Genomic DNA, 72,089 nt, shown 5'->3' on the forward strand with positions numbered 1-72,089 from the left:
CGTGTTTCAGCAATAATTATTGCAGCAAAAGTTAATCCTCTAAGAAGAGAGCAAGATGTCTGCAGAGATGGCAAGATGAAAGTGAAAAGCCTAAATAATGAAATTACAGAATTTCAAACATTACTACATAAGAAAAATGTGGATATGAAAGCAATATCATAAACCTGGTATGGAGAGACAAACAGTCATTACAAATACATTTGATAAGCCACTTGTATACTATCTCTTCCATTATTTTTCCAGGGCTTGGTGTGATGCTCAATAGCATTTAGCTGTTAAATTATAGTATTACTATCCCCATGTACAGGAAGGGCTTTACTGCTTTGTACCCCAACTGCTTCCTCTTTTTCCAGGAATAATTTGAATAATTCTGTCAGATTTTCCCCTACCTGCTGCTATGATTCTTTCATGACCATTTGAAGGCAAGCAATGTAATCTGTTTGTTATTACCCTCCATAATTTAATTAGTTATTTCTTTACTCCTGCCCTGGACAATCCCTCATTTGTTTATTTGTTCCGTAACTGCAGTATCCCTATAAAATATATAATATAAATCCTGTAGTATTGCTGTCCTACTTTCTTGTATATCAGACGTTATTTTTCACCTTTTGATTTGATGAATATTTTGTTGCTTTTGTTAACCCTGTGGACAGTTTTTTGTTTGATTATTTTATTTATAAAGTAGCCATGACAAGCAAATGCTTATTTGAAATCTTTTTTAACTTCTTGGTTATTAATTTTTCTTTCTGTTTCGAAACCTTTTAAGGGCATGATGGAAGCAGTAGTTTTTATTTCTTTATTTTATTTTTTTTTTATTATGTAAAACACATTTTCTGGTTCCCATGTGATCTGGCAGTGATAGACAGCCAAGATAGTCAGCAGCAGGTTGCAAATAAAATATTGAGTCATAAGTTAGGAAAAATATGAAATCATTTTTTACATATGGGAATAATAATTCTGTAGTAGAAGAACAAGATGTTTGCAGGGAGGACAAGATGAAACTGATAATATGTAATGTCAGATGCCTGAATAATAACATTACAGAATTTCAAATATTTCTATAAGAAAAGTGTGGATATGGGTACAATATAGTTAATAAGCAACCATTAAAGATATATGGGCTTATAGGCTACCATAAATTTAGGAAAAACAAAAAAGGGTGAGGTGTCTCCATTTGAAAGAAAATATAAACTCTGATATGTACTACAACAGCAAAATCAGATATTATTCTTGTATTTGTACAGGGACAAGATCAGAGCTAACTATAATAAATTTTTATAAACCCTTCCCATGGACAGAAATAAGAAAGTAAAAATATTTGTCAAAGAGTTGAAGCAATACATATATATATATATATATATATATATATATATATATATATATTTTTTTTTTTTTTCTGTAGCTTTTGTACCTTCCCTACCCCTCTGTTCATTGTGCCTGCACAGCAATTTCCATGGGTTTCTTTCCTGAGTGACCCCCCCCCACCTGAGATTCACTGCATAAAGCAATTTCTACCTTCTCCACTGAAGCTGGCTATCTTAACTAAGTAAAACCTCTGGGAAACAAGAACCTGACTCCCTCCAGCTTTTCAATTGTAATAGTTTGCATGGGTTTCTTTCCTGAATGCCCCCCCCCCACCTGGGATTCACTGCATACAGCAATTTTTACCTTCTCCACTGAAGCTGGCTATCTTAACTAAGTAAAACCTCTGGGAAGCAAGAACCTGACTCTCTCCAGCTTTTCAATTGTAATAGGTGAACTACATTTTAGTTTTTGTAAACTGTTGAGGCTTAATGGTGTATGCACAACAACAGTGAAGGGATCTAGCCAATTGCCACTAAATTGGGCTATACTAATTTGAATCAGCCTTACACTCACACAGTGTTCCAGACCCAAGCATTTACTTTTTAATTTGGTAAAGTAATTTTGCTCCCTCCTTATTGACTACATTTGCTAGTTTACCCCTAGGATCAAATTAAAATTAGCCTGAAAATTGGTGTAAAATTAAAAAATAATAAAACAAATTAACGTACAGCCAAAAACATTGCTTACATACAATCATACAAACCAAACCAAAATCCCAAGGTAACTCTCAGAGTTAGTCCTCACCTTACACTGATAGTTTTTCAGCCCTTCTCCCTGTGGGGGAGGGATCCATAAATTCCTGGTTAATCCTGTCCTGACTGCTCTCTTCTCCAATCTCCCTATCTGTCACTCCCACCCCTCCCCCTGTTTATCTTCATTAGTCAGCCCCCTCCTAGGGTGCCATCTTTAATCAAACTCTCTACTACCTGACTCACATTCATTTCATCCTTATAGGTTCATAGGTTCATAGATTTATACTAGGCTATCTGCCCCAAGGCATTTATAAGCCTAGCCCGAATTTTTGTGGCTTACGCCACCCCTTATATGAAAAAATACTGTACCCATTAGTTTGTTGTGCCTCTGTCCAGCAGTGACACAGAGATGATTCCCAGGGTAAACCTACGATCTCCCATCCACAGGTCAAGATTTCTCTTGAACAGAGCCAGCGAGGTGCTCTGCCTCACATGGACCGGGACTCTATTCCACAGCATAGGGAGTCTCTGAGTGATAAATCTATCCCCCAGCACGTCCTATTTATATCCGTGCTAAGGTTTAAGTCGCTTGCTCTAGTGGTTTTGGTGGATTTGGATTTTTTGAGGTGGAGCATGTCCATTAATTCCGGGTTGGACATGGCCTTGTATGTCAGGCACATGTCACCTCTGAGCAGACGGTATGCGACTGAATAGAGCTGGAGTTTCTTCAATCTGGCAGCATATGACAGATTTTGGAGTCCCTTCATCCTTTTGGTGAGAAACTTTTGGGGTCTCTCCAATTGCTGCAGATGTCGGGCGAGATACATCCCGAATGGGGCATTGTACTCGATCATTGGTCTGATAAGTGAAGAGTACAGGGGAACAATGACCTCACTAGATCTGGATGTGAATCCTTCATGATCAGGTGGGCAATGTAGAAGGTCTTTCTAACCACTTTAGCAATGTGAGTGTCAAAAGAAAGGCCACTGTCAACCTGGGTCTCCAGGTCCCTGATAACCTCTTCTGTGCTTAGTGGATTGCCACCTATATGGTAGCTTGGGGTTACCTTGTTTTTCCGAAGGGTATGACTATACATTTTTGGCGTTTAACTTCAGGCCATGGCTCTGGCACCAGCTATCTGTTTCCGTGAGTCCCTTCTGAAGGATATCCGTGTCCGATGCACTTTCCACTATGGCGCCAGTTTGCAGTCATCTGCAAACTTTGTCAGCCAAAACCTCCCATGTTGGCCTGTACTTCTGAGAAGTAGATGCCGAACAATAGGGGCCAAGGACCGACCTGTGGGACACCACTTGTGACCGGCTTGGAGTCTGACATAGCGCCAGCAACTCTAACCCTGTGGGTTCTGTCCTTAAGCCAGTTTGCAACCCATCTTGTGACATATGGGTTTACATTTAAGCTGGTAAGTTTCTACAATACCCGAGTGGGGTATTGTGTTGAAAGCCTTTGCAAGGTCAAGGTAGGCTGTATGGACTGCCTTTCCCTCATCAATGGCCTTGGTGACTGTTTCAAGAAGGAAGTTCAAAAGGCATTATCTTCCCTTGACGAAGCCAAACTGGGTCGGGTCCAATGTCTGCAAGTCCCCTATATCTTTGTTTATGAGCTCCATTATGATCCTCTCCATAGCTTTGTAGACTAGACTTGTTAAGCTTATGGGGCGGTAATTACCAGGGTCCGTGAGGCACCACCTTTGTGGAGTGGGACCACAGTTGCCGTCGCCACTCCTTGGGCACGTATCCTGTGGTAAGGCTGAGATTAAACAGCTGCCTTATGTGTGGGTTTAATTCCTCATTTAGCTCGTGTAGCACACAGCCGGGGACACCATCCGGTCCCAGTGATGCTGTGTTTTTAGCTTTAGAGAGAGCAGCTTTCACCTGCGCATTTGAGATGTCTGGGAGGCTACACTCCGCTGGGATAGTTATCTCTCCTTTAGGGAGGGAGAGGGGGGTGAAGTTTGCACTGAACCTGTCTGCCAGTATGTTGGCAATGTCTGTGGGTTCAGTAGATGTTGTACCTGCCCTACTCCTCTGTTCATTGTGCCTGCACAGCAAGTAAGTTACTTTGCATTACTGTCATCTTATTACTGTTAGCTGCTGATTTATTTGATTATTACTGTTAACTACCGAGGTATTTGATGGTGCTAAGCTGTAACTGCTGCTCAGAACTCCTATATGTTTTGAGAGATGGCTAATGATCTAACTTACAAACTGCTTGTTTTTTTATCTTGTTTTATGAAGGTAGAGCTTTAATTGTTGAATATCTGACAGGCATCCTGCTAACGGTTTTGCAGAGGTCATTCATGTTCTGATTACATTTGTAAGCATTCATATGGCATGCTACTGTATTTAGAAAACTTACAGGCTGTACTTTATAATTGCTTTTATAGAAGGCTAAGTGAATGCAGTTCATGTTACTGTTATTTCATACTGAATAACATAGCTCTAGAATTATTGTCCTAAAACAGCCATACTTTGCTTTGTGCATTATATCCTGTGTGTATTCACTGAAGTATACAGCTGTTATCACTGGACTTAGAGGCTGTATGTTACTGCTGTTAGTCTGTGGTTTTACACAGCTGATACTGTATGTACTATAATCAATTTTAATTATAATGCATGGAATATAATTAATTTTACTCTCCATCTCTGTTCCTTGCATGCTCTCCACATCACATTCTTGTAACCTTTGCACTAATTCTGCCTTATTTACCTTTATTTTTCAGTTTGCGCGTGTTTCTTTCCTGAGTGACTCCCCCTCCCCCACTTGGGATTCACTGCATAAAGCAATTTCTATCTTCTCCACTGAAGTTGGCTATCTTAACTAAGTAAAACCTCTGGGAAGCAAGAACCTGACTCCATCCAGCTTTTCAATTGTAATAGGTGAACTTTAATTTAGTTTTTGTAAACTGTTGAGGCTTAATGGTGTATGCACAACAACAGTGAAGGGATCTAGCCAATTGCCACTAGATTGGGCTATACTACTTTGAATCAGCCTTACACTCATACAGTGTTCCAGTTCCAAACATTTACTTTTTAATTTAGTAAAGTAATTTTGCTCCCTCCTTATTGACTACATTTCCCAGTTTACCCGTAGTATCCAATTAAAATTAGCCTGAAAACTGGTGTAAAATTAAAAAAAGAATAAAACAAATTAAAGTACAGCTAAAAACATTGCTTACATACAATCATACAAACCAAACCAAAATCCCAAGATAACTCTCAGAGTCAGTGTTAGGCCCGCTCCACTCACCCTCACTGTGCTTGGCTCGCTCTGCTCACCTCCCTGCCCCCAAATGTCACTTGCCCCCACTAGTGGTAAATTTAAACCAGACTTTGCCACTCCCTTGCCACTCCCCTCCTGCTAAGTACAAATCAGCACCTCACACATCATTGAGCAACCCTGCCCCCTTAACCCATTTCCTTCTCTCTCATTCTTCCACACCCTGTTAGCACAATCAGCCATCAAATTTGGCCCGCCCCTTATCAAAATGCAAACAAGCAAAAAAACACTAATTACCCAAATGCCTATACTGTTTCTATTTCACCATCTCACTGCTTATGAACAAACACTTGAGCATAGTATTCACTACCCAAATGGTCAAACAGACACCCACAACGTCACACATAACACCAAACACTTTACCTTCCCCAGCACACCGAATATACCACCCTCTATAAAATACCACCATTGTACAGCCAAAAAACATAATCCTAAAGACAAAAGACTATATAAAGCTTATAAACAAACTCATAAATCTGAGAATATAATGTCACTATAACCTTATAACACACGGAGACATTCATCATATCCCTGGCCCACCCACACCCAATAACCTCCTCTCCCCTACCACAACCCCCACAGTCAAGCTACCCATGAATACTTCCACTAGTTCCCTCCTAGCATTTCACCTAAATATTAGAAGTATTAACAATAAGATTCCCAACCTACACACCCTTCTTGCAACCCACTCCCCAGACATTATGTGTCTTATGGAAACCTGGCTAAAACCCAGTACTACTGACAATGAGATACTACCTCCAGGATACAATATTCACAGGTTAGATTGTGCTACAAGGAAGGAGGTGGGATAGCAGTCCTTTACAAAAATACTCTAACCGTTAATAGAGACACCATTCAACCTCCCCAATTCAATAACGTAGAACTCCTCATAACCAAGCTATGGATTAACCAAAACAAACACTTGAACATCGTCTGTGCATACATTCCACCAGGCAACAACCTAAATACCCTAGAAGATCCCATTTACTGGTTATCCACTACCTATCCCCAAGAAACCATAGTTCTTGGTGATTTTAACACCGACTGGTACCCCTGCTCATCCGACCCCCCCCCCTCACTCATATAAATTTATCTGGGTTTAAACAGACCATAACCTCTCCCACTAGGATAAACAAACCAACCAACAAGGAAAGTATCCTAGACTGGATCCTAGTTAATAACCAACCCCAACTATATACAGCTGGTACTCTCCCTGATGACCTCAGCAACCATTGTCTAACCTATATCTTAAAACGGTTCTGGGTCATAACATCGACAACCAGAACATCGACACCGACGACGAAAACACCGAGAGAAAACAGAAATCAACACTACAAATCATGGACATTTCACAGGTAAGGGTTTAAATTTTCAGGTAAGGGGTTTAAATTTAACACATGCATAACACTGCCACCTTACCTGAACATGGTAGGCTTGCTTAATTTAAACCCTTACCTGTGAAATGTCCGTGGTTTGTAATGTCGATGATTTCTGTGTCGGTGTTTTCGCATCGGTGAAGTGTCGTGCTTCCCCTCTCGATGTTCTAGAACCCTTAAAACATAAGGCAGGAAACCCTCACCAGCCCAAATATAAAACATTTAGAAACAGGAAAAACTTTGATGCTGCTATATTCCAAAATGAATTAAAAGCAGTTGACTGGTCAAAACTAAAAAATCTAACATTAGAGGAGGCCATAGATCACTTTAACACTAAATTCCTAAGTATCCTTGATTCCCATGCTCCAGCACGTACAATAAAAACTAAATCAAATACAGCACCATGGCTCACAAAAGATACCAATGCTAAAATCAAAACTAGAAACAGAGCCTGGGCCAGCTGGAGAACAACCAAAGCCCCACTTGACCATCTAAAATATCGTCAACTCAGGAATGATACAAAAAAATCTATTTTACTGGATAGAAAAAGCTTCTACCAAAATCTCCTACAAAAACACCACAACAATCCTCAAAAGTTCTGGGCAGGCTGAAATCACCTACTTTGTCCAGGTCACTCCACCACCCCAACCCTGGCTAACTACACCCATAGTTCCCCAGAGACCATAGCTAGCGCCTTTAATAACTTTTTCACTGAAACAATTCAATCCCTAGCAAATCAACTAACCCCCTGTAACTTAAACCACATGCCTAATCTACCTAATAATCACCCAGAATTTAGCTTCCAACCAATATCCACTAGTTTTATCAAAACATTTCTAAAAAAACTAAAATCTACCACCTTCTCTGCTGACCTCCTCCCTGCAGAGTACCTACAAATAGCTGCAGATGCCATTGCATATCCCATATCTATCCTCATCAACAGAACCTTATCCGAAAATGCTGTCCCCTCCCTCTGGAAAATATCTCATGTTATCCCACTCCATAAAGGTGGTAGCTCCTCAGACATATCCAACTATAGAGAAAAAATACTCCCAATGTACACAGGACTTAGCTTTAATAAAATAAAAAAGAAAAAGTAAGCGCTTTTACATACACTGTCGCTTCATCAGACTAAAACTTTAGAATGCATCAAATGTTTAAATAAGAATAATTAAAACCAATTCCAATTAATTAATCAATCAAGTAATGCAATTAATAAATGCATTTCAGGTAAAACACATATAGTTAATTTAAAATATACACAACTTACAAAAGTACATATACATATAAATAAAAAATACTACTGTCTAGTAATTAATGTTTAAGCCTTCTGAGTTTCAGAAAAGGTTTCACAGAAAAAGCATCATTTAACCCTGGAAATTTTTCAGCATCCAATAACAGTATCCATTTCTGTTCCATTGCTTCAACTCTAGTTTCTATATCGCCCCCTCATGCGCCAGCATTCACTAGTTGAATAACAAAGAATTTAAATATATGCGTTTTGTCAGTAGCCATAACATGATTTGCAAGGGCATTATTTAATTTCTGATTACGAATATCTTTATTGTGTTCTAATATTCTATCCTTTAATAATCAATTTGTTTTGCCTACATAAAAAACATGACATACCTGACAAAAAGCAAAATAGACTATATTAGACGTACGACAATCTGCATAGTGTTTAACATTGATAGTAAATTTTCTAGAAGGGTGTGCATATACACAGCTAGAATGGATATAGTAACAGGCTGAGCAATTTCTGGAAGGGAAGGTTCCCATTCGTGTAGACTCATATATTCTCCTTGCATGATAACCATCTTTATTACACAGATGCTGTTTGAGGGACATATTATTTCTAAAAGAAAAAGAAGGCATATTGTCAATTTTATTTCTCAAATCAGGGTTAGTATGTAGAATATGCCAGTTTCTTTTAATGACATCACAATATTCATTGATGTCACTAGAAAGCTGAAAAATAACCCTGGGATGATTGTTTATATGTGTAGCTGTCCTTTGAACAGTGCATTCATTTATAGCTGTATCTTTAAAATATGGTCTACATCTATCATTCCTAGATCTCCATGCTTCAGATATGGTAGTGTCTATTTCTTTTTCAGAATAACCCCTCTGCAAAAAATCTTGTTTAAGCTTGGCAAATGCATCATGTGCCTCTGAATTATAATTATGCAGTCTAAGTACCCTATAGCATTGTCCTTTGAGTACATTACGAGCTATATGCCTAGGATGCATACTATTTCTATGCAATAATGCATTCTTTCTTGTTGGTTTTTTATATATACTACTGTGGATTTGATTCAAATCAGATTTAGTAAGGAGCGCATCTAAAAAATCTGTTTCATTTATAGAGCATTTATAGCTGAATTTAAGAAAATTAGTACTCCTGTTCATAAAGGTAATCAATTCTTCAAGTTCCATAGTATTACCTTTCCAAAGCATAAAGACATCATCTACAAAATGGACATACCATGCAATATGGTCACTTAGATGGTTACTTGGAACTAGGATGGTTGTTTGTTCCCATTGGGTCAGAGTTAAGTTGGCGTAGCTATTGGCACATGCTGTGCCCATAGCCACACCAATCTTTTGTAAAAAAAAAGTCTCCTTCAAAAATAAAAACATTGTTTTCAAGAATGACCTCCAACAGGCCACATATAAGTGTTACATCATCATTTGTAAGGCATCTCTGCCCGTTGAGAAAATCCCTGACCATCTCCCATTGAGAAAATCCCTGACCATCTCAATCCCCCTGTCATTGGGAATAGATGTAAAAAGTGACTCCATCTCCAAAGTCACAAACATATAGTCACTATCCATTGTTTGAATTCTATTGTAAAGTCATTCCAGGAAACTTTTAGTATCTCTGAGAAAAGTACGACATTCTTCTAAAAAAGGATGTAACCTCTTTTCCACATATATAGATAGAGCTTCAGTGCACCAACCACCACCAGAGACAATAGGTCTCATAGGTGGGGGAACCCTATTCTTGTGTATTTTAGGTAGTCCGTATATTTTGGGAATGACCGGATGTGATGTATTAAAATATTTGAATAAGTTCTCATCTATTAAACCTGTCATTAAAAAAATCAAACACAAGAAAGGAAACTTTCTTCATGATCTCATTAACAATACATTTAGATATACAACTATAGGTACCAGTATCTTGCAACAATAACTTCATTTGATTAATGTAGACTTCTCTATCCAAGATAACAATACCATTTCCTTTATCCACAGGTTTTATATCAATAGAATATAGTTATTTTAACGCATTTAGGGCATTAAAGTCACTCTGAGACATGTTACAAAAAGAAGGTCTAGTGCCCTTATCAAACAAAGACCTAAATTCGTTTTCACATACATCAATGAATGTTTGTACAGTTGGATTAATGATGGGCATAAAAGTACTAGGTCTTTTAAAAGAAGAAGCATTGTCATATTTTCATTGTTGTTAAAAGTGCATTTTAGAGATAGATTTCTTCCCAATAAACATAAATCTTTTAGTAATTCAGCATGTTCAGCCCTTCTAGCGGGAATAAAGGACAAGCCTTTATTCAACAGCTGAATTTGTTCATTAAAGTGAAAGAAGACAGGTTAAAAACCAAACCTTCATTTAGAAACGGCGTCTCTTCGTTGTAGGTGTATGTCTTTCCAGACTGTTCATCCTCTCGAATCCGCCCTTTCTTGTAGTGCTCCTCAACCTGTTTTTGATCGGTAATGGATTCATGAGCACAAAGTCTACCCTTTCTATTCTCTCTAAAAAAGAGTCATTTGAAGTATTATTGTTGTTCTGAGCAACTGTTGTTGTTGCAGCGATACAAGACGTACTAGGATTTAATTCCACAGATGTAGATTGTTCCGCACTATTCAGTGCTGGTAACTCAGTAGACTGGACAAAATTGGCAGTTGTTGGCAAATACGTTGTATAAGCAATATCACTTTGCACAGGTGTATTTTGCTCAACATTTTTCGGAGTCGGTGGTTCAGTAACTATCTGGTTAGCAACTGTTGAAGAATACGTAGTCTTCACTACATCTCCTAATTTAAACCCACTGTTTGAAAAATGACTTGTATCATCAGCTGTTTCTGTAGCATTACTTCCTGGTTGTTGACTGCAGAAATCTTATAGATCTCTCTGCAGTTTTTTTACTTTGGTGGTTTGAAGCCTCTTATCATAGGAAAGGATATTTTCTTGCAAGTGTTCTAACTTATCACCTGTTAAATCAGGTGAAAAACTTTTAGAGATATCCTTTTCAAGACGTATAATCTCATTCTTTAAATCACGTTCTATAGGAGTAAAGAAGTTAATTAGCAGCTTCATGTAGCCAGCACTGAACTGTAGGTTAAGTTCCTGCCATCTGCATAACAGTTCTGAGTATTGGTCCCCATAACTTGGCATATTTAGGATACGCAGTCCCCTTGGAATAACCTTATGTTGTAAAGAGGCTTGGAGATGTAAGCGCTGCCACTGCAGCCTTTTATATTTATACATTTTATTCTCCAGGTCTCTATAACATTTCATAAATTCAGGTTAGTTTCTGTCCGATTCTCTGTTAATCTGAGCCCCGAAATACACTGTAAATCCTACAAGGGATTTTCACATAGATCAAGTACTTGAAGTAAACGTTCATTACCAATTTCTTCAGAAGGCAGATCCACAGCAAAGTCCATTTTCTGTCATGTGTCCCTCTTGTTAAATAAAAATACAGAAAGGCAACAAGTAAAAATAACTCGAGGGTAAGATTGGGAGCAACAAAGAGAAAACTATAAAAAAAATACTCCCAATGTACACAGGACTTAGCTTTAATAAAATTAACTTACATACACTGTCGCTTCATCAGACTAAAACTTTAGAATGCATCAAATGTTTAAATAAGAATAAGTAAAACCAATTTGTTCCAATTAATTAATCAAGTAATGCAATTAATAAATGCATTTCAGGTAAAACACATATAGTTAATTTAAAATATACACAACTTACAAAAGTACATATACATATAAATAAAAAATACTACTGTCTAGTAATTAATGTTTGTTTCAGAAAAGGTTTCACAGAAAAAGCATCATTTAACCCTGGAAAGTTTTCAGCATCCAATAACAGTATCCATTTCTGTTTCATTGCTTCAACTCTAGTTTCGCATTCAATAGTTGAATAACAAAGAATTTAAATATATGCGTTTTGTCATGCTAGGGCATTATTTAATTTCTGATTACGAATATCTCTATTGTGTTCTAATATTCTATCCTTTAGTAATCGATTTGTTTTGCCTACATAAAAAACATGACATACCTGACAAAAAGCAAAATAGACTATATTAGTTGTACGGCAATCTGCATAGTGTTTAACATTGATAGTAAATTTTCTAGAAGGGTGTGTGTATATACACAGCTAGAATGGATATAGTAACAGGCTGAGCAATTTCTGGAAAGGAAGGTTCCCATTCGAGTAGATTCATATATTCTCCTTGCATGATAACCATCTTTATTACACAGATGCTGTTTGAGGGACATATTATTTCTAAAAGAAAAAGAAGGCATATTGTCAATTTTATTTCTCAAATCAGGGTTAGTATGTAGAATATGCCAGTTTCTTTTAATGACATCACGATATTCATTGATGTCATTATAAAACTGAAAAATAACCCTGGGATGATTGTTTATATGTGTATCTGTCCTTTGAACAGTGCATTCATTTATAGCTGTATCTTTAAAATAAGGTCTACATCTATCATTCCTAGATCTCCATGCTTCAGATATGGTAGTGCCTATTTCTTTTTCAGAATAACCCCTCTGCAAAAAATCTTGTTTAAGCTTGGCCAATGCATCATGTGCCTCTGAATTATTAATTATGCAGTCTAAGTACCCTATAGACTTGTCCAGCTATATGCCTAGGATGCATACTATTTCAATGCAATAATGCATTCTTTCTTGTTGTTTTTTATATATATTACTGTGGATTTGATTCAAATCAGATTTAGTAAGGAACACATCTAAAAAATCTATTTAATTTATAGAGCATTTATAGCTGAATTTAAGAAAATTAGTACTCCTATTCATAAAGGTAATCAGTTCCTCAAGTTCCATAGTATTACCTTTCCAAAGCATAAAGACATCGTCTACAAAACGGACATACCATGCAATATGGTCACTTAGATGGTGCCATCATAGCTAGTCATTTCCCTGACATCATGTGTCTAACCGAAACATGGCTAAAACCCTCTACTAAGAATGAAGAGATCCTCCCACCCGGGTACAATATTCTCAGGGCTGATCGACAAAGAAAAAGGTGGAGGAATAGCTATTATGTTTAAAAATAAACTAAACATCCTTAAGAACCAAGTACAACCTCCTATGATCTCAAACCTAGAAATTATAGCCCTACAGATCTGCCTAAACACTCAAAACGCAACAACCTTCTTGTAACCTATAACCAGCCAGGGAAGAACACAGAAAACCTGGAGCAATCCCTGAGCTGGCTAGCCATCAACTACCCACAAGAAACCATAGTTCTTGGAGACGCCAACATTGACTGGTCTCTATTCTACCCATATAACTCCATAACCTATTAACCTATATGGTTTCTCCCAAAATATCCTATCCCCAACCAGAATAGGCAACTCACTTCAAAAGAAAGTATAATTGACTGGATCCTTACTAATAGAGACTCTAATAACTACACCACTGGCACCCTTCCCTGTGACCTCAGCGATCACCTAATAACTTATATCATTAAACATAAATGCCCAACTTCTAACACCCCTATATAGATTAATCAGAAACAAAAAAAATTTGTCCCTCAATTATTTCTTGCTGACCTGAAATTCTGCAACTGGACCATATTAAAGACTCTTCCACTAGAAGAGAGTGTGTCCCACTTCAATGACACGTTCCTTAAGATACTTGACTCACATGCTCCACATAGACAAATTAGAACCAAAACTCGATAGCACCTTGGCTCACTACTGATACTAAATCCAAAATCAAACTTCACACCAAGCCTGGGAAAATGGAGAGCCACAAAACCCCCAAGACCGTTGTAAATTTCAACAACTAAGAAATGCCACAAAACTGCCATAACCCAAGACAAAAAACAATACTTCTGCAGCCTCCAGCAAAACACCAGAACAACCTAAAGAAATTCTGGGCAGGTTTTAACAACCTTCTGCACCCAGGCAAAACTTCCACCCCAACCCCTGAGAAACTCTTAGAGAAAGGCCAAGAAGAAGTAGCCAACGCCTTTAACTCCTTCTTCACTGAGACTATCCAAACCTTAGCCAGTCACCTTACCTCCACTTCCCCACCTGCTGCTAAACTGCACATGACAACCCTACCCCTTTAATTTAAAGCCAGTCTCTTCCTCCTATGTACGCTCCCTCCTAAAAAACTCAAACCAACTACCCTAGCGGCTGACCACCTTCCTGAATTCTTACAAATTGCATCTGATGAAATAGCCTACCCCATATCAATCCTAATAAACAGATCTATAACTGAGATGAACATTCCCTCAATCTGAAGACTTCCTATATCATTCCACTTCACAAAGGAGGTACCTCCTGAAATGTCAAATTATAGACCAATAGCCATCCTGTCCCCATAGCGAAAATCATGGAAAGATGCATCCACAAACAACTTCTTCACTATCTGACCTCTAATAATCTCTTGTCCAATGCCCAGCATGGTTTTCGTCCGCACCATAGTACAACTACTGCCCTCCTTTCCTTTATTGACTCAATCAACAACAATCGCAATAACAAACTCATATCATCTGCCCTCTTTCTGGACCTATCAAAAGCATTCGATATGGTCAATCATCAATTCCTTCTCAACATCCTTGAAACCCTACGACTGGACACTCCAGCACTAAACTGGTTCAATTCCTACCTCACTGGTAGGCAACAAGCTGTCCTATGGCAAAACAGAATATCGGGACTGCTCCCGAATACCATAGGCGTTCCTCAGGGCTCAATACTGGGCCCACTTCTGTTTTCCATCTTCATAAATGACCTTCAATCAATCATCCCTAAATCCACCTGTATACAATACACGACTCCACCTTAATCTGCTCCGGCCTCCTCTCGAATCTCCAAATGACCACACAACATTGTTTTGCACTAGTTGAAAATGGCTCACTGACTTAAAACTTCTACTTAACCCATCTAAAACCAAACTATTACTTTTCTTCCCAACGCCTTCTCACCTCTAGGTAAAGAACTCCCAAACACTAACAACACAACCTTTCATATTAAATCCACTAATGGGACCCTCATAACCCCTGTCACCAGTACCAAACTGCTAGGTGTCACTATTGATCATAAGCTCAAATTTGACATACACATTACCCAAACAGTAAAGTCTGTTAACAAAAACTAGGATCTATGTACAGAATTAAAACTTCCTAACTCCCACTACCAAATTAACTATTGCTACCCATCTCCTCTCTTCCCTCCTCTATGCTTCCCGATCCTCTCTTTTCTCAATAAACGGAACTTAACATGCTCTCTCTTGCCTATAACCACATTGCCAGATTTATTACAGGTTCCCTTATCGAACCCATTATTGCCTTAATCTGCGAAGACTTGGCTGGTTGGAACTGCCAAATCTCCTCAAACTTAGCCAACTTCGCCGAAGCTTATAAAATTATCAACCATCCTGATAGAACTCCCTCACTGTGCAAAATTCTAACTCCATATACTAACCTCAATAGTCTCCGATCATCAAACAGCATCCAGATCCTAACCATTAAAGCAAAAACTCAGGTGGGGATGCCCTTTATGTAAATTCCATTGGCAAGCAGTGGAACTCCTGCCAAACAACCTTAGACTTACTTCTTCACTCTATCATTTCAAAGCTAACCTTAAAGAATATCTCTCCACACAATGGACATGCCCATGTCGAGAACCTGACTAACTACATATCTCTTTACTTCTAGGTCCACTTCCTAGCCCATTTCCTAATTGCAGATCTCTAAAATTTCTCTTTCCTTTTAGTAATAAGGAAATTCTCTGATTTCAGTCTATTTTTCAGTATCTTTAACGAAATCAATGTTCTGTGTATAATTTCCTGTCTGTCCTTTAGTCTTATATAACATCTATGTAAATTTTCATTCCTGCATATGTAAGCTGTATTCTCTTGTTGTAACAATACTTTGAATCTTGCAATTTAAATATGTACTTCTATTGTGTATTGGAGCTTTTCTCCTCGGGCCTCTACTGAAAACGGATATGTATCCAGTTAGACCAGCCCGGTTAACAAATGTAAAATAAAATAAATAAATAAATAAAATATATCACATCCGGTCATTCCCAAAATATACGGACTACCTGAAATGCACAAGAATAGGGTTCCCCCACCTATGAGACCTATTGTCTCTGGTGGTGGTTGGTGCACTGAAGCTCTATCTATATATGTTGAAAAGAGGTTGCATCCTTTTTTAGAATAATGTCATACTATTCTCAGAGATACTAAAAGTTTCCTGGAATGACTTTACAATAGAATTCAGACAATGGATAGTGACTATATGTTTGTGACTTTGGATATAGAGTCACTTTTTACATCTATTCCCAATGACTGGGGGATTAAGATGGTCAGGGATTTTCTCAACGGGCAGAGATGCCTTAGAAATGATGATGTAACACTTATATGTGGTCTGCTGGAGGTCATTCTTGAAAACAATGTTTTTCTTTTTGAAGGAGACTATTTTTTTACAAAAGGTTGGCGTGGCTATGGGCACAGCCTGTGCCAATAGCTACGCCAACTTAACTCTGACCCAATGGGAACAAACAACCATCCTAGTTCCAAGTAACCATCTAAGTGACCATATTGCATGGTATGTCCATTTTGTAGATGATGTTTTTATGCTTTGGAAAGGTAATACTATGGAACTTGAGGAATTGATTACCTTTATGAATAGGAGTACTAATTTTCTTAAATTCATGTATAAATGAAATAGATTTTTTAGATGTGCTCCTTACTAAATCTGATTTGAATCAAATCCACAGTAGTATATATAAAAAACCAACAAGAAAGAATGCATTATTGCATAGAAATAGTATGCATCCTAGGCATATAGCTCGTAATGTGCTCAAAGGACAAGTCTATAGGGTACTTAGACTGCATAATTAATAATTCAGAGGCACATGATGCATTGGCCAAGCTTAAACAAGATTTTTTGCAGAGGGGTTATTCTGAAAAAGAAATAGACACTACCATATCTGAAGTATGGAGATCTAGGAATGATAGATGTAGACCATATTTTAAAGATACAGCTATAAATGAATGCACTGTTCAAAGGACAGATACACATATAAACAATCATCCCAGGGTTATTTTTCAGTTTTCTAGTGACATCAATGAATATTGTAATGTCATTAAAAGAAACTGGCATATTCTACATACTAACCCTGATTTGAGAAATAAAATTGACAATATGCCTTCTTTTTCTTTTAGAAATAATATGTCCCTCAAACAGCATCTGTGTAGTAGAGATGGTTATCATGCAAGGAGGATATATGAGTCTACTCGAATGGGAACCTTCCCTTGCAGAAATTGCTCAGCCTGTTACTATATCCATTCTAGCTGTGTATATACACACCTTTCTGGAAAATTTACTATCAATGTTAAACACTATGCAGATTGTCGTATGTCTAATATAGTCTATTTTGATTTTTGTCAGGTATGTCATGTTTTTTATGTAGGCAAAACAAATCGATTACTAAAGGATAGAATATTCACACACAATAGAGATATTCATAATCAGAAATTAAATAATGCCCTAGCAAATCGTGTTATGGCTACTGACAAAACACATATATTTAAATTCTTTGTTATTCAACTATTGAATGCTGATACACGAGGGGGCGATATAGAAACTAGAGTTGAAGCAATGGAACGGAAATAGATACTGTTATTGGATGCTGAAAAATTTCCAGGGTTAAATGATGCTTTTTCTGTGAAACCTTTTCTATACCTCAAAAGGCTTAAACATTAAATACTAGATAGTAGTATTTTTTATTTATATGTATATGTACTTTTGTAAGTTGTGTATATTTTAAATTAACTATATGTGTTTTACCTGAAAAGCATTTATTAATTGCATTACTTGATTGATTAATTAATTGGAACAAATTGGATTTACTTATTCTTATTTAAACATTTGATGCATTCTAAAGTTTTAGTCTGATGAAGCGACAGTGTATGCCTGCGAAAGCGCTTACTTTTTCTTTTTTATTTTATTAAAGCTAAGTCCTGTGTACATTGGGAGTATTTTTTCTTTATAGTTTTCTCTTTGTTGCTCCCAATCTTACCCTTGAGTTATTTTTACTTGTTGCATATCCAACTATAGACCCGTTGCCATTCTTTCCCCACTAGCCAAGATAATGCTGAAATGTGTACACAAACAACTAATGCAATACCTTTCACAGAATAACTTACTATCCGACTCCCAGCATGGTTTCAGGCCATACCACAGCACCACCTCAGCCCTCCTTTCCTTTACTACTGCCAAAAGCCAAAACAGGAATGGCAATAGGCTAACCTCTGCCCTCTTTCTTGACCTATCACAAGCCTTTGACATGGTCAACCATGAACTTCTCATTCTTTCACCAAAATCTATTTCCCTCAACAAGCCTGCTATCCAGTTGTTCCAGTCCTACCTGACTGGTAGACAGCAGGCGGTACTATGGCAAGGCAAACTCTCCAGCTAGTTACCTCTTACACTTGGTGTCCCTCAAGGGTCCATACTAGGTCCACTTCTCTTATCTATTTTTATCAACAACCTCCACACTGCTATCCCTAAAGCCACCTGCATTCAGTACGCAGATGATTCCACTCTCATCTGCTCAGCCACTTCCCCATCCGACTTGCAAATCATAACCCAAAAAACGTTTAACACTATCAAGAACTGGCTGACCAACCAATGCCTACTTGTGAACCCCAATAAAACTAAATTTCTACTCTTCTCTCCCACAAGTAGATCCACCACACTTTCATTCTCTGTCACATCTAACAATGGTACCACTATTTCCCCAGATAATCACACCAAACTGCTATGGATTATCATAGACAATAATCTCAAATTTGATCTACAGGTCAATAAAACCATACAGACCATCAATAAGAAGCTTGGATCACTGTATAGAAACAAGACATTTTTAACCCCACTGGGTAGGACTTCAATTGCCCGATCATATCTACTCTTTACTCTTTTATATGCCTCGTCTGTACTCTCAAACCTCAACAAATCTGAACTAGATAAGCTGTCCCATAGCTACAATCATATTGCCAGATTCTCCACTGGCTCCACCTAGAGAACTCACCACTGCCAGAACCTTAAACAACTAGAGTGGCTAGAAATGCCCAGCTTAATTCAATTCAATTCAATCAACTCTTAATAGTGCACAAAATTTTGTACCACCCTGAGGATACCCCCCTCACTTAAAAATATTATTAAGCCATATAGCAACCTAAGATCCCTACGGTCAGCCGATAAACTACTGGTCCAAACCCACAAAGCTAATAACTCTGCTGGTGAATCCCTGTTTGCCAACTTCATTGGCAATACCTGGAATTTGTTGCCAAACTATATAACCCTACATTCCTCCAAAAGTCTCTTCAAAAAAAAACTCAAACAGTATCTCAAAGTGAATTGGCTATGCCCATGTACCAACCCTGATTAAGTTCTAAACTAAAAGCATATTCTGAAATTATCATAACTTGTAACTACATCACCAAGCTCTGCTTCCAATCTGATGTCTCTTACTTTTAATTGTTTGTCCATGAGAATTGTGAGTCCCTACTAGGGAACACTACTAATCCATTGTATATAATCACTATGTTTTTATAATTGTTTGTTAACTTCTGTGTAATCTATGTAAATTTGTCTATGTGGAGCTTTTTCCCCCGGGCCTCTTCTGAAAATGGACATGTATCCAGTCGGACTATCCTGTTAAACAAATGTAAAATAAAATAAATAATAAATAAATAAATATAAAACATGACCTGATAATATACAGGCAGGAAACTTAATTTTTCAAAATAATCGGACAACTATGATTGGAAAGAAAAGAGCAGAATATGTCATACTGTCCCATGTATTTGGAGACCAGTTGGCATAATCGTTAAGGTCTTTGCCTCCCATGCACAAGGTACAAGGTGCGATGCTAAACTCTGAAGTTGAAATGTCCCCTTAATGTCTCTGTGGAGCTCCTCCTACCTTTCATAAACATGCTGAATATTTCTACCTTAAACTCACCCAACAATAGAGTTGTGGGCAGCAGCGCAGACCCTAGATGGTGCCCTATAGGGAAAAAAATTGTATAGACCCACTGGTTTGGGCACCATTTATTGTTGAGCAGTATCCTCTAGAATGGAGGGCATGGCTCACAGACTGTACACCAGCTCAGTGCTCACCACTCAACAGTATAAAAATTGGCTCTAGGTGATTTGGTTATGTTGACTAATGTCACCAAAAATGGGCATGGGTATTTGCTGGTAATAAGAGGGTTAAGGATTTGGCATACTCCAACATACACCAGGGACCCATGTTAAAGGTGGAAGGGGAGGGGTGTATACACCCCTATTTGCCAGTGTGTGTGCACCCGGGTCAATAAGCTACTGGCCAGCCGATGTCCAGTTGCCCAGCTGGGATAGCTCTACTGAGAAAAAGCTGAATATAAAACCAACCAACCTCCCAAACATGAATTAAGGGTTGCTACACTCCAATGTAGGTTCACTAACATGAAGCAGCTTGGAAGTGGAAGTGGATGGCATGATGGTAAGGAGGAGACTGGACATCTTTTGTATCCGCAAGAAAAGTTGGAAGGGCAGTGCAGCAAAGCCACTTGGCTTGGGATCCAGTGTCTACTACTTAAGAGAAGGGCAGATTAGAAATGGTTTGGGACGTGTGGTGAGGGAGAGGTTTCAGAAGACAGTGAAAGATGCCAAACTCAGGGCTGTTAGACTCCAGTGTAAGAACAGAATATCATTCATTATCTAAGCCTATGCCCCACAGCAAGGTTGTGATAGTGAGGAAAACAGTGCATTAAGACAGGAGTAGCAGGACCTAATAAATAAAGCAGGACAACATGAACTGGTGTTCATAATGGGTGACCTGAATGAACATATCTGGAATGATAGAAAAGATACGAGGATTGTCTAGGTCCAAATGGGGCAAATGGCTTAATGGTGGCCAACACATGAGTCAGCAAGTGAGACAATCACAAGATCACATACAACAGTGGCCAACATGCAACTCTTGTAGACTTATTCTAGGTCATGAAAGGGCGTATGGGTAGAATCAATGATTGCAAAATCATCCCCAGTGAAACAGTCATCTCACAGCAGAAACCACTGTTTGCCACAATCAGACGATAGCAGTGGTCACACAAGGCCCTAATGAAAACAGGGACTAGGTGGAAGATGTGGAAGCTGACTGAAGAGAAAGCACAAGAGTTCATGAAAAACTCAGGGCTTTAGCACCTCAGGAAGAAGAGCAAATAGGTAGATTGAAGAAGAATGACAGCACCTCAAAACAGCATGTGTAAGGACTGTAGAACAGATATACAATTAAACCAGCTATGGAAATAAAGTTCTTAAAGAAAGCTGGTGGTGAAATGCAGAAACCCAGGAAGTGGTAAAAAGAAAGGAGTGGGGGAAAATGTGAGAGATAGTAAATATGGACCATACTAAGAAGGAATACTGGTTGGCTAACAAAGAGAAAATTTGCAATAGCAAAAAACAAGGTGTCAGCAGCACTCTACCAGCTTCTAGAAAGTGAACTGGAGAATGGCACAACGGGCCTCTGTTAGGTTGTAAGGCAAAGATCAAAAGATAAAGAAGATAGTTAGATACCATACTTATCAGTCCATAGGACATCAAAGGAATATAGAAGGAGTACTTCTAGCCACTTCTGAATGAGGAAAACTGCACAGAAGATGTACTGCTCCAGATACAGCCTATGATGAAAGCTGAAGAAGAAGAGCCCACCCTAGAGGGAAATAATAACATCACTAACAAAAATGAAGTCAGGGAATGCGGCAGGTTCAGATGAGGTCACAATAGATATGACCAAGATATTGGGTGAAATAGGGGAAAAATAGCTCCGAAGGGTATTCATAGTAGTATGAAAATAAAGGCATATGCCAGGTGACTGAAGAGTAAGCATACTAGTGCCAGTGTTCAAGAACAAAGGGGGTATTCACAAATGTGGGCAATACAGAGGCATCAAACTCCTGTCACACTGCATGAAAGTTCTGGAGAGGGTGACTGATAAATGAATATGCAGAGTATTAGAAAATAAGATGGGAGATAAGCAGTTTGGATTCAGAGCAGGCTATAGCACAACTGACCCAATGTTCATTGTGAGACAGATAGTTGAGAAGAAGCTAGAGATGAAGAAAATGTCCAACTAGCCATTCTTAGAGAGAAAGCAAATGACAAGGTCCCAAGAAAGCTTCTTTGGGCAGTCCTGTGGTAGTTCAAAGTCACAGAAACATTGGTAGAATTAGTGCAGGCTATGTACAAGGACCCAGTGACTGAAGTATGAATAGTGTTTGGACTCAGAGAAGGGTTCCCAGTGAGAGTGGGCATGCTTTACAGTTCAGCTTTGTGCCCACTACTGTTCATACTGGTGATGGACTACATTAGAAAACAGGTGGGAGGGAACAGATCAACAAAGTTGATGTGGTATTACATGGAGACACTGAGAAAGAACTTCAGAAAAGGATACGGGAATGGAAAGCAAAACTGAAGTCACATAGGATGAAACTGAGTGCAGATAAGACAGTTGTAATGGCAGCAAACTGGGAAATCAGAAGATGCTGGGAATTGGGATAGAAGGGAAGATTGTTGAGGTTAACAGCTTCAAGGATCTATGGTTGGTTGAGGAGAAGGGAAGTCTGAATGAGGAGGTCAAATCCCAGTCCCTCAGAGCCACACGCTCCAGGGATCTAAACCTTGTCATCACAATAAACAAAACATGCTGGAGGGATAGGTTCCTGACCCAGAGACTCCCCAGACTCTGGAATAGATTGCCCATACATGTCAAGCAGAGTGCCTCTTTGGCCCTCTTCAAAAGGAACCTTGACGGTTGGATGGGAGAAAGGAAATTCACCCTGGGGATCACGTCAGTCGCCCTGCTAGACAGGGGTCCAGGGAAGTAAATAGTGTGGGAAGAAATAGCCAGGGAATTGTTATGGCTAGGCTTGTATAGGCCCTAGGGCTGATAGCCTAGTACCAACCTATGAACCTAAATCTAGAATCAGAGGAAATGCAGCCAACTGGCACAGAATGTCAGGGATAATGTATCACAGAAGAATGCCAAAGAAGCTGAAAAGTAAGATGTACAAAACAGTGGTGTGACCATTACTACCGTATGGTACAGAAACCTTGGCAATAAAGGCACAGCAATTGAAGAAGCTAGAGATGATGGAGATAAAGTGTATGGGATGGGTGGTAGGATGCACGCTATCAGAGAAATTAAGAAATATGGACATCAGAGCACAAGCCAACATATCTCCAATTACAGAGAAAGTCAAAGAGAACAGATTGTGGTGGTTTGAGTACATGTACAGAAAAACAGAAGATGATTTCATGATGAAGGTTTGAGATAGACAGGAAGAAGACAAGAGAAAACAAGGGCATTCAGCAAAGAGATGGATGGATTGTGTCAGAAAAGACCGGTGACAGTAAAACATGACAGTTAAAGATGATAGGAGCATGGCATTGACTTGAAAGAGATGGAGAAAGTTGACATGACACCTCAACTCCGTCCAGAAAATGGGAAAAAAAGGATTGATGGATGATGATGACAATATTTCACATATTACTTATAGCATTAACCCAGCAAGTCATAACAACAAGTTCTGATAAAATATTGGACACAGTTTTGACTTCAGAAAGACTAATGATATTTACACCTTTATGGAGCTTGAATCATTCTATCACTGGCTGTCTGGTTGGTATTGAGCTTGATCTGGGAAGTGACATTTGTGCTCTACAGTGGAGTATCTACAAAGCTGAATTTTTAGCTATTAATGAGTAGTGTTTGAAGAGTGCACAAGAAAGTGAGATGTGGAATCATTTTTGTATGAAAATGGAGAATGCATTAGATGAATACACTCCCAGTACTAAAAGAAAATAAAAGAGATTACACCCTTTCTTGGCTGATAACTGAGATTTAAGAAGTATTAAAAAATAAATTAAAAATGATGAAAAAGAATCTATTAGTAGTTAACTTAGCTTAATATATAAACCATAATAAGGCAACGAGTTATTACCAGTAAAGAAAACAAGGAAAATACCCAAGATAACAAGAAAATATTTAGATATGTAGTGTATTTACTAGATGTCACAAACACCCAAGGCCATAACAGATTGTTTTGCACATACATTCTCACAGGTATTTCAGATTGACTTAGGAGACAAATAATTATATGAAAATAAAAATCTACTCAAACAGCAGTGACCTTCAAGGCAGAAATGCACTCGACCACCACAACACAACACTAATCATGAGAAACATAACTCTCCTAAACAGTGTGTCGGTCAACCAATGCCCCTAAGGCAAAAGAGCATGCCCAGCACACTTCTCATAGGTGACTCGATAGTGAGGCACACTGGTGTCCCACTCACTAGGTTGAATAAGGAGAAAGTAACAGTCAGCTTCCTGTCAGGTGCCAGGATCCGCCACATAACGCACATACTCAGGTCCCTCAGCAACAGGTACAAATATGACTCTGTCATTGTACATGTGGGTGTGAATGACCTGAGGTGCACCTCCCTGGACTCCATGAAAAGAGACATGGAGGAGCTCTCAAATTATGTAGCCCAGGCAGGTATGACCCTAGCCCTGAGCAGCATCTTACCATCACCCAGAATGATACCACAGTATAAGCAGAAAATGATTGATTTCAACAATTGGCTACATTTCTGGTGCCATTCTGAGGGGATCCAGTATCTGTCTGGGATGACATGATTGACAGACCTCAATGCTTTGGCAGAGATGGCCTGCATCTGTCATGCCTGGGCTTCTGGATACTGGCCAAGGCTCTTGCCACCCCTTTAGTGCCTTTTTTAGGCAGTGTTCCAAAGACCAAATTACCACTGTAACAGCTACCAACAAATGCAATCTGAGAGTCATGCTGCTCAATGCTAGAAGTCTAAATCTCAAAATGCACTCACTCGAAGCACTCTTTAAAATGGAGAACATCGACATTTGTGCTGTAACAGAGACCTGGTTCAAGGTAGCAGAAAGCACCCCTGCAATACCAAGCTCTAACTCATTCCACAGCTTTCGGCCCTAGAACTTGGACCAAAGCTCCAAAGGCAGTGGTGTTTCCAGATTCATAAAGGATGCGCACACCTCCAGACTGGTACCCCAACATAATGCATCAGAGATACTTCAGGTGCAGCTAACATTGGGTAAGACAGCGATTCAGGTCGTAGCCTGTTATAGGTCCCCAACCATGTCCCAAGACTCACACTCCAAATTCCTAAGCACCTTGGAGAATATTAGGGTCCAACTTAACACTCTCATACTGGGCGACTTCAACTACCCCTCCATTAAGTGGGAAAACTACTCATGTACCAATACACTTGTCCAACATTTCCTAGAATTCATTAATTCCAATGCCCTGGATCAGCTCATTCTTACCCCCACCAGAGGTAGCAACATCCTTGACATGGTCATTACTAACATGGGTGAGCATTGCTCTACACCAATAGTCAACTCCTCCCTAGTTAGATCTGACCACAAACTAATCACCTTGTAAATCCACATAACTCCCACTACCCCCCACCACTGCCCCGCAAAGGTAACCACCATGAAAAACTTCTCCAAAGCTAACTCTGGGTTCCTAAAAACAGAGGTGGCTAACTTCACTGCACCCATGCAAATGGAGTATAGTTGCATAACTGCTGAATCATACACCAATGCACAGTACGAACATGTACACAAATGCATAGATCTTGCCATACCCAATAGAACCAAGATGCTCTCCTCCAAAAAAAGGAAGCCAATCTGGTGGTCCCTTGCCATAAACAAACTCTACAACAGAAGGAGTAAACTGATGCAGAATAAGGTGAAGTCCCAAGATTGGAAAAACTCTCTTATTACCTCAGCAAAAAGTTCTGATCCCTCATCAAATCCTCTAAAGCTACCTGTGAAAACAGAATTGCAGCAAATAATAAAGAAAGCCATAAGGCCTACTATAGTTTATGTAAACAATCTCCACAGCAATAGCCAGATTTGCTCTGAGCTACTGCACAATGGTACCTCCTATACCGAGCCAACAGATATTGCCAATATACTTGCAGACAGATTCAGTGCCAACTTTACCCCTTTCTCCCACCCACTGGACCAATCACAATACCAGTAGATTGCCAGGCACCCAGTATTACTGCTGCACAGGTTAAAACAGCACTGCCTAAGGCCAAGAATACAGCTTCTATGGGAACTTACAATATCCCTGGCTGTGTTCTACATGAACTACAAAGTGAACTGGCACCTCACCTGTGTGCCCTGTTCAATCACAGTATATCACCTCAGGCTTTGTCCCTACCGAATGGCGCACTGCTGCAGTCATCCCTCTCCACAAAGGAGGAGCGACTACAGACCCTGGGAACTATTGCCCCATTAGCCTGACAAATCTGATATGCAAAGCTATGGAACGCATCCTATGAACCTATGAACCTATGGACAAGGATATAGGGAATCTCCAAACTCTGGATCCCACACAGTTTGGTTTTCTGAAGGGTAGATCATGCCTGCTCAACTTGGTCAACTTCTTTGAGTCAGTCACCAGAGCTGTGGATGAATGCAAGGTGGTTCATACAGCCTACCTTGATCTGGCCAAGGCCTTTGATACCATTCCCTATTCAGGAATCATAGAAAAACTCACTAAGCTAGGCATCAATCCCTATATCACTAGGTGGGTTGTAAACTAGCTCACAGGTATAACCCACAGTGTGAAAGTAGTAGAATGCCGACCAGTCACGAGTGGAGTCTCACAGGGATTGATCCTGGGTCCTCTCCTGTTTGATATATACTTCTCAGAAGTCCATGCCAACATGAAGGGACTCTGGCTGACAAAGTTCGCAGATGGTTGCAAGTTGGGAGCCATTATTAACTCCCCAGGTGATGTTGACATCCTACAAAAAGGCCTCACTGAGACCAATGACTGGTGTCAGAACCATGGCCTTAAGCTCAATGCCAAAAATGTGTCATCATCCCCTTTGGGAAAATCCCAGTTCCCATGAATTACCACATTGATGGTAGTCCACTGAACACAAAAGGTGTTATAAGAGATCTGGAAACACAGGTTGACAGCAACCCCCCTTTTCACCGCCACATTTCCACTGTGGTCAGAAAGTCCTTTTATGTGGCACATCTCATTACTAAGGGTTTTGCATCCAGGAAGAAAGAAGTCATTGTCTCCCTTTACTCTTCCCTCATTAGGTCAGTCATCAAGCACAATGCCCCATTTGGTATGTACCTCACTAGACACCTGCAACAACTGGAGAGGCTGCAAAAGTACCTCACAAAGAGGATCCTAGGCCTTAAACACTTGTCCTATATGGACAGACTCAAAACACTCCAACTATTCTATGTCTCATATCTGCTATTTAGAGGCGATCTCTGCTTGACTTACAAAGCCATTCCTGACCCAGCTCTGTTAGAAATGCTACATCTAAAGAAATCCCTATCCCTCTGCATCACACGCTCCAGGGACCTCAACCTCATAACCATAATCAATAGAACATGCTGGACAGACAGGTTCATAACCCAGAGACTGCTCATGCTATGGGATAGACTTCCCATACATGTCAAACAGAGCATCTCACTGAGCCTTTTCAAGAGAAATCTTGATGAGTGGATGGGAAATAGAAAATTCACCCTGGGGATCACTCCAGTGGCTCTACTCGACAGAGGCACTGGGCACTAAGGTAGGGTGGCACAATGCCAGGGTGAGCCTATGGGCTAGGCTTATAAAGGCTCCAGAGTCATTAGCCTAGTACACACGTATGAACCTATGAACCTATAATACAAGGAGAGGTCAATGTCTAAAAATTACAATTGACTATGTATTAAATGCATTGAAGAAGGTTAGGAAAGATACATCTGAGTACAGATAAAATAAATAGGTTTATTTTTGGTAAAATCTGGGTAGTTTATGAAAGATATTAATGTGCCTTTTTCAACATTGCTTGGAGAGTGGATTCATATCTCCAAAATGGAAAAGGCAAATATAAGTCCTATTTTGAGGTGGGGACTCCTTAAAGTCAGAAAAATTCTACTACAATTCACCAGTATATAGGTTTCTTTTGAGAAAGTATTGTTAGGAATTACAGAATCAACTGAAAACATAAACTGTATTGAGATATTTCAACATGGCTTTGTATGAGGGAGAGCAGCAATAACAAATCTCACTTATTTCTGTTGAGAAATTGTGAGAGCTGTAGACAGAAACTTCCCAATTAATGTTGTATACCTGCAACTTGCAGAAGCATTTGACTCTGTTGCTCAATACAGCATAATAAATACCTTAAAAAGAATGTTTCAACCTTTATATTATGTATTGGATTTGCAATAAGTAAAAGGATAGAAAGCAAAAGTTTATAAAGAATAGAGCAAAAGAAATTAATAAAGAAAAAGGGGTGCTTCAGGAATCAGTGATTGGACCTTTTCCCATTCTACTTATTTATGTCATAATTTCCAAACAACAGGGTGTTAGTCTGCAAAATTTGCTGTGACACCAACGTGGCAGACCTGGCTTCTGATCTTAGAGACAAACAACTGTAGGCCTTCCTTGATGAAATATATACATGGGTCACTAATGATAAAGTGGAGTAGATTTTAATGATAAAAAGTACAATTTGATGCACTTGGGTACAGACATCCTGGAATAACCGTATAGCCTTAAAGAGGAAACCATTCAGGTATGTAAGGAGATGAAGTATTTAGGAATGCAACAGTGTCAGTAGTGCAACAGGTAACACTCTCACCTTTGGTGCAGAAGGCTGTGGGTTCTATTCACACACCAGGTAGATCATTTACTGACAATGCAGTGCAGCATGGGGGTTTTTCACTCCTAAGAGTTGTCCTTCAAATAAAACATTAAACCAAGGTCCCATTTGCTTGAGCTGGTAGTAACTCAATTGGATACAAAAATACAAATTCCATAGTATCTATTGCAAATAATAGGGGTACTTCATTTATGTACAAAAAAGAACTCTTATTACAACATATTTACATTATTTACATATTTACAAATATTTTCAAATGTGCATATATATATATATATATATATATATATATATATATATATATATATATGTGTGTGTGTGTGTGTGTGTGTGTGTGTGTGTGTGTTTTGCCCTCCATTTTTCTTACAACACTGCTATCTCCATCTCTCTCCGTTTGCTGGCTGTGTGCCTGGAAAGGAAACAGGAAGTGCTCATGAGAAATAAGTCCAAATCACAACTAGGAAGAGTAGGGGAAAGTTCCTCCATGCCCTGGCCAAATTTTCCCTAACAGTATAAATACCAACTTGGGTCTTCCTTGAAAAGAACTTAATGGCCTAGAAGAACTAACCCAGTCAACAAAGGATAAATAAAATAAGTATTAACTGAATCAGTCTTAAATGTAAAGAAGTATGAAACTTAGTAAAGCGATATTTTGCAACAATTAAAATTATTGTGAGGACTGTTTCATTGCCATTTATAAAACATTATTAGACTGACAATGAAATACGTTTTTGATTTATATATATATATATATATATATATATATATATATATATATATATATATATGGGTCTACTACTAAACACCGACACGACGATTCCCCGACACAAAACTCACCAACGCCAAATAACCGACAACACACAAACCCGACACAAACCCGACAACGCAAAACACCGAACACCATTACACCGACACACGGAACGTAAACAACACGTGACACTACATAGCATACACACTAGCCCTGACCCAAACCCTAACCCTAAGGTCCGACACTATTGCACACTTCACCTACCTGCACCCTAACCCTAACTCACTTAACCCACCCCTAGCCCAAGCTCCGACACTAACGCACACATCACCTACCTGCACCCTAACCCTAACTCACTTAACCCACCCCTAGCCCAAGCTCCGACACTATCGCACACTTCACCTACCTGCACCCTAACCCTAACTCACTTAACCCACCCCTAGCCCAAGCTCCGACACTAACGCACACATCACCTACCTGCACCCTAACCCTAACTCACTTAACCCACCCCTAGCCCAAGCTCCGACACTGACGCACACATCACCTACCTGCACCCTAACCCTAACTCACTTAACCCACCCCTAGCCCAAGCTCCGACACTAACGCACACATCACCTACCTGAACCCTAACCCTAACTCACTTAACCCGTCCCTAAACTACAGTCCCTCACTAGCACACACTTACCTTACCCAAACCATACCTCCGACACGAACACACACTCACCTTTCCCACAGCCTAACCCGACATCCCACAATCTCGAGCACTTACCTGACCGCTCCTAACTCCGTCACTATCGCACACTTACCAGGTCGCGATCGCACATTCCCTTGTCGGTCTTTCCGCTGTCGGCAAATCACCCTGTCGGTACACTTACCTGTCGGTCATCTGGCGTCGGTGAGTTTTCTGTTGGGGAATCGTCGTTTCGGTCGTTAGTAGTAGACCCATATATATAGGTCTACTTCATATGATTGACAGCTCATATGATTGACAACCATAACACTGACACCAAAACACTGAAAGCTCAAAACACCTAAAGTTCATATGATCGGCACTCATAACATCGAAACATCAAGACATGAAATGCAAAGCAGTATGCTCTTTCCCCTCTGTAGCGCAACCCTGGAGTAGGAATAAATAGGGGGGGTGTAGCCCCCCCACATTATTTACATGAGTATAGTCAATTCCATTAAAAGTATCCATACGTATGTTTAAAATTTATGACATATGTGGGGGGCTTTGCCTCCACACACCCCAATGTGGGGGGCTGTGCCCTTCACACCCCCCTAACTATTTATTCCTACTCCAGGGTCACGCTACGGTGGGGAAAGGGCATAATGCTTTGTATTTCATGTGTCAATGTTATGAGTGTCGATCATATGAGCTTTAGGTGTTTTGAGCTTTCAGTGTTTTGGTGTCAGTCAAATGGTTGTTGATCATATGTGCTTTCAGTCATATGAAGTAGACCCATATATATATATATATATATATATATATATATATATATATATATATATATTTGAAAAGACAGGAGAATGTACAAAGGCATTACTCCAAACACATAAATGCATTTGAAAATATAGGATATGAAGACAGATTAAAGTAATTAAAATTGTTTTCTGTGAACTATAGTTTAGAGTATAACTTGATGAACAAATTCATTAAAACTTCCAATAATAATAAGACATAATAATGCTTTCATAGAACTGAAAAAAATACCAAAACTAAGCAATCATTTTTATATGTTAGAGTGATTGGATGATGAAATAGATTACCAATGGAAAACTTAAAACCAAACCAGACTCCTGATATGGAGAGAAGATCTGTAGGACTAACTCATCTTGAAAGTTAGTTGCTAATAATCTCTTTTGAGGTCTAAAGCTGCTATTAACATTGTATTATAATGTTGCATTGTAATCTTATACCATTATGATTTTGCCATTATTTCTTCCCTTTATGTATTGTTAACAATAGTCCCTAGTATTTCTTTTGTCTCACTGAACCCTACTTCCCATTAGACTTCTTAGATGCCATCCTGTTTGTACTCAGCTGCTTTTGTAAGCAGCTTATTCATTCATGTTGATATCTTCCATTTTTTTAACTCAATACATTCTTGTAGGCCTGATTATAAAGCTGCAATGGTTTTATCCATCATCGTTCCCATTGTTCTTCAGCATTAAATTTCTGTTTTTGAATCATTTTCTTTTCATCAACATTATTTATTTAGTATTTTATGTTAAACAAAGTGTAATGCATGAGAAATGCAGTCCACATTTCATTTTTTTTCTTTATTCTATTTAGTAATTTTATTGTAAAGAATTAGTAGGTTTGTATTAGGTTGGCTAGGATATTTTGATGGATATCAGTGTCTCTGCTTTGGGTGTGCAATGGTGTAAACTTTTAGTTTTAATGTTTTTATCATATGATATGACCATTCAGAACTACTTAACTTCCTTGTTTTGATGTATTGGATTATTCTGAAGAAGTCCTCAGTTGATTAAGGACAAAATGCTTAACAAAATACTCTGTGGTTGTCCTGTGCTTCGGTGTATTTTTCAGTTAACTTATTGTTACTAGCTCTAATGTTTGCCAAGCAGCGTAAATATGATGGATTTAGCAAAATATTGTTAGATCTGATTATGTACAAAGAGTGTAGATAAACTAAATTATATGGCCTGCTTTTATTTGTTCCATTTCTCAGGCTTGCTCTACATATGTTTGAGAAGTCTGTCTCAATTTGGAATGTGCTTAGATTTTCTGTATGTTTCTTTGTAAACCAATATTTGTATATTCCCTTATTGTTTCTATATGGTCTTATGTTAAATTCTGAGGCAAGTATTGCATTGCTTATTAGTGATTGGGCTTTTCTTGAGATGTAGCAACCTTGGAGTAAGAGTTATAAAGCTGAGAAAGTACATGTGGGTAAAGGGGACAAGGGGTTCAGGGAGGATTGCCCCTGCAAAAAACAGTTTTAGTCATACTAGCTCATCAATTGAGCAGCTCAAATACATGTATTCTCACTTTTATAAGTTCTTGTGACCTTAGAAGCATGATGGAATTTTTAACTAATATTCATATGTAGCCAGTCTGGGATATTTCTACCCAGTGCACCAGATAAATGTTTTTGCCACATCCTTTATCTAAAGTCTACACTTAGGCTATCTGACTTCATTTAACGTTTATGGTAAAAACAATTGCAATGTACACTGTGTAGAAATGTTTTGTTTCTCTGCACTCTAGGAATGTTACCAAATGTTTGTCTCTTCTTTTCACTCACCAGAAACAGTTTATTTACATCCTTGGTACATCATATAAATTTGCTAAAATGAATTCCTAACATTTGTTGATGGTTCATCTCATCAAAGAAACCACTGACAGGGCACTTTTCTGAGAGCTAACTTTTGTGATGGGTTACCTGGTAGAGAACTTGGGAATGATGGGTGCTGAGCCTCGTTATAGTCATAGGTTGGGAGGAGGGTACTTTTGGGAAAGGAACTCCTCTTTTTAGATTTGGCAGAGTTCTTGTCCTACCATTTCCTTTTGGTGGCTTTATTTTTGTTTGGCTAGGAGTTCTGTTTGTTAGACTGCCAAAAATGGTCTCACTTATTGGAGGAAAACTTGGGAATCTGAAACATTTTAAAACCCCTTTGCATCACTTTACCTCTGTCATCCCAGTGTTTAAGGATTTGATTCGCTGCTGTACCAAATGCACAATCAGAAAAATAAGGAACATTCAAAATCTCATTTTTAACTCATTATTAACGTTTTGGTTGTACAAACAACCATACCTCCTTAACACAACTGATGTCACTGCATTTTTAGAAACAGTATCAGCCCCCTCCATGTATTTCCTCAAAGCATGTCTGATTCTGGATACTTAAGAAATGCTGGAAACACTGGGGGGAATTTAATAAAGGCTATACGGTCTTATTTACCATGTAGGCATTGTGGCATGCTGCTTAAATGAAAACAAGCAGGTTTGCGATCCAGTAAACAGAGCTGGGCAGCGTGCATGCACACACTGACACTGAAGTATCCCTGGCATGCAAATCATAGAATCATAGGAGTTTACTAGGCTATTGGCCCTGAGACCCTTATAAGCCTAGCCAAGAGTTTAGCCCATGTTTAGACAAATCAGCACCCAATGCCTGTGTCCAGCAGGGACACGGGTGGAATCCCAGGAGTATATTTTCTGTTTCCCATCCAGTTATCCAGGTTGTGCTTAAAAAGGGGTAAAGAGGTACTCTACAAACACTTAAATGACAATAAATATACTGATAAACAAATAAAAAAAGCTGTACGTGTAGTCCTCTGAAAACAGTTAGAAATATTTAATAAACACCAATCACAATACCGATGAAGCGCTTTTCATTTAGCTGCTAGCTAAACATCATCAGATACAATTGCATTGTGTTTCCTCCATTTATATTAGTTAAAAGTTGTGTACATTCTTAATCAGTCCTTATTATTCAAATATTTCTTAAATAATACATTCCCTTGTGCTTTACTCTGATGTCCCTTCTGTTAAGTAAAACAAGAAGTCACAAATGAATAACATTAACTTCAAAATAGTTCTTTACATAACTTATAAGTTATAAAATATACATATACATAGTCATGTCATCTCAACAAACTTTTCAATTTTAATATACAAGAGATAGAACATGTTTCATTAAGGCCGGGATATTGGCAAGCATTGAGTCTTAACTGCCACAGTAATTCTAATTTTTCTAGTAATAATGAAGTAAGACCCCCTCTAAAATCCTCTAACACTTGATCTATAATTTTGAATTTAAATTTAGGATCCGACATCTCATGGCAGTGCTTTGCTAATGAATTATCTGACTTTTTTCTTATTTATATTGTAAATATGTTCGTATATTCTTTCTTTAAATTTGCGGTCAGTTTTACTGACTTAAAATGCTGGACATTGCTGACACATGGCTATATATACTATTGATTTAGAGTTACAATTGACTATATTTTTTAGCCAGTACACTTTGTCCCTAATTTTAAACTTAGATCCTGTCTCTTCATACTTACATTGGTTACATGGCTCGCATCTATACATGCCTTGATGTCTACTTGGGTGTAGTTTGGCTGATTCCATCCAATTTTTCAGATTAATTCCTTTTTTAAAAATAACAACTGGGTATTCACCTAGTTTACTGTTGATGTCCCTATCTGCAGTTATTATAGCCCAGTTTTTTATCAAACTATTTTTCATATCTAATGCATCTAAGCTAAATGTTGTTACTAAACTCAACTTATAACGGGTTACTGCTCTAGTGATAATCCTAGAAAGGTTCTCTATTCTTTCTACTCCTAAATGTGTCTCTACTCTCATATGGTCATTATTTAAAAATAGGTCGATAGTGCCTTGTTCCCTTTTAGTTTATACTTCATCTATTAATTGGGGCAAAAGGCTGTTAGGGTACCCTCTATGTAGAAACATTATCCTAAGGGTTTCACATTTGTCTTGGAAATGAGTATGCTCTGTCACCATTCTAGGATTATTACTAGAGCAGTAACCCCTTATAAGTTGAGTTTAGTAACAACAGTTAACCTAGATGCATTAGATATGAAAAAAGTTTTAATAAAAAACTGGGCTATAATAACTGCAGATAGGGACATCAACAGTAAACTAGGTGAATACCCAGTTGTTATTTTTAAAAAAGGAATGAATCTGAAAAATTAGATGGAATCAGCCAAACTACCCCCAAGTAGACATCCAGACATAAGGTCACCTCTGAGGAGTCTGTATGAAACTAAGTAGAGGGATAGGGCTTTTAGCCTATCTGTGTATGGTAGATGTTTGAGGCCCTTAATTTTACTGGTGAGGAACCTCCTGTGGTCTCTCCAACTGCTGCATGTGCTTTGCGAGGTACATGCCGAAGGGGGCGTTGTACTCAATAATGGGCCTTAGAAGGGAAGAATACAAGGATGTTATGACCTGCTTGTCCTTGGATGAGATACCCTTACCTATGAGGTGGGCCATGTAGAAGGCTTTCTGTACAATGGAAGCAACATGGTAGTCAAAAGTCAGGTTGCTATCAACCTGGGTGCCCAAATCCCTCACGTCTGATTGCATGTTTAGGACATTGTTATTAATGTGATAATTTGTGGGGACATCATTGTCCCCAAAGGGGATGATGATGCATTTTTTGGTATTCAGCTTGAGGCCATGTTTCTGGCACTAGTCATTTGTCTGAGTGAGACCCTCTTGGAAGATGTACACATCACTAGGGGAATTGATGACAGCACCCAGCTTGCAATAATCTGCAAGCTTGGTCAGCCATAGCCCACTGGTTTTGGCCTGCACCTCAGAAAAGTATATCTCAAACAACAGAGGCCCCAAGACTGAACCCTGGGGTACGCCGCTTGTTATGGGTCTACTGCTTGAGGTGACTTCCCCTATTTTGACTATGTGGGTTCTATCAGTGAGCCAGTTTGCTACCCATGTGGTAACATATGGATTGATGCCTAGTTGAGAGTTTATCTATTATGCCCGAGTGTGGAATAGTGTCAAAGGCTTTGGCCAGGTCAAGGTAGGCGGTGTGTACCGCCTTCCACTCATCCATGGCTTTGGTGACTGTCTCAAAGAAGTCGACCAAATTTAGCAGACATGACCTCCCCTTGAAGAAGCCAAACTGTATGGGATCAAGTGGTTGAAGGTTGCCAGTGTCCTTGTTAATGAGGTCCATGATAATCCATTCCATGGCCTTGCAGATCAGGCTAGTTAGGCTATAATTTTCTGGATCGGTGGTTGCTCCACCTTTCTGTAAAGGGATGACGGTGGCTGTCCTCCACTCAACTGGGATGAAGCCAGTACTCAGGCTTTGGTTGAAGAGGGTACCTAATGGTGCTGCAAGTTCCTGCCTGAGTTCATGTAGGATCCAGCCTGGGATGTTATCAGATTCCATGGAGGCTGTATATTTTGCCTTTGAGAAAGCAGTGATGACCTGTTGCCTAGATATAAGGGGAAGAGGGCAGATATTGGGGTTGTTCTGACTTACTGATGGGAGGACAGAGGGGTAAAGTTTTCACTGAATCTGTCAGTCAGCAAGTTTACTATATCTACAGCATTTGTATATGCGGTCTCCTTGACCACCAGTTCTGAACAGATCTGGGTGCTTCCTTATGATTGTCTGTAGCAGATGGGACAGATCTGAACTCAGTTTGCTTTGCAAGATTTCACTAGTTCTCTTATTTGCTTGTTCAGGCTAAGGAGACATTGCTTCCAATTGAGTACCTGCTCATTCTTGGTCTTGGACAGCAATTTTTTTCATTTTGTTATAGAGTTTATTTATTGCAGATGTCCACCAGACAGGTTTACTCTTCCTTGCAGAGGATGATTTAGTCCTGTTGGGCATTCCTGATTCCATGCATCTATATAAATGTTCTTATAGTACTTTGGTGTAGTTTTGGATATTGGCACCAGTTCCTACAGAGGAGGAGGGGGCTGTGAAGCTGTTTATACCATTCCTAAGGAGGCTGTAATCAGCTTTGGAGAAGTTTTTATGTCTGATCCTAGCTAGACAAGGGTTGGGGGAGATGGTGACTTTGAAAGTGACCGCTTTGTGGTCAGATCTTTCCAGGGAGGATGATACTATAGGAATGCTGCAGTGGTTACTCATATTCGTTAGTACCAAGTCCAAGATATTATCACCTCTTGTGGGGGTATCTACTAGCTGTTCCTCATAAGCAGGTGAATGTCATGCAAATGAGGGTGTTGGAGCAATAAAGCAAGCAGAGAAGCAGTCCTGCAGACCACCTTATTGGTGTCCATAGTGTACACAGAAAAATTCTGTGTATAGGATTTTAAACAGGTAACAGGGGCTGTAAAAGTGTAGTTATATGGACAGAAATAGCATAGCAGACACAGATAAGTGCAAAACTATCCACTGTGTGTCCAAAAATGTAAGGGAAATAAGTTAAAATAAGTTTTTTTAAGGATCTGTTTATATTTGCATAGCTCACCGCAGTGCGCAAACATACATTTATGAAAAAAAAAAAAAATAGTAGAAAAAACAAATTTCATAGTATGTGACAGAAATGTAGTATACAACCCTGCATGGAGTATCCGCAATGGTGGAATGGTGCTGTTGCTAATGAGATAGGGCCTGGAACCATGTAGTTTCCAGGTTGTGTGCATGGAACCCTATGCAAATGAGTTGGGGTTACAGAATAACAGAAATGGGTATCCATGTCCACATATCCCTTCCGTTTAGGCACAGAACTGTGTCAGTGTCCACAGAAGAGGTAGCTGACATCAGCGAGGGGATGTGTCTGAGGACTTGTAAGCTCTTTGGAGCTCAGCTGCACCTGTTTGTGCGGCGTACCACTGTGTTCAATAGGGGAGTATGTACACAAGCTGCTGAGCTTTGTTTACCTTCGGGGAGCTTGTTTCTGTATGTTTGCATGGTGTGCCACAGTGCTGAGTGTATCCAAAAGCCAATGATATATTAATTACTGATTCAATTATACTAGAGCCATTAAATGTTCTTAATGATGGCCTTGGCAGATGGCCTTGGCAGGTGGAATACATCATAGGTAAGCCAATCACACAGCTTACACCTCCAGCAGAGCCCAATAAAGGTTGCATACAGCCTACAATCTGATTTCTCCCCCAAACTCTGCATCAGTGGAGTACAGACTTGGGAATTTTAACTGAAAGAATGCTAGGGCCTGCTGCAAGTCTGCTACATCTGTATGTGCTAGATGCTGAGGTCAAAGCTGCTGCTGCCAATAGGCCTAGACTGAGAAGGAAAAGAGTGTTCAGGCCCAGGGTAGCCTTCCAGGAGCTACATGAGCTAGGGATTCTAGAGTGCTGCAAGGTGGAAAGAAACATACTACAAGAACTCACTGAGCTCTGCCACCCTCAACCCAGACCCAGAGCCATCAGAGGTGAACCCATCCCAATGGACACAAAGGTATGTGTAGTTTTAAGGATCCCAGCTACAAGTACTTTCCAAAGATCAACTGGGAACATGATGGGGGTCTTTCAGGCATCAGCATTGAGGGAGCTGCACCAGTTCCTGGATGCCGTGCTACTACATACCAGTGAACACATTTATTTTTCCCTCACCCCTGATGCAAGGGCCAGCAATATGCAACACTTCTACCATGTTGCACACTAGCCTGAGGTACTGGGTGCCATAGACTGCACTCATATACACATCAAGGCATCACCCAGTAAGGAGGGTAGAATCTACATAAACTGCAAGGGGTAATACTCCATCAACTGCCAGGTCATATGCAATGTCCAGGGAATTATCATGAATGTATGTGCTGGCAGCCCTGGCAGTTATCATGAATCCCATATCTGGCACACATCCCAGCTGTACCACATGTGGGCTAGGGGGGACATCCCGCATGGTCATTTACTGGGGGATGCTGGAACCGTGGATGATGACACCCATCAGAAATGCACACCCACCCACGGAACAATGCCATAATGAGGCACATGCACAAACTAGGAACATCATAGAGCATGTGTTTGGGTTGCTGAAGTCACAGTTCCAGTACCTTGATATATCTGGTGGAACACTACAGTACTCTCCAGCCACATGTGCACAGATGTTCACAGTATCTGCCATGCTATACAATATGATCCTGCAGAAACAGTTGTAACAGGATCAGCAAAGGGAAGGGACACAGCCCCCTACCAGTGCCTAGGTCCCCTCAGCCACAGCCATAGGAGGACTTGAAGGAGGACCCCTTAGGTTGTCCCTGTTTGCAGATGTAGGCATGCCCAGTATGCCCTGGACTTGGCTAAGAGACAACACATAGCACATGCACTGACACCCTAGGACCCTAGGGACAGACACTTTACTCTGACCCACACATATATAGTAAAAATTATGCCAGCCAGCCAACACAACCTGCACCTAACCATGTATTGGCTGTGTACTGCGTGCATCAGACAAAGTCAGCCCTGAGCTACAGGTTTGTCAACTGCTGCATTTCCAAAGTAAGCCACACACCTATACACCACTTGTAAGGAGTACTAGAATATGGTAGCATGTGTATGGACCTGCCGCATGTATGCAAGGGAATACAGTGGGCTACTTGGAGAGATCTCACAGCCACACGAGACAACAGGAACCCAGTCCAATATAATGTGCTCCATAATATTCACTAGGCCACATGGATGGAATATCCACTACATTAGTCAAGGGAGAGGGTAAACAGTGGGGTCACAGGACAGTCTCACAACTGTCTATGCCAGCAGATCATGGGCTGCTCGCCCCCCAAACCTGTCAAAACAACGTTCCCATACAATTGCTGTAACAGTACATCAGCAATGATATATCAGCAGACCAGCCAATCTCAGGGCTGTGAGATAGAACCAGGGCACATGTTAGTTGTCACACGTAATGCAGGGATGATAATTTATGTCTGTAGGCTGTTGATTGTCTGATGAATGACACATCTTTGTTTGGCGACCTGTGTGGCTCAGTGTGCTAGGGAAGTTAGCATGGGTGATGGTGTTGATGGTTTGAATCTGGCAGCATCCACATCTTTTGCATGTGAGGTAGTCATATGGTGGTATTCCCACAGACTGTAACACCCCTCAGTCTGTTACTGCAAGAAAGCTGGACAAAGTCAGAGACAATGGTGGGACAAAGGGCCATAACTACACACAGACATTACACATGGTCTGATTAACACAGAAGGTGGCTAGTAAAATATTGGGTTGCATCACAACAGAATATCTGCAGGATTTAAACTCCATCACTCAAATGTGTCTGTAGGTAGTACTATTCAGTGACTGCATTATACAATAAGTTACTGAAAAACCACAAATGTATAAGGAACAGACTAGACATATGGAGCAAAATGCTGGACTTTCTGCAAAAACATGTACAGTGAGAGGTATGCAGACTGTTACCCTGTGTGTGTTACTACATTATGTACCCCAGTCACATATTAAGTACAGCAGACAGCTGAGGAATGCCATGGACAGATTCAGGGAAGTGCTGTACTGCAGAAACAGGTGCAGCTGCCAATGTCTGTAGCACACAAAATCCCAGACAGGAGTACAGGTAGCTCTGGCAGACAGTCACCTTGTAAGTACTGACAGTCCCACTGGGCATGCTCCTACACTTTGCTAACTTGAGTGCAATTCTATTGCCTCACCATCAAGAAGACCTGCTATGTGAAAATACGTCTGTGTACATACAGACAGCTACATATACATTCTGCCTGTCCCTATCCTCCACTTACATGAGTAGTGTATCTAGCAGTATGTACCACAAATACATATAATATATTTAAATATATTGCAATGATACATAGAATCTCTACATATATCTAGATAACACATATGCATAATGTACACACACAGCAACATTTATAGAGATATCCCTGTTATACACATTTAAATATATATATATATATATATATATATATATATATATATATATATATATATATATTTTAATTATATATGTGTGTGTGTGTGTGGGGGTGTATAAATTCCCCACATACCCTACGAAAGCTGTGGTTATCTGCACTCCCACATCAATGCAGTTGCCCAGCGGAACCAAATCAAGGCCACGACACTACATATTCCACTCACCCTCAGACCCCTATGTCTGTGAAATGTTAGTGTAGACAGACACAGGTGAGCAGGTGGTGTAATGTATAATGGTTCCAATGCATGCCTTTGACAGGGAAAAGTGTCCCTGGCCACATGTTTGCCTATATTACTACGACCAGCCACATATGGCCATACTAGTGACTGTACGCACATAACAGGGATATTAACAGGTACCCTACTTCTAGGACAATAGATACAATAACAGTAACAAGCAATATCACTCTGTAGGCCATGCATGCTGTCCAACACAAGCCTACCTTGCCCACTCCAAAAGTACAGTGCCTGCAATCACATATTCAACAGATGTAATCTGTGGCACATGTGATAAGTACTGCAAGTTATAGTGTGTAACAATAGATAGGTAGGGGTTCTAATCTCATAGCAGCAAACTCAGTGTGCATGTATGTGTGTAAATATATCCCCTTGCCGCACAATGGACATGCCCTCATGGGCTATCCCTGTGCAATGGTTATGCACTTTTTGGCCCTGTAACTATTTGCTGTCCTCTAAATTGCCCTCCTTTATACAGCCTGCTGATGTCATCCACCTTAAGAGCTCTGGATGAGAGTCTAATATCAGATAATCTCCATGGTACATGCTATAAGTACTGTGCGTGTAACAGTAGATAGGTAGGGGTTCTAATCTCACAGCAGTCAATTCAGTGTGTGTATAGCCATACCACATCCATAGGTTTGTAATGTACAAACTGGTAAAGTTTTGAATTATTTTACTGGTTGTGGGTGATGTGGCCTCCTGAATGAATGACCACTACATGACCTGGTTATTTCAACAAGCATTCTGTATCCTACACAGTACTAGCATACATGAGGCGTGGAGTGTGCATCCTTTATTGTCATCTGTACCACTACATAGGTAGGTTTTCCACTGTGCATGCAGCCAACATGCACTATGTGTGCGCTGTGGTGTGCTCTGTATGCAGTGAGTGGAAGTGCTGCTGGCCTGAATGTGGCCATGTGTGCATGTCAGGCTCTGACAGCATTGTACATTATGTCACAGAGCAATAGGAGATGTACACATCAATAGCATGATGGCCATACAGCCATCACAATTGGAGACATTGCTACCCCTCATCACAGGAAGAGCACATATTCCCCAAGTCCATGGGAGATGCAGCCACACCCCCAGTGTTGAAATGACATCTTCCCAGCCAGTCATACAAATGGCATGTGCAGAAGTGCACTGAGGTGCTCTCTGTACTGTACCAGTGTGGAGGGTCTGTGTTAAGGGTGCGTTATGTCTGCTACGCAAATGTTAACAACAAGCATGTACTATTAACGTCACATAGTGGCTTAATGTCCTTAGGGTGACTAATCCATCTACTATGCTTCCTAGAGATAGGCAGTATATACAATCAAGCAGGGTCATACCTTATCCTGTATGTATGCATAGATCACCTATGAGTACGCTGAATGGCACAGGTGGCACTGACACACATTGCAGATGAACAGTGGTGAGCACATACTGATGATGTGATAGGACCCTGTGAGAGGCCATACTGTCATCTGCATGTGCCAAAACAGTTTTCAAAGTGCGTCAACACATGGCTTTTGTCAGACAATGCTGAGAGAGGAATATATGTAGGGTAGTGGTATGTCACTTACTGGTGACTGCATCTATGCCATATGAATCCTGCCATACCACTGTACAGACTTGCTGGTGTGTGACACATGAGCTGTATACCTGTGTGGCCGGATCTGTGTGGCTACCTGTCACCCCTACATATGTACATCACATGTAGGGACTGCCATGTTACTAACCGGGGGCATAGGTATCCCCACTGGAAAGGATAGTACACATATATATATTTGATTGGGGGTTTTGGCCATTACTATGACACCAAGCATGTATTTGTAATACCGTCATAAAAGATACCTACATAGCAGTGACTGTAAGAGTTCTCAAAAGTAGCAGGCAGCAGCCAATATTGTTAGCCATAGTCAGTCAGTATGTGCATGTACTGTGGAGACATGTAGCCCAAGCAGTAGAAGACCTATCACTATGCCTTGTTGAGCACTGATGCTTACTGAACAGCTATTGGAGTCGAATGTCCCTATGTTGCATATGGCTGTCATCAGTGGGCCATGTAGTGACCCCCACATTGACAGTTTCATGGATGTCTAAGTGGGTGCTTTGTGCCTAACTTGGTGCTTTGTACATGTTGGCTGAACGGGAGGTACATTGAAATGGCTTGGTTCAGTCTGGGTGTTGTATGCCCTGGTATACCCCCACCCATGTCTCTGATGACTACCACAACAAGGTTTATGGCAATAGTAGGACAGCAGGGTAAGCTTCCAAATGTGTATGTCAGCTGGTATATATGCAGGTGTCTGAGAGTCAAACCCTGGGAACATAACATCTGGACACAGGATATTTGCAGATGTAAAAAACTGTTAAAACGAACCAGGAACAATGAGAGAAGTTCTTCTGTATGTTGAAAAATCCAAGTATTTATTATACTGTTAAAACGTTAGCGTTCAATTTAAAAATGTATATAAGATATACGCTTTCAGCAAAATAAGTATCTCGCCTTCCTCAGACAAACAGAATACTAGTTACTATTCTAGCATTTATACATGGTTTAAAAACTGATAACCAATCAGCATGTAGTGCATTACCTAATTAAGTTTCCACCATGACAACCTTAAACAAGAAAATGCTTTTACCAGTCTTACTCAACTTGACACAAATTTAAAGCACAAAAGCACATAGTTTCTTATGCTTATGCTGTTGTTTAACAATGATCTTGTATAAAGTGCAAATACTAATATCATCTAAAATTACGAATAAAAAATAAATAATGAATAATAAATAATGAATGATGATAAAGAATAAATGAATAATAAATAAATAAATGAAAATAAAAAGAAGTGTTGAATGTGGTACATATTACCCTTCCTTACTGCAGACTAGATGAGTGGTTACCTATTAAGAGCCAGCCACTTCAAAATACACTTAATTGATGTAACATCATTTATACCAGGAAAGATGTGTGCCCTCGTTTTGATTTGCCATGAAAGCTCATCCATCTCCAGGAGGATTTGCCAGGCTCCACCTCTAATGTCAGGTTCCCTATGTTCTAATATTATGTAACTGAAGGAGTGATCACCATACTCTATAATATGCCTGGCTAAGGCATTAGTACTATCCTTCCTACTAATGGCATACTGATGCTCGTAGATTCTAGATTTGAATCTACGCTCAGTCTTGCCTATGTAGAAGGCTTTACAGAAATTACAATTAGCAGCATAAATGATGCCTTTAGTTTGGCAATTGTAATAGTTGTTGATCTTATAAACAATATTGTTGAGACTAATGTGGCTACAGACCTTGACATGTCGGCACTGGGCACATGTACCACATTTGAACATGCCATGTGGTCTGTTAGAATGCTGCTTCTTTATCTTGTTTTGTAAAATACTTTTCAAGTTATTTCCTCTCCTATATGTTATTTTTGGGCCATTATTTAGACATCTAGCTATACATTGATCTGTTCTAATTAAGTCACAGTTTTTAAATAACACTTCCTTGATTAGCTGGTGATCTAAAGAGAAAGTGTGTAGGAAACTGATAGTATATTCTGATTTAGTCCCTAGAACAGTATCCAGCGTGTCAGTTGTTTCTAGGTTATCTTCCTGGGAGGTAGTTATCTGCCCTGAAAAATGATCCCCTAAAAGGGGAATGAAGTAACCTTGCTCTCGCTTACTAGTAACCTCATTTATGAGTTTAAAAATTAGGCTAGATGGGTACCCTCTTTGAACGAACATGCTCATGAGTGTTAAACATTCAGAATGGAAATCATGTAAGTCTGTGATCATACGGGCAGCCCTAACCAACTGTCCTTTAATTACCGCTTTCTTTTGATGAAAGGGATGGCTGCTGGTAAAATGAAGAAAAGAGTTCGAGTAAGTGGGCTTCCTGTAAATTAGGCTCTTATACCTACTGTTATTACTATCCTTGATCAATAATACATCCAAATAATTTACTTGAATGTCACCTATACTATATGTAAACTCTAAAAAATCTGTGTATTGTGAAATTCTGTTAATAAATGTAGGAATAAGTTCCCTATTACCTGTCTACATACAAAATATGTCATCCTGATACCTAGTGTACCAAGTGACATATTTTTGAAACCACTCATCTTTAAAGAGCATGTTCGTCTGCCAAAATGCCATAACTGCATTGGCAAATGAGCCTCTGCATGGAGAACCCATTGCCACACCTGAAGTTTGTACAAAAAATTGGTTCTCAAACATAAAAAAGTTATTGGCCAAAACAAGCTCAAGTAGCGTCTCTATTAAGTTTATGCTGTTATGATTACTTCCTTTTCTTAACATAAATTCTCTCACCCAATTCACCCCTGTAGTTTGGGGGATGACTGTATACAGATCTTTGACATCGATTGTCAAGAAAAGGACATCCTTTGAAAAAACTTGCTTAATTAAACTATCCAGGAAGCTCCATGAGTCCTTACATATTTGGGCCTCACTTATAATTAATGGTTTGAGAACAGAATCAATATATTTGGCACATGCATATGTGATCGATCCTCCCATCCACTATAGGTCTAAATGGTGGGGCATGCAGCCTTTTATGCAGTTTAGGAGTGCCAAAAAAGGCTGGAATTCTAGGTGCTGCCATTGATAAATATTTATGGGTATCCATATCAATGGAACCTTCTAGGAATAAATCATTTAAAGTTTCCCTAATCTTACTATATGCTACGTTAACCTCGTTCAATGTCACCTGCCTATAAGAGGGAGTTTCTAGATGTTTGAACATATAGTCAACATAGGTGATATTTGCAGATGTGTCAACTCCATCACCACACGTTGTAGATATACATTCAGAAAGCCCAGTTAACACTTATCAAGGGTAGCAGACCTTATCACAAAATATGAATGCATGATTACGGGGACTGACCCCATTGTCCCTGTTAGACTGTGTTATGCACCTAGGGAGCCATGCACATATACTGCCTTACCTTGCTGATACCATATTTCTACTGTGCTGCCATGCCATTCTGTGCCACTGTATTGCTCCCATGTGTCCATAGTTTATTCCCTCAGACTCCTGGAATAGAAACATACACAGGTCCATGAGACACATGTCATCCTGTAACACTACTGCCAGTACAACATCATACAACATAAGGTACACAAAGTTTGCTGCATAGTCATGACACATGCCAGCATACAGTATCTGTTGTGTACCATAACAAGTGGCATGGCAAAACAATACTGCATTACACATTAGCATGTCAAATAATGTAGTCACCCTGTGCATCAGACACGTAGCTTCATTTCCCTGCATCAATGGCAAGGATGACAGGGATGTGGCACAGATATCATCACATGCACAGGGTGTGGTGTGGGGGTGCTGGAGGCCTAGGCTGTGGCAAACAGTTGACAGCATGTGTGTGAGTCAGGAAGGGATGGGGGTTAGACTGGTCATAGAGAGCTGCTGTGTGTATCTGTAGGTGACCTGCATGTGACAGTGATGTTTGAGTGTGTGCATGTACACAGTCAAGCCCAGTGCTAGCCCTACACATGTGTATGTCAGATAGCTGTGGACCATACATGGTAAAGTGGAGAATTTACTATCTCCGCCACAAACACGGAAACCCGGTCTGCCAAGAATTTTACTGACACCACCATGCCCAAGGTCAGATGCGGTGCTAGTACCTGACAGTGACTGCTGTCTGGTAGGTCTGTGCTCTCTGCGGGACCAACCAGGACCATGTGCCCATCACCTGCCATGTCATGGTGTGGATAGCACACTTCTCTCTGTAGTGCTGGAGGTACTGCCACTACAGGAGTGTAACTACTCATGGCCATGTGAACTCTCCACAGTTGGTGTTGCTGACCTACATCCATGGGTCCGATGCCCAACTCTGGCCAGACGTTCCAGCACAGACAATGTGCGGCCCAAGACAGGCACTGTCTCAGCACACCATCTATCCACTGCATCAATGAACCAATCCAGGGTGTCTCCAGTGTGGTGGAGGCAGTCAACAATGTCAGATTGTGCTGCATCCATAACCCTAAGCATACATCTGGTGTTCCATTCAGAACATGCCCGCGCCTCCATGACGGCCTGAAACATACATTGAGTGACTCGAGATGTGACATCAGCAGAAGGTAATGGATGGACAGCAGGCCTCCTACAAGCACCCATGTCAATCTGCCTGTGTGGGACATCGCTAGATCTCTGGCTATGGCCAGTGTTTACACTCACTGAAGCCATAGTTGGCACACTTCCCTGTTCAATGTGTCCACCCTCTGATTGTCCAATATCTGTGGCCTCTGGGAACTGAGTATGTGTGGGCATACTGACAGTGTGCAGAGACAATGGGGGCAGAAGAGGGATGTCAACCTCTGGGACAGATTCAATCACTGACAACACCGCCTGCGCCTCACAATGGCCACCATCATCATTAGAGTGGCACTGACATTAGGTTGTGAGGGGGACAGACTCCAACCCACCCCCAGTCACTTATGAAAACCAAGACAAAAGCAGTACATTACTACCTGCACTTTTATGTATGTTAATCCACACAGACTCATACAAATGAGAATCCACAACTGCATTACCAGTCTCACATCTTCTCATCTCCGCTCCCATACACAACAGACAACCTCACAACAACATACACATACAAGTAAAGCCTTTATAACATGCACATCAGCTACATCCAAAGTTGCCAGTACAATTTACCTGTAAGGTAAGCAATATGACACTATACATGAGAGAACTGCACAGTAAACCCAGTGCACCTATCTTGAGAATGATATGCCAGTACTAGTGTCACTGCCTCAGGTATGTAACACCTACCTTTTGCATTTGAACAGGAATCTTGGATTACTTGCCTCATGTATACAAGGCTGTGAAGTCACTCATACTTATAAGTGCAAATATGTTAATGTTTATTCAAATGCACACCTGTAATTACCGAGTCTATGAACTGTAGTCAACTGTTCGAGAATGGTACATACAGATATTCTAATCTGGCTAAATACAGCATTTGTACATAATGTAATATGGCAGCCCTTAACTTTCATATGATATTTATGATCCGTAAAACAACAGTATCATGCTTACCAGGTACAGGACCATGGACTTGGACAACTCCTGATGGACCTATGAAAGGATGAGGGAGAGGTATTGTCAGCACCACCATATGTTGCAGCACTACAGGGTAATATGTGCATATATCCACTTGTACAGTAGCCACTGTTACTGGCTGTAGTGCTGAGATTCAGAGTATGTGTGCACAACTGAGCTTAAACCCAAACTCCCCCCAATGCAGATAGACCTAACACCCATGTACAGGTAAGTACAGCCTGCCACAATGACTGATAAAGTATTAAAATGGTGGACACAGTAAGCTTACCTGGATGCTCCTCTGCTGGAGGCACTGTGGCACCCACCTCCACAGTGTATGGTGTGATGGATGCTTGGGATCTCTCATGTGTTCCTAGGTTCACCAGGAATTCCTCTGTGGCCGAGAGTGGTTGTACAGCTGCAGGCCCTCCACCTGTGGCAGCATGATCCCTGGCAGCATCAGCTGCCCTTTGTCATGCAGCATTCACCATATCTGTGGCTATGTGTTGCACCTGCTCATAGGTCCTGTATTGCTGGGCAATCTGATTGACATCCTGCACAAGGTCTGCCCACAATGTTGCCTGTTGTTCATGATTATGCCTCCTCCTGTACAAAAACATCTGATGATGCTGCCTTAGTGCATCCACTATTAGCTCATTCTCTGCATCAGAGAAGGGGCATGTCATCTATGATATATGGTTCCTGAAAGACAACAAAAGGGTAACACATTACAGGACCAGATATGTGGATGTCCACTATGTACATATTCAGCACTCCAATAATGGCCTGTACGACCCACTGCTCTCTCACACATTATACCCCATAGTCTGGCAACATACTACATGTGTGGATCCTAGCAAGATAGTAGCACTACAGGGGTATGTTCCTGTGTGCCATGACAGATTCTGCTGTATGTTCCTACACCCAGCACTGTAATGTACTGTAGTGTGTCCCCTATGTGCAACCTCCACAGCTATGTCATACAGCCACTGCTAAACAAATAGCAGTGTGCTATTGCAACCACAATATGGGGACAGTCCAACAATACCAGTGTGCCACAATGACAGAAAACAATGCAAACCTGCAGTGGAATATATTCCCTGTACACATCATACCTCTCAGCTATACAGATGTTTCCAGAATGTCAAAATGTTTGTGTCATACTTGTGGTCATTTTCACACAGCATTGTAGATTTCTGTCAAAAGGTCTGGCCAATCACTGATGGCTGGTGTCAGAAAATGAAGACAGACATTTCAGTTTAAGATGTCATACCCTTCAGAACACATTTATGCTACTGTAATATCTGTAATTCTATTCACTTTCTTACTTTGTATGAGCAATAGTTACAGTGTCCCTAATTTTAGGCCTTTCTCCCTCCATTAATTATGCTTTTGTTCAGATTTTCTTGCTGTAAAAGGTTGACAGCTATGTTAGGCATAGCTCTCAACCAGACAGGGACAAACATCAACAGAATCATGGACTTAGCCAGAGTATATCAGGGACAATCAGGGACACTTTTAAAATGTTAGAACTATTTATGTGAGACATTGACAGAATGAGAGGAGGTGAATTAGTGTGCATCATCTGACATTACAGGAGTATACACCCTTACTTATTGTCATTACGAATTATGTGTAATTCACTAGCTTTCCTACATCAGCCATCCATTGTAGGAGGGATTTAGAGGGACAGAGCTAAGATGTGAGAGGAAATCAGGGACATTTGAGAGGCATGTCTGTAGGTATAGGACAGCTGAGTATCAATGACACATCACTACCATAGATCTAAGACAGGCTTACTGCTGTAAAACCTATTCCCCATACCTCCATCCTCCCATCTGCATCCTGTTTTATGGACAAATCAATTATATACCTGGTGGAGTGCAGTACTCCTTTATTGAACTTTACTTCTGTTAATCTTTTGAAACTATGGTCTCTGTGTGAGGTAAGTCTCATACAGACTTGTTCCCCATAACCAGCTGCTTGCCTTTTTAAGGTATTGCTCATTAGCAGGTACTTGCCTCTCCACCAGTTTATATCTCTGATAAGGTAATCACAGTCAAAACAGCTGAATTGCACTATCATTAGCTAATGACATGCCACCATAGTACAATATATAAGGCCTTTATGTAGACCAGGGCCCCTTTCTTAGCTGTTAAGGTGGACATTACTGAGGTGTGGAAACTGCAGCATCACAGAGGGTAGGTACCATAACTGCCAGTTGTAGAGATTTATGCAGTATGTCCGCATTTTAACCTCATATGTGTGGTCAGTGTCCCATGACATTGTGGTCATCTGACAATTCACTGGCAAACATTGTGGGTTGAGGTCAGTAATGGAAGATACACATTTGAGTGTCAGACTTCATATCCCTCAGAATATGCATGCTAATGCAATAGCTGTTAATCTGTCAACTTACTATCTATGTAGGCGCAAACTGTAAAACATGTCCCAATCTCTGGACCTTTGCTCCCCCCTTAAGTATGGCTGTGGCCGGATTCCTTGTACTAGGGTTTGGGAGGTATGGTAGGTCTGTAGTAGCTACTTTTACATACAGGTGTGTGTGCTACTGGCTGCAGCTGCTGCTGCAGCTGAGAACACACAGGGGGGACTGTGAACACTTTGGAGGACAACAAGCTGTACATGTAACTGCAGCAGCTGTGGCAGCCCTGTCATTATAGCAGAGCCAGGGTAAGGGTACCCTTTATAGTCCAGTTTGAGGCGTGTGATTAAGGTGTATCTGTTATACAACAGTGACAATAATAGAGTAGTAGGTGACATAGAGTTATGCTATACAGATATGTGCAGTGTGTTCCTACCTGCAGGCATTTGACTTGCAAAAAATGGATAGTAGTTCATTAATTATCAGTAACCTGTGCGGATAAAGACTGCATGACTCAGTCATTAATTGCTGTCTTCACAATAATGTAATCAAACCACAACAAAAGACTGGATTTGAACTCAGGGCTGTGTGTGGCAAAATGTACTGCATGCAAGGCATGTAACAGACTAAGCTACTGAGTCACTGCTATAGCAGGTGTATTTGCAAAGTATACATATATATATATATATATATATATATATATATATATATATATATATATATATATATATATATATATACATATATTGTCTGCATCCATCAGTATGTGCATGGCTTTCTATGGCTGTATTTCTGTTGAACATGTTCTTTGCCATTGATGCCTTAGCAGGTGTCTTTCTACATGCTGCTGATACAAGGGCACATGTACCTGCTATCACAGGCCTTACATCCATTTTATGTCTTTGGCTGTCTATTGGTGTATTACTGCACCAGAGTCCTAGGTACACTCCCATTTTTCCCATAAAATTTTATATTTTATTTATTTAACATTTGTTTGCCAGGATAGTCCAAATGGACAACAAGTGCCCATTTTCAGTGGAGTCCTGGGGAGAAAAACTCCATAAGTTTAGAGAGACATTACAGAGTAGTGGCATACAGATGGTAGACTTTACAGCTGTTAGTATACAATAAGAGGATATTCTCTCTTTTGGTGAAAAATACAAGTGTAGAGAATATACAATGAGTGTAATTAAGAACCTGGTAGAGCATTGCAAGATATTTCACAACTGAATAAGAGTATATAAATGTTTATAAATGTTTAAGTTTTCTATATATACATTCAAGCAAATATACATGCAAGAGTATACATACATATATATGCATACACGTACATGCGCACACACACACACACACACACTATATATATATATATATATATATATATATATATATATATATATATATATATATATATATACATATATATATATATATATATATATATATATATATATATATATACATATGTATATATATATATATATATATATATATATACATATAATCTATATGCACACACATATATAATATATATATAGGGTCATAGGTTCATACTAGGCTATCTGCCCTAGGCATTTATAAGTCTAGCCAGAATGTGTTTGGCTTTGCCACCATTTTAAATATATATATATATATATATATATATATATATGTATATATATATATATATATATATATACATATATATATATACATATACACACATGCATACACACACACACGCACACGCACACACACACACACACACACACACACACACACACACACACACACACACACACACACACACACACACACACACACGTATATACACTCATATATAGGTTATTGCTCACACGTGGATAGGTATAGTTAGATGGTATTGTTTGTGCTGTCCAGGACAGATGGGGTGTAGAAACAGTAAGTGGATAAGGCTTCAGGGGGGCAATTACAGGTGCATATATGGTTGGTATAATAAATAAAATAAATTAATTTTTAATTCCACTTTGCGGGATGTGGCGTGGCATGCAACTCTGCTGAGACACACTTAATGAGTGTAAGTAGCAATCACTATGTTTTGATGAAAACACCTGTTTTAGATCTGCATGATGTGGCATGTTAATGCAGTGTGCTGTGGGTTAGATGGACTCAGATTTGAAACATGACAGAGGTGTCTGTTTTGTACATTTGTCTAACAATGTTAGAAACACATTTATTCATTAAAGCTCTGTTTAGCAGAGCTAATGCTTTACTCTTTCTTGCTTATTTCACTACAGTTAGCATAATGCATACATACACACCACACTCACAGCACAACCTGGCCAAGCGCCTGGCATGTGACTCGACATTTTGAGCCCTTTCAGCTGCAGCTGTTGGGAGAGAAGCACACCATTATGCATACCATTGTTGCAGACATTCAGATTACATATTGGTAAAACAGAGGTAAAGTTGTGGGGCATTCCCTGCCCTCACTTCTTGGACCCAGGTGTCCAAGGTTCACCTTTTTTGCTTTTCAGGTCATCATTGTGGCGACAACACTGCTCACCTCTGTGGGGGATGCCAGTAACACTGGTGATTTCTGTGGCCAGCTGGTCCCAGGCCTCTGCTTTATACTCTGAGCCCTGGAAACTGCCCTGAAGCAACCTATCATCATGTTTTTTCATGAGAAGCCCAACCACAGACTCAGGAATGGCCCAATGCTGCAACCAAAAGTGTGCACCTTCACCAACACCACCAGCCATATTATACCTTCAGATGACAGAACTCCAATGGATTCTGCTGTATTCCTGCCTATTGGGCAGCATTCAAAAAAGTGCTGCATCACTTAGCACTTCAGAAACCAATGCAGCTGAGCTGAGAAGTGAGTAAACTCGTAGAACCATTACTGAACCCATGTCCTTATATATGGAAAAGTATTTGAGACCAGAAGTTGAAAAGTTTCACTACATTTTGAAGGATACTAAACAATTTTTACTTATGTTATATAGCAAAATAATTACGTTACCACATGATTCTACATATAAGCTTGTCACATTGGATGTACAATCTTTATTTACTGTTATACCCAACTGTGAGGGTATAGAGAGCATACATAGATGCTGTACAGAGAAGACAGACTATACGCCAATGCAGATAGAACTAATGTGTGCACTCTTGGAAGTTATCCTTGAAAATAATGTCTTTTTGTTTAATGAGGTTCCATACATTCAAAAGGATGGCATGGCTATGGGCATTTTGTGTGCCAATAGCTATGCCAATCTATATATGGCAGTTTGAGAGAAGGAGAAATTGTTTCCCCTAGAGAGTTTCAAGGAACATGTTATATTCTATACACGTTTTGTGGATGATTTCTTCCTTTTATAAACAGGGACTGATATTGCGTTACAACGCTTTTTGGAAGAAGTTAATTCACTTACTAGTTTTCTGAACTTCACGATGGAGAAGTCAGACAGATGGATTTCTTATTTAGATGTCTTTGTTGAGTGTCTTCCTAGTGGGTTGCTTAATACAGGCGTATTCAGGAAATCCTGTCACAAAAATTCCCTTTTACATAGAGATAGCATGCACCCCAAGTACATTCTCAGAAACATCATCAAGAGGACAGGTGATCCATGCATCATGGCTGAATCCTACTGATAATGACTTTACAAAATAATTGTTCAATTTACAGAACAGATCAATAGATAGATCTTATAGTTTGAGTGAAGTCACAGCAGGCTTTGATGGGATGAATTTGTTGAGGGAAGATATTGCTTCTCCTTATTTTGTTGATAGTAGTGGGATTGGGAATGTAATGGAACCCAGGACTGAACCAATGAGTAATGGGGATCCAGTAGTTAGGTTGTCATTAAGTTATACACAGGACATTAACAATGTCAGAGAAGTTGTAGGATTAGGGAACATCTATATAACATACGTGTCAAATCCACTAAGAATGCCCTCTCGAAGCATGTACTGAATACCAATGTACAACACTCTTTTAGGTTTCAAGTGTTACAAGTTAACACTACTAGTATTGGGGGGGATATGAAAAATTATATAAAAAGAACAGAGATTAAGTGGGTTATTAAGTTACAGGCTGATCAGGAGCCTGGTTTAAATGATAAAATACCCATTAAACCAGCTCTGAAAAATAGGAAACTAACAGCCAAGTTTTAGATGATCCATATGTTTCCATAAATATGTTCCCACAAGGGTGTTTTATTTTACACATTAATATATATTATGTTTTGAAGTAAGGTTTGTCCAGGCTTTACATGCCATGGTTGTATTTATATAGTGAGAGTATTGCTTTCTTATATAATGAGTTTTGCTTTACTGTAGACATTATATTAAGTGATGCAAATAGTGTCTTATGAGAATGAACTTTTCATAATATATTTTATTAAATCTTTTTTGATACATGTTTCTTATATATTTTATTTTTATATACAAAGTTTTTATACATAAAGTTTTTTATTAATTTAAATGTTAGGCATGAAGTTGTTCATTAGCCACCTTGATGTACTGATGTTTTATAAGTATTAGCGCTGCAGGATATGATGTCATAATTTATGTTGTAAGTGATGTATATTAATCAATCTTGTTCCATGAGTGCTTTTTGGTCTGAGGAAGCCCATACAGGTGAAAGCGCTTACCTACTATTGCTTGTAATAAACACTTTGGATTTTTTTGGTACTCTTCGTGTGGACTATTGGATTTCCTGATTTACTTATTTTATCGAGATTATCTTGTGTATACAGCGTATGTGGGTACAGTTGGACAGTCTTGGTCTGCTCCTAAGCTTTTTGACTTTGTGCTTATTGATTTACTGTTGCGACAGGAGCGTTTGTTTCCTGGTTACATCTTTCGTTTGTCTATCTTTCAAAGTAATGCCTTTACTCTGCCTTAACTCTGTATTCATTTAGTGCATCATGTTTAAGCACCTTTGCATGAAGATGTATGGACTAGTGCAGCCAATGGCAAAAACTCACCAGGTTTTGCTACAGGACATGGACAGCCATTCACCACCACTTGACATTGGTGAATAATGACAAACTCCACACAAATGCAGAGGACAAAAAATGAAGGCTTTTTATTGGCCATTTCTGGCCATATGTGCTGTGTGTGATTCTATTTTTTCACAAGATTAAACATGTGAAAATGGAATTGATAGGAAAATGGTGAAATGGGGGACAAGCAGAGGGAATAAAAAAGAGGAAGCAATAAAGAAATTTGCACAAGGGAATTAGGAAAGAAGTATAGAAATCCAGTTTTTCAACACAGTAATGTGCACAATGTAGACAAAATTGATGAATTTGGACTGTCACCACAACACACATAGGTAACAACAACACCATGATGTTGTATGTCCATTTGGACCAAATCAAATGGGTAAAGAAGACACATATGCAAAGTGGAGAGCTATGCATGGGGCTGTTTTTTTTTCTTTTTGGTGGGACAGGTGCCATTTTTTTTTGTTGCATTTCAGAAAGATAGGAAGGTTGAGAAGGGGTACCTATCCATGCAGGTCGTGTAGTGCATGTCCTTACATTTATAGCACAAATACATAGACTCATCCAACAAAACAGTTCCATCTGTATTCCCATACATATGCTGATTGTAAAAGTACTGATGTGGTTTATTATGGTTTCTGCAAGAGATGCCCTGTTTTCTATGTTGGCAAGACTAATAGATCTTTTAAAGATAGAATTTTGGAACATCTTCGTGATATCAGGAATAGAAAACATACAAATGCATTAGCTTATCATGTCATGAACACTGATCCCTCACATTCCTTCCAGTTTTTTGTCTTACAACAGATACATAAAAAATTGAGAGGAGGGGATATAGAAAATATTACTGAAGGTTGTGAACAAAAATGGATTATGAAACTTAATGCAGACAAATATCCAGGTCTTAATGGTACCACATCTCTGGTCCCTTTTTTGAAAGACAGATGCCTTAAACACAAATCATTTTAAGCATAATATTTATTGCCTCTTACTTATGAATGAATTTTACATAATTGATTTTTTTTAAAGGATTTTTTTATGCTTAGTAGAAGCTTATGTTATGTATTTTATCTGATTTATGTTTAGTTTTTGTCTGTGCCTTTAAATGCTCCTTCAGGTATGACATCACTAATTATGCTAATTGGTTTCAAAAGTATTTAAGAAATGAGCTGTTTTAACATTTTGTCTGAAGAAGCAACTGAGTATTGCGAAAGCACTTACCACTGTTTTCTTTTGTTTATTTTCATTTGGTTGTCCATGTGTTGCTAACATATTTAGTGCAATGAGTGATCACACAACTATTTATGAATATGTATGCTAAAATGCACTCTGTCTTTGTATTCTGGTCATTCTTCGCTTATCTCTGCTGTAGCATCAGACATTGGATTTTCTATTATTTCTCTTTCAAGATATGATACAAATACATAACAGTGAATAACAGTTTTCAGCAAAGGCAGGGCACTTTTGTTATTATGACCAAACACACACACACATATATATATATATATATATATATATATATATATATATATATATATAAATATATATATCTATATATATATATATATATATATATAGTGTTTGATTTTATTTAAAAGCTCACTGAAGTTTTTGTTTTTTCCACACTTTGTAAGTGTATCCTCACTGACACACCCACCACCCACCTGAAATAAAAAAGACCACAGTAAAGAACTTCTTGAAAGCCGACTTCACACTTCTAAAGACTAGTGTGGTCTCCTTTAAGGCCCCCGTGCTGGCGGAAAACAGTACTCAAGCCGCTGAATCACTTACAAATGCCTTCTACCAGCACCTGCAGGACTGCATGGATAAGGCAATCCCAAGCAAAACAAAGACTCTTTGTACCAAAGGCAAACGTCCAGTCTGGTGGACCCCAGCCATAAACAAACTCTACAACAAAAGGAGGAAGCTACTACAAGATAGAGCAAAATCCTTAAAAGGTAAGACACCCTTGATCACTATAAGTAAAAAACTAAGAGCTCTCATAAAATCATCCAAAGCAAATTTTGGGAGAAAAATAGCTAAAGACTCAAAAGACAATCATAAGGCCTTCTTTAGCTATGTTAGAAACCTGGGAGGAAACTCCCAGATATGTTCAGAACTAGTTCAAAATGATGTGAAGATTACTGATCCTACAGACATTGCCAACATACTGGCTGACAGGTTCAGTGCAAACTTCTCCCCTCCCCAAAAGGAGAGATATCTATACAAAGTGATTGCAGCCCCCAAACATCTCCAACGCCCAAGTGAGAACTGCTCTCTCCAAAGCAAAAACACAGCATCCATGGGACCTGATGGTGTCCCGGCTGTGTGCTCCACGAACTCAACGAGGAATTAAACCCACAGCTAGGACAGCTGTTTAATCATAGTCTTACCTCTGGATACATGCCCAGGGAGTGGCGCACTGCAACTGTGGTCCCACTTCACAAAGGCGGTGCCTCCACCGACCCTGGAAATTACCGGCCCATTAGCTTGACAAGCCTTATCTGCAAAGCCATGGAGAGGATCATAATGGACCTCATAAATAAAGACATAGGGAATTTGCAGACTTTGGATCCATCCCAGTTTGGCTTTGTCAAAGGCAGATCATGCCTTCTAAACTTGGTTGACTTTTTTGAAACAGTCACCAAAGCCATTGATGAGGGAAAGGCAGTCCATACAGCCTACCTCGATCTGGCGAAGGCCTTCGATACAATACCCCACTCGGGTATCATTGAAAAACTCATCAGCTTAAATGTTAACCCATACATCACAAGATGGGTTGCAAACTGGCTGAGTGACAGAACCCACAGGGTCAGAGTTGCTGGCGCCATGTCAGACTCAAAGCCTGTCACAAGTGGTGTACCACAGGGCTCAGTCCTGGGCCCACTCTTGTTTGGCATCTACTTTTCCGAAGTACAAGCAAACACAGGAGGGTTATGGCTGACAAAGTTTGCAGATGACTGCAAACTGGGTGCCTAGTAGAAAACACATCTGACACAGATATCCTTCAGAAGGGTCTCACAGAAATGGATAACTGGTGCCAGAGCCATGGCCTAAAGTTAAATGCCAAAAAATGCATAGTCATACCCTTCGGGAAAAACAAGGTTACCCCATAGCTACCAAATAGGTGGCAATCCACTGAGCACAGAAGAAGTTATCAGGGACCTGGGGACCCAGGTTGATAGTAGTCTGTCATTCAACACCCATGTAGCTAAAGTAGTTAGGAAGACCTTCTACATTGCCCACCTTATCATGAAGGGATTCTCATCTAGATCAAGGGAGGTCATAGTCTCCCTATACTCATCACTCATCAGACCAATGATTGAGTACAATGCCCCATTCGGAATGTATCTGACCCGACACTTGCAGCAGCTGGAGAGGCCACAAAAGTTCCTCACCAAAAGGATAAAGGGTCTCAAACATCTGTCCTATGCTGCCCGACTGAAAGAACTCCAGCTCTATTCAGTCGCCACGCTTGCTCAGAGGTGACCTTTGCCTAACATACAAGGCCATGTCAAACCCAAATTTGATGAATATGCTTCACCTCAAAAAATCTAGATCCATCAGAGCCACAAGGGTGGGAGACTTAAACCTCGACATGGCTATTAATAGGACGTGCTGGAGGGATAGATTCATCACCCAAAGACTCCCTATGCTGTGGAATAAAATCCCGGTATATGTGAGGCAGAGCACCTCGCTGGCCTTGTTCAAGAGAAATCTTGACCAATGGATGGGAGATCGCAGATATACCCCAGGGATTACCTCAGTGTCACTGCTCGACAGAGGCACAGCAAAATAATGGGTATAGTTCCCCATACTAAAGGGGTGGCGTAAGCCACAAAACTATGGGCTAGGCTTGTAAATGCCCTCGGGCAGATAGCCTAGTATGAACCTATGAACCTATGAACCACAGGGAATGGTGTCTGAATTGTTGTTGTGTTTTCCTTCACTAACACTAATCATTCACAGTTGCACGCCCTTAGCCCTTAACAATAGTGTGGAGGCTACATTATATTTACATCTACTACACAAAGTCAAAAGTTTGGTATTCAGCAATTCTAATGAGGTCACACCTCATTAGCATCTTCACAGTGCTTTGAGGACTGAATTTTCACTGTAAATAGTTAACAGTGTAACTGGGGATCTTGATGGTGAAGAGACTTGTTTCAGACAAAACAGAAGATTGGTATTTCTTTGAAGGAGATTTTTATGCAGAGAAGCACTTATTTTGCTAAGATATGTTTCTATTACTCAAAGGCATTTAGAGTATTACCTTTTTGAAATATATTTATATAGCCAGTAGAAAATGAAGGCCAGTCTGTATGCACTTATACTTCATTGTTGGCACAGATGGTTTTTGCAGGGTTGCACATTTGAGACATATGCAGGTTATGCTTACAGCACAAGTATGTTCTTCCCATTTGCTTTTGCAATTTCACCTGGGATTTCAGAGAACTGCAATATGTTTTTCATCCAGTGCAAAGGGTCGTACATGTGGCTGACAGCGGCGTTAGGCTTCTCAGATGTCCCAGGGCAGTCTCCACAGCAGTAGTGGGCACAATGTGAAAACTGACTGACATTCCTAATTTGCATTCTGGACTATTTAGCAATGATAACTGTCATCCAATAATCAATGACATAACTGCATTCTTTAGTATAGCAACGTTGGCAGAATTGGGGCATTTGACCATTTGTGTTGGAGGGTGGGGGGCTGTAACCTACCATTCTGGTGTCCTAAATTAGAAGTACATTTCATTATGCATAATTTGCATTATGTTGACAATGGGTACATAGCCTCTGAGTATTTGTTGGAAAGCATAAAACATTACTTATGTGCTACTCCTGGGTTTGTACAAACCTTTTCTTTGTGTTGGAAGGTGGAGGGGGAGCACTTACCATTCTGTTGTCCTAAATGAGAAGTGTTTTTCAAGTGCTTTATGGTGACAGTGGGTACACAGCCTGATTATACTTTGGAAAGAAATACATCAATTATGTGCTATTAATAGGTTCTGTCATTCTCTGTTTTATGTCATATAGGATTGTGGCACCTAAGCCAGCAAATTCATGAAAACTCCTTTTTATTGAAGCTGAGAATGAGGTCATCATCCAGGCTCTGAGGTGCCATGGACCCATCCTACTTGAGAGAGGCCAAGGGGTTATGACTGCCAGAAAGGACATATGGAACCATGTCAGTGCAGTCGGGGGTTGTGGCTGCAATTATGATCAGGTGGGGCATCAGGCCACTGACATGATTTTACTGGCATGGAGGAGGGCAGCAGCAGCAGTAGCCTGAGAACAGCTGCCTATGCATGGTGGTCCTGCTACCGAGACACTACTGACACGAAATGTGGAGTTCCTTGCCACTGTCAGAGATTCCGACAGCACAGCGGAGCCTTAGCACTGTGTGAATGAGTTTGGTGCTGATGTGGCTGAGATACCAAGTGTATGTCAAGAGCAGATGCCAGGTAGGTTTACATATGGCAACATTATATTGTCTTGTAGACTAAAATGCAATTTGGCTGATGCTGTTCCTTGTGATACATTTTATATCTATATCTATTGATAATTCATATTTATACAAGAGAGTAGGGCAATAGAGACGAGGACGTGGGGACATCTCAAACAAGTTTCAGTTGCAGCTATTTCTTACAGGGCATTTAGCTGGTTGTGTATTCACTGCTGTTGTGTTTTTCCCATTGCAATGATGAATTGCCATCCTTTCATTGCTTCATTTCTTCCAGGCACATCCTCCCTGCAAAGTGTTGAGACTTCAGCACATGGTAAGCAAATGCTTATTTTCTTATTACTAATCATTATTTAGATATATTATTGGTATTTGTGAGGAGGTTGTGATGAGTGTCTGTATTGCTGTAACATCTGCAATTGTGTGACCAGTGTTACGTTTTGTTCAGATATTTTGGGTTAATATTTAGGGGACGAGTAATTTCATTTCTGTGTTTGTTGCTTATTATCACAGCTGATCCTGATGTCAGAGTATCGGTAGGCTCTGATGATGATGGTGGCCAAAGGGAGGCACAGCCAGTGGGTGCAGAGGTTGAGTCTGACACTGAGGTTAAGACTCACACATCCCCTGGATTTCCTTCACACACAGTCAGTATGCCTATGCATACTCATTCCAGTGAGCCTTCAGACAGTGGACAGGTTGAGGGTCTCACAGTTGATCAGGTTAGTGTGGTTACTGCAGTTTCAGTGCCATTTGACTCTGGCTGTAGTCAAAGCGTGGCCAATATGCCACACAAGAGGGTCATAGGGGTACTTGTAGGAGGCTTGTTGTCCACCCTCCACCTGATGCTGGTGTGTCATTACATGCCGCTCGATGTATGTATAGGGCCATCATACACAACATGGTTAAGTAAAGGTTGTGAGCATTGCTTGGCATCAGTTTTACTCTATGTATGTGCATAAGATGAAAGATATAGCCCTTAGATGGTAAGCATGTTTGCTATCCTTTGCCTATTGGCCAGGGCGAGGACATATTGTGCACACCTATGTCTAACTACACCTAAAAAAGCTGGGGGTTCCCCCTCTGACTACTCACCTGTATGTGGATATGGTGACCATGGCAGTGCTGGTGGAACATTTGCTTCTAGCCCTTGATGCTCCTGCTGTAGCTGTTTTTGCAGGATGATATTGTGTAGGATAGCACAGACTGTAATAATATCAGTACAGGTTCTGGGATCATACAGCAGAGCCCCCCAGATGTATCTAGGCACCAAAATCATGACTTCAGCAGCCTTAATACATGCTCTATGATATTTCTTGTTTGAGCATGTGCCTCATTATCACATTCATGGGGGGGTGCATTTCTGATGGGCGTCATCAGCCATGGTTCAAGTCCATAACCTGCATTCCTCGGTAAATGGATTTACGGGACATCACCCATGGCAAACCTGTGGTAGAGCTCTGAGGTATGACAGATATGTGACTCGTCGTAACTGCTGGGGTTGCCAGCACACATTCAGGATGATTCCTCTAGCATCACACATGACATGGCAGTTAATGGAGTGGCCCCCCTTACTGTTAATGTAAACCCTTCCTTGTTCTCCAGGTGATGCTTTGATCTGAATGTGCATGCAGTCAGTGGCACCCAGGACTTCAGAGAAGTGTGCTACAGGGTAGAACTCCTGCATAGTTTTAGCTCTTTCCTTGAGGGTACTCAATAGGTATTGGTTCCTTTCGGTTTTCCCTTGCTGTCAGATGAGGATAACAGAGGTTGCAGAGTTCCTGGAGTGTGTCTGTATCCACCCTGTAGTGCTGTACTATTTCCATCTGATGCAGACCATGAAAAGTTAAATGGGGTCAGACACCCTTCTTATTCTTGCCCGAGGTCTATCAGCAACTGGAGCAGCATAGACTTGAGCCTGTTGCACATACACATGCTGAAGAGGAGCAGCAGCCTCTAACATTCTTTCCCTCCAATTTAGTTTCTGTGACTGTATTCCAGTAGGTTTTGGAATACAAGGCAAAAGGCTACACTAAGTGTACACGATTGCTTTATAGCTTGTTGAATAGCTCCACCATCTTGGATTGGTTGATTAGCAGACAATCTAGGTGCTTATATGGTAATTAGTATGCCCCGATCTTTACCGTGTTTGCTCCATTCTACACTTCATATAGAGCTGCTCACTGAATACAAATCGCGCGTGTGTGTGTGTGCGTGTGTATGTGTGTGTTTTGCGGTGCAAAGCGCACATGGTTTCAGCAAGCTGTGTACGATTTATTAAATCCTGACTAGTGTTTTTTTCAAAGCTGTTTAGCCAAAAAAAATCCCAATACTTACAAAATACATTTCCCTTCAAGACTTTGCTTTATACAGAGCAATCACAGCTGGAATTAAGCATCTAGCAAGGAATGTAGAGGAATAAATCCACAGCTTAGTGTAAAACAATCTTTATTCAATGCTGTCATTCAATACATCATTAGACTTCATCAGAAATAATCCATTGTAAAACATTCACATTTTTAAACCAATGTTCATGTGAATGTAAGCTGTGGCTTTATTGCTCTACATTTCTCATTTGAGTGGCTTGCCTTTTGGTGGATTCTTGGAGTATTTGTCTTTGTTTTCCACCTGAACAGGTTGTGTTTTTGGCATTAGGCATCCTTGAAACCTGTATCTGTTGCTGTTGATCATCCATGACTGTGCGGGGCTGACACAAAAGTGGCAGTTGGTAGGGGGAAAGGAAGATAAAAAAGACTATTCAATTCTCCAGTTATATCCTATACCTAAAAAAAGTGTTGTGATACAATCCTGTCAGATTAACGTTGATAATCACTGAATGAACAAGAGGGAAGAAGAAGGAGGAGAAAAAAGATTTGTCAATGTTTGATTACATTCTTCATCCTAAACAGGTTTTGTGGTAGGACCCCGATAAGGATAACATGTATAATCAGTGAATGAATGTTATAAGTATGGACTAGAGACTGGCTGACCAAAGTGACCAATCTCAGTACTTACCTGACATTTTAAGAGGAGCAGATATTCTCAATTTTCAGGAATGGTTTTCTCTTTCAGGGAGTTTTATAAATACTTGCAGGATACCAGATAAGGATGCATATAAACTTTACTTGATGTTGTCAAATGTTTTTAATTTTGATTCATGATTTTAGTCTGTTACCTGTAAAGTCTGTAGTTTCCTGTCAAAATGTTGAGGATTGCACACACTACATAATGACATGTTTTCAAGTCTGTAAATGAATATCAGTTGTCCCTGATTCTTGAGCTAAGAGTTTGAGAGCTATGCAGATACATGATGTGTGGGTAGTGGTAAAAGTACACGCTGCCCACTGAAGTGATGCATTCATTTTAAGTAATCATTCAATTATTTATATATTTATTTATTAACATAAGTTGGGCTGTGGTTGGGGGGCTGCTGTAAATGACAACAGCAACTGAAAATGCATTTTGTAATAATTTCTTCCACTTTCTTTATGATAGCACATTAGTGATGATCACACAAAGAAGGGGGTGATGTAATCTGTGTGTAAAAGCAAAAGGCAGTAATATGGCTTGCTGTGGGTTTGGAAATATGCCACATGTACATTACAGAAACAACTTTGAATACATTACTCCAACCAGTATTTTTACCTTCTTCATCTGTTTTATTGTGAAGAATATAGAAGATAATAATGCGTACAGTAATGTACACATCAAGTGGCTATCTTTTTTGGGAGGAAGCAGGCAGATAATTGGAGGGGAAAAAAAAACAGACCCCCAGAGAATTAACAGTGCAGAACAGCAAAAAATCCTGTAAAGAATGTGTATGTACCTGCACCGAAACACACCACTTAGTTGGACTTGAGAATGATATAACAGGAACAAAAATAAAAATAAAATCCAGGTGTTCATTCACTAATGAATAATCCAAGTGTAAGTAACAAATAGGCAAGTGCTTTCACTAGTTATACTAGCTTCATCGGACTACAGTAAAATCAAGTTTCAAACAGTGATTAATATAGTAATGACATCACTCTAAACATTCAAACTCTCCAGTCACATCCCATTCATACATTGTAACATAGTAACCAAAATTAGTTAAAACATTTCTTAAAAGGACACACACAAATATCAACACTTCAGTCTCTTAGCTTTCAAGACTGGCTTTAGGGGGACATGATAATTTAAACCAGAGCCTCTATTGGCTTGTAGTTTTAAAAATCCATCAGATTTCAGCTGTTTCTGTGTCACTAACTATGTCCCTTAACTGCTCATTTACTTTCATGTTCTCTATAATCAAAAACTTGAAGGTATGTCCCTCAAACTGCAGCATGTGTTTCACAACCGCACTTGGATTATTCTTTCGTTCACAATACAAGTGATCTCCAATATGTTCGTGTAACCTATGGTTCATCTTTCCAACATAAAAAACTTTGCACTGCATGCAATGTGCAAGGCTGATCAAGTCTTTACTACTGCAGTCACCTTGAGTGTGAAACCAAAACTGCTTGTGAGTGTCTGCATGCTTAAACACATGTGATTCATCTACAACTGAAAAAAAATTGCAGTTCCCACACTTTAAAGTTCCATATACCTCATCTTCCCAGGGATTCACTGCAGACTTGGTTGGATAACACAACATTCTTTTAAGTGACTTCCTATTCCTATAGCAGAAAATGGGTGGGTTCCAGCTATTCGCCCTATCTGTTCAACTGTGGGAAAGACTGACCAGTTCTTAATAATGTTCCTAATGGCTTGGAAATTACTACTGTACAAAATGGACATCCCTAATGTGACCCTCTGATATTTCTGTAGCCATTCACCCTTGTATGATGATGAAAAGTATGGTTTAGTATGTCTAAGGGAGACAGCCAACTGTACTCCCTCATTGATTTCTTTCTCCTTATATCCCCTCCTACTAAGACTCAGCCTCAAATCATCCAAACTACAATTCAATTCATCATGTACTGCATGGTCTAGATACTCTCAAGCTCTGCCTTCTAGCAACATTCCAAAAAATATGAGAAGGGTGCATACTCATCCTATGGACATATGATGGATGATGGCACTCCTTACAGTGGAGTTTAATAGTGATCCCCTCATTGTGTAATCCAGAAACATGTACACCTAAGTACTCAATATCGCTTGCAGAGTATATCATTGTAAACTTGAGAAAAGTTGTAGTCCCATGTAAATATTCTAGAAAATAATCCAATTCTACTACTGTACCAGCCCATAGGAAAAATACATTGTCGAGAAAATGACAATAGAAATATACATTTCTCTTAAACATTTCCGAAGTAGACACACTCTCCTGTTCCCATTGTGCCATGACCATATTGGTGTAACTATTGGCACAAGGTATGCCCATGGCTATGCCTTTGGTCTGCAAATAATAAATGCCATCAAAAATAAATGTTATGCTCTATAATTGTCTCAAGGAACAGACAAATTAAGTCTATCTCCGTCTCAGTGTAAGAACTGTGGTGGGTAAGGAAACACTTCACCATCTGAATTCCTCCCTGGTTGGGTATCACAGTAAATAGTGATTGCATGTCCAATGTAACCATTAAGTACTGAGCTGGAGCTCCTTCCTCACTCATAGATTCATATAAATCACTTAAAAAATATTGAGTATCTCGTAATAGGAATTTACATTCATTAAGAACTGGTCTAAGCATCCTCTCTGCATATATAGATAGGGGCTCTGTCAGCCACCCCCTCCCTGCAACATTGGGTCTAAAGGGTGGTTTATTGGGATGTTTATGTATTTTCAGCATACCTTGCAGTATAGAGACTACTGGATTCTCAACTATATAAAAATCATATAGTTCTGAGATGGTAGTATCACTAGCATGACATTCCTGGAGCATGTGAGTTACTACATCGCACTCTACATAAATATCTTTAATGTCTATAACTTTGCAGGTGTTAGCTTCACTCAACATCTCTTTCATGGTTAGAAAGTATAAGTCTCGGTCCATAACCATCAAAGTAACACCCTTATCAGCAGATTTAATTACAATGGTGGAATCCAACCTAAGTTGTTCCAACGCTAATCATTAATCAGAGGACACATTAACAAAGCCCTTCTTCCTATTATTATCATGCAATAATTCAAAAATATCACGTTCGCACATTTTACTTGTCACTGAGCCATCTTATTGGTAGCAAAATTTTAGTAACCTTAGCTCTAAGTCATTATCTGTATGAGGATGAAATTCTGACAGCTTATCTGCAGATAAAATTGTTAGCATTTTGTTTTCTAATGTCTATTAATAAAGTCTGCGCTTTGTGATACTACATCACTGAATGCTGCATTCTGTTTCTGATGCTTTATACTCTAAACTGGATGAATCTGTAAATCATTGTTACTGTGGACACTTGAATCATCAACTTTGCAACAATGCAAATCATTGTCTCTGACAACACTGATAAAAACAGTAGTAACATCAGTGCTTCTTCTCCAACAACTTACATAAAAACGGCATACTGTACCTTTAGGTTTATACTAAGCTAACTGCCCTTACAAGTCATTTTAAGCCTAGCCAATTGTCCCTTGTGAGACTCAAATCTTGCACCTTGTGTTTGTGAGACAAACACCTTAACCATTAGGCCACCCTCCCAACCTGTCAGTAAGAGGCTGAGATCCCTCATAAAATCTTCCAAAGCTAGTTACAGGCTTATCCTCTGTTCTACTCACAGTGAGGAATAAATCAAAATTTTGGATCTAACTTTCCAGTTTTCTGCTGTCACCTTGTAGTGAAAAAATTCCCAATAGTTGCAGCTGAAGAAATTTTCCATTGCAATTTATATTTCGGGACTTCCAGAAATGTTTTGAAAACCCATACAGTATTTTTTAATTTCTACAGGTATATTTCTTCATTCTGGCACCATATAATACCTGCATGTTTTATCTTCTATGAGTTATTTAATCAGACTGCCTTCTAGAAGGATATGCACCACATAATATACCAGTTCCCTGCAACAATATATTACCACTGATATCTTATATTCTACAGCTGCACTGGAGGAGTGAACAGCAATGGCAGTATACTCTGTCTGTTGCCACATTGGTAGCTTAGCTTATGAGTACTCTTTTTTAATTTTTCCAAGTATTTTGGGTTTCTAATACCATGATGGGAATGGACCCCATTCCTAAGTCAAAGTACAATTAAAGTTCATGAAATTAGTATTGTTTCAATCTTTGATGTCAGCCAGAAGTGCTCTTTGCAGTACCCACATGTGCCCAGTAATGACTTCTTCTGCAATTCGTACTGGGTTACATAGGTTCATAGGTTGGTACTAGGCTGTTGGTCCAAGGGCCTATACAAGCCTAGCCATAACAATTCCCTGGATATTTCTTCCCACAATATTTACTTCCCTGGACCCCTGACTAGCAGGGGACTGACATGATCCCGGGGTGAATTTCCTATCTCCCATCCAATCGTCAAGGTTCCTTTTGAAGAGGGCCAAAGAGGCGTTCTGCTTAACATGTATGGGCAGTCTATTCCAGAGTATGGGGAGTCTCTGGGTTAGGAACCTATCCTTCCAGCATGTTTTGTTCATTGTGATGACAAGGTTTAGATCCCTGGAGCATGTGGCTTTGAGATGAGGGATTTCTTTAAGTGGAGCATGTCCAACAGCTCAGGGTTTGACATGGCCTTGTATGTTAAGCAGAGATCACCTCTGAGTAGACGATATGCCACAGAGTATAGCTGGAGGTTTTTAGATGGTCAGCATAGGGCATCTGCTTTAGGCCTGTGATTCTTTTAGTGAGGTATTTCTGCGGCTTTTCCAGCTGTTGCAGATGTCTTGTGAGATACATACCAAATGGGACATTGCACTCTATAATGGGTATAATGAGGGATGAGTACAGTGGGACAATGGCCTCCTTTTTTCAAGATGAAAAGCCCTTAGTGATGAGGTGTGCCACATAGAAGGATTTCCTGACTGTTGTGGTGATGTGGTTATCGAAGGTGAGACCACTGTCTACCTGTGTCCCTAAGTCTCTCATCACACTTTCTGTGTTTAGTATCCTGCCACCTATGTGGTAATTCATGGGTACATGGTTTTTCCCAAAGGGGATAACTATACATTTCTTGGCATTAAGCTTGAGCCCATGGCACTGGCACCAAGCATCTGTTTCTGTAAGGCCCTTTTGGAGAATATCCGCATCATTTGGGGATTCAATAATGGCTCCCAGTTTGCAGTCATCTGCAAACTTTGTTAGCCAGAGTACCTTAGTGTTGGCCTGTATTTCAGAGAAGTAGATGCCAAACAAGAGCAGTCCCAGGACTGAACCCTGATGTACTCCACTTGTCACGTGTCTGTAGCTGCATTTGGAGTCGGCTACTTTTACTGTCTGGATTCTGTCAGTAAGCCAGGTGGCAACCCATCGAGTGACATAGGGATTTATGCCCAGCTTAGTAAGTTTATCTATAATCCAAAGTGGGGGATGGTGTCAAAGGCCTTGGCGAGGTCCAAATAGGTTGGGTGGACTGCCTTACCCTCATCCACAGCTCTGGAGACTGATTCGAAGAAGTCAATCAGGTACAGGAGACAAGATTGGCCCTTCACGAACCCAAACTGGGTGGGGTCCAGTGTTTGAAGGTTGTCAATGTCTTTGTTTATAAGTTCCATGATAATGCGTTCCATGCCCTTGCAGATCAGGCTCGTCAGACTGATGGGGCAGTAGTTCCTGGGATCCAATGTGGATCCCCCCTTGTTGAATGGGATTTCTGTAGCTGTGCTCCACTCAGTGGGCATGAAGCCTGAGGTGAGGCTATGATTAAACATGACATTTAGGTGAGGTGCCAGTTCATTTTGTAGTTCATGTAGTACACAGCCTGGGATGTCATCTGGTCCCATGGATGCTGTATTCTTAGCTTTGGAGAGTGCGGTTTCTACCTGTGTGGCTGTGATTACCGGAATTTGGCAATCTTTTGGTATTGAGATGGGCCCTTTGGGGGTGAGGGGGGGTGAAGTTGGCACTAAATCGATCTACCAGGATATTGGCAATATCCTTGGGATCAGTATATTTAATGCCGTTCTGTTGTAGCTCAGAGCAGATCTGAGCATTGCCGTTTAGATTCTTGACATAGCTTAAGAATGTCTTGTAGTTGTCTTTAGAATCTTTGGCAATTTTATTTTCGTAACTAGCTTTGGAAGATTTTATGAGGGATCTCAGCTTCTTACTGAGGCTGGTAAGGGAACTTTTTGCATCCTAGGATTTTCCTATTTTCTGCATCAGTTTCTTCCTTCTGTTGTATAGTTTGTTTATGGCAGGGGACTACTAGATTGGCTTTCTTTTTTTGGAGGAGAGCATCTTGCGTCTATTTGTGATGACACAATTCATGCACGAGTGTTTTGCTTGTACAGTGCCTTAGTGTAGGATTCAGCAGTCGAACTTTCAGATCCCATCTGCATGGGTGTCATGAAGTTTGTCACTTTTGACTTGAGTAGCATGAAGTTGGCTTTGGAGAAGATTTTTTACAGAGGTTTCCTTACTGGTGGGTGGGGGTGGGATGCAGATGTCAAGGATGATTTGCTTATGGCCAGACCTGACTAATGAGGGGGTGACCACTGGTGTGTAGCATCTATCTGCCGTGTTGGTATTGACCAGGTCTAGGACATTGGAGCCCCTGGTAGGACAATGGATTAGCTGATCATGGGCATTGGAATTTATGAATTCCAAGAACCGTTGGGAAAAGGTGTTGGTACCCGAGTAGTTTTCCCAGTTAATGGCAGGGTAGTTGAAATCACCCAGTATTAAGGTGTTTGGTTGTATCTTAATATTTTCCAGTATGTTTAGAAAGGTGTAGTGAGAATTTTGGGGCATGGTGGGGATCTGTAGCAAGCTACAATTTGGATTGCAGTCTTACTTAATATTAGTTGCACCTGGAGAATTTCAGATGCATTGTGTTGGGCAACTAGCCTGGAGGTGTGAATATCCTTGGTGAATATGGACACTCCTCCACCTTTAGTGTTTCGGTCTTGGTTTGGTGGCCGAAAAGTGTGGTAAGAGTTGTAGCCTGGTATTGCAGGGGTGCTCTCTGGAGCCTTGAACCAGGTCTCAGTTGCTGCACAGATATCAATGTTCTCCATTTCTAGGAGTGCCTCGTGAGAGTGCATTTTTAGGTTTAGACTTCGAGCATTGAGTAGCATTACCTTCAGATTTTGCATGCTTGTATCTGTTACAATGGAGGTTTTGTCCTTTGAGACTTGCCTAAAAAAGGCACTATAGGGGTGGCAAGAGCTTTAGCCAGTAACCTGAATCCCAGGGATGACAGGTGCAGACCATCTCTGGCAAAGCTTCGTGGTTTGCCGATTATGTCTTCCCAGGCAGACAAATACTGGATTCACTTTGAATGACACCAGAAGCTTAGCCAATTGTTGGAGTCAATCATTCTGTCCTTATACTGTGGTATCATTCTGGATGAAGGCAGTATGCTACTCAAGGCTAGGGTCATACCTGCCTGGGCCACATGATCTGAGAGCTCTTCCATGTCTTTTTCATGTATTCCAGGGAGGTACATCTCAAGTCATTCACTCCAACATAGACAATGACAGAGTCATATTTGTACTTGTTGTGGAGTGACTTTACTGCATGCATTATGTGGCGGATCCTGGCACTCGACAGGCAGCTGACTGTAATTTTCTCCTTGCTCAGCCTGGTGAGTGGGACATCAGTGTGCCTGACTATAGAGTCACCTATGACTAAAGTTTTGGGTACATTGTCTTGCCTTAGGAGCTGTTGTTGGGTGGCTCACTGGTGTTGTGAGCTATGTGTCACTTTGGTTGTGACTGGTGTTTGTTGTACACGTACTGGTAACATATCTAAATGCCTACACCTAACAAATCTAGACCTATACTGGCACAAACTTTTATTCTACCATCCCTGCTGTATACTGCTCCCATACTTACTAACCTCCAAAATCATCTCTTAGCCAAACTAGAAACCAGCTATAACAAGATAGCAAGATTCACAGCCAGTCATAGCTATAAATCCCATCATTGTATATCCCTGAA

This window comes from Protopterus annectens, chromosome 11.part0 (genome assembly GCF_019279795.1).
Source record: "Protopterus annectens isolate FY-2018-M chromosome 11.part0, PAN1.0, whole genome shotgun sequence".
NCBI lineage: Eukaryota > Metazoa > Chordata > Ceratodontiformes > Protopteridae > Protopterus > Protopterus annectens.